At 46.0% G+C, this 68,456-nt stretch overlaps 2 protein-coding genes across 5 annotated transcripts; one reads left to right on the top strand and one right to left on the bottom strand.

The window, feature by feature from the left end:
* The first annotated feature begins 3,126 nt into the window (after window positions 1–3,126).
* On the top strand, window positions 3,127–37,654 carry LOC8052558 (solute carrier family 22 member 15). The gene is made up of 7 exons (XM_029991687.4): window positions 3,127–3,560; window positions 10,468–10,895; window positions 11,264–11,485; window positions 14,625–14,839; window positions 17,084–17,198; window positions 24,406–24,478; window positions 33,528–37,654. The coding sequence occupies exons 1-7, from the start codon at window positions 3,315–3,317 to the stop codon at window positions 33,798–33,800; spliced, it is 1,572 nt and encodes a 523-aa protein (XP_029847547.3). The 5' UTR covers window positions 3,127–3,314; the 3' UTR covers window positions 33,801–37,654.
* Window positions 32,336–51,944, bottom strand: LOC8052557 (prenylated Rab acceptor protein 1). 4 transcript variants are annotated; one of them, XM_029991690.4, is made up of 7 exons: window positions 51,734–51,846; window positions 51,249–51,367; window positions 47,562–47,774; window positions 46,463–46,560; window positions 43,916–44,017; window positions 43,697–43,794; window positions 32,336–32,411 (listed from the first exon to the last, which is right to left on the bottom strand). In XM_029991690.4, the coding sequence occupies exons 2-6, from the start codon at window positions 51,332–51,334 to the stop codon at window positions 43,700–43,702; spliced, it is 594 nt and encodes a 197-aa protein (XP_029847550.1). In that variant the 5' UTR covers window positions 51,335–51,367; window positions 51,734–51,846; the 3' UTR covers window positions 32,336–32,411; window positions 43,697–43,699. The 4 variants fall into 4 exon arrangements, with proteins under 4 accessions (XP_029847550.1, XP_029847548.1, XP_029847549.1 ...); XM_029991688.4 differs by lacking the exon at window positions 32,336–32,411 and adding an exon at window positions 38,731–39,044 and having other exon boundaries at window positions 51,734–51,944; XM_029991689.4 differs by lacking the exon at window positions 32,336–32,411 and adding an exon at window positions 38,731–39,044 and having other exon boundaries at window positions 51,788–51,875.
* Window positions 51,945–68,456: the final 16,512 nt, after the last annotated feature.

Consider the following 68,456-nt stretch of genomic DNA (forward strand, 5'->3'; position numbering starts at 1 on the left):
TACATGCTACACATTATTATTATTATTTTTTTTTTTTTTTTGTCTTTTAGCGTAGTTCCATTTGGGAATTTTCCTCCGAAACGACAAGTTTCAAAAGAAGCAAAAAGAAATATCGGTGAACCTCCCGAAGCCATCCTTTCTGACCACTAACAGGCGTCTCAAGAAGCCGGCTCTTGAGATGTCACCCAAAAGTTTTCAAGAGGCAGCAACTGCAAGAAACTGCTCTGGAGCCTGTGTCTGATCTCAGTGATCTGACAGTGCGAGACGACACTTTTCCTGCCTTTGAGGTATAACCTATTATTCTTAGCTTAGAGTGATACGTCCAAATGGATGAAAAAAATTTCTTAATTAGTCGGCAGAGACACGTACTGTATAAATAAAGTTGTAGACTTTGTCACAAACAAGCTCACAGGAACGCGGAGTCATTATTTTCAACTTTTCGACGGATGTTTACGAGGCCCTGCTCAACATGCGCGACACTTACTTATCATTTTGACCAATCGTTCAATGCTCTGCGTTTTGTAGCTCTAAGTTAGTGATTGGCTATTTCCGAAACAGCCTCTAATCCACAACCGCATATGCGTCATTTCCACCCAGTGAAACCCTAATTTCCTAATCATCGAATCTACATATACAAAAACCTTCCGAGATATATCATAAAATGAACGATATTTGTATTTTGTAAGTTGGTGAAACCTACATATTGCCATCATGGTCGTTACCACTACCACTATCATCATTATAGTCAGTATGTCACCACCATTAGGGGCCTCTTGAACAGCCTTAGCCCAGGGCCCCAAAATTTCTTAATCCGGCCCTGGGTAAGCAGTGCTCGCTCACGCGGCCCGCGGGGCAGCAATGGCAATTGCACCTTAGATTTTCCGTGCTCTTTTGAGAAGTCGCATATAACAGAGTGTTCGTGTACTACGTCGATTAGTTATAAAATCAGCTAATCGTCGGCACTGCTACAAACACCCACCTCGATGTATCTCCAGGCATCTTTGCAACTCCAGTTCCACCACTGTGAGTTCCACAGACAGGATCCGAATGGCCTCAGGCGCGCGGCCAACTTTGTCTTCGTTTCCCTCTTTTCTTTCTCCTTGCGAGAGAAAAAAAAAAAGGGGGGGGGGGGGGGGGGGGTATTTTGTTCATAATCGTCTTCTCTTGGTCGGTGCGATTTTCAACGTTCGTGCGCTTGGCATGTGCTGTGCACTTTCCGATCACGATCACGCGCGTGCTGTGCCGTGGGTGTCTCACACCGTAGAGTGCGGCAGAAGCACGATTTCAAGCTGGGCACCAGGCCACCGTGTCTCTTCGTGTCCATTACCCCGGTGACCACCTGTTCACCGGGCTAATGGCTCTAGACCGGGGTCTACCCGCACGCTGCACGTGCTTCCACGCGTGGCATGGGTCACCAGACTCGGGGTCAAGAGCGTACATGAACATGTCGGCATTCAAGGATTGCGAGCGCATGGGCGCCCATAGGGGTACAAACTGCGGGGCGTCGCAACTGTTGGAACACCAAGCTTTTGGGTGGAATGATTAGTGGGTAGACCGTAGACGCCTTTGACTCTTCTCACTTTTCGAACGCGTTCGAAGAGTAAGTAGAGACGAAGGGGAGCGTGGTGAATAAAGTTTAGTAGCATGTGTATTCAGACGTCGTTTCGTCCTTTTCTGCCTCTGTCTCGGGTTTCAGTATGTCGATTAAAGGGGCCCTCCGGAGCGTTCTGCGATGGTCTATTTATGGCGGTAACTCAATCTACGGGCCCTAAGGATCCTAAGAAACATGAAATTACGGTCATGCGCGGCGGATTTCCCTATTAAAATTACTATCAAAGTCCCCGGCACGCCCCCCTTTCTGAGATGACGCCTGTTTAATAATGTCTTGAATTACTCAAGTACAACTTCTTAACTGCTTTCCGTCGAGGGCAAAGAAGCGATAACATGGATGGACGTGACATGCATGACCGGTTCTGGCATGACCAGTTTGAGATGGCACCTTCCTATCCGATATTAGCGACTGTCACACAGGCGTACGTCAGATAAATTCTATTCGAAAACAACGTCCCAAGAGCTACGGATATCTGCCACACGCGCGTTGGCGTTATCTCGAGTACGCACGCAGGCGTGGATATTTGCTTGCATCTGTAACCCGAAGCGCTCCCACGCCAACAGTTCATAGAGGACAAGGCCTGCGCATGACGTCATAGTTAGTGGATCCCTGCCCCCCCCCCCCCCCCCCCCTTTCCACAAGTAAGGGACCTTAGCGCAGGGATTTCCCTACACACCCCCTCTGGGGGGGAGGGGGGGTGGAGGGGGGGGAGGTACACCGTTTGCTGTTTTGAAAGCTCCTGTATTCTCCTCAAATGCTCCCCCATTTTCCTGGGGAAATCCCTGCCTTAGCCCCAAACGGCAAACACGCTAAAGCTCGACGAAAGCCGCCGTAAAGCGGCAGAAGCAACCGTTTTGTCGTTGCCGCGTGCAGTGGTATGGTGGCAGTGGCATCGCGCAAGAAGGTAGGGCGAGGGAAAGGAAGACCGGGGAGGAGAAAGCAGACGGAACGCTGGAGAGACAAGGAGGTTCCCCTCCCCCCCCCCCCTTTTTTTCTCTCTCTCTCTCTCTCTCTCTCTAGCGTTTCATCTGCTTCTTCCTCCCCAGCCTTCCTTTCCTTCGCCATACCTTCTTGAGTTGATGACCGGACAAGCGCCCATCCATCGTTTTTTTTCTTGGTATTATTTTTTTAAGATTCAGTGGGCGCTCGCCGGGTATTTTACGGTAATCTGCGACAGATTGAGAAGCTCGCAACCACCCCCCCCCCCCCCCCTCTTTCTCCTTTCCACTTTAGCAGATCGAATAGCGGAAAGGTGGTAGAGTCTTCTAAAACGGTAAATACATCTTTTTTTTATTTATTTAATTTGAAGTCGGTTTGCAGGCTAGCCGATATGGGCCTTCGGCCTTTCTGCGAACTCCCGACTCTCCTGAACCAAATACATAAAACTAAATGAAAGGGTGGTAAGGCGCAGTCCTTGTCTGCAATCGCGAAACTTGCGAAACGCCATGCGTTCGCTAGCGCCCTCACAACGTTGCGGCGAACAGTAAACTTTCGTTTGAGGGCCGGTCCGCCGGTCTGCGCAGCTGTTTACAGTCGCTGATCCGCCTCCAGCTTGCCTCGTCTCCGCTGTTTCCGGAACAACCTGTTCGCGCAATGGGTTTGGTGTATTTATATTTGTCCATCTAGGAACCAACTGAAAACGAGCGACAACTACGTGCCGCGTCACTTCTGGAAGTCTGTTTTGTGGAAGCTTTTTGGCAACATGGATGTCGACCAAGTGTTTCATCTCGTCGGCGAAATCGGACCACAACAAATCCTTTACTTTCTCTACACGTCCGTGGTCGGAGGTCTGTTTGTGAGTGGGCAAATGCTACAGATTGTGTTCACAGGCGCCACGCCAGAATACAAGTGCTGGAATGGCACCGAGGAGATGAAGACTCTCTGCGACTCGAACGACATGTGCCGACTACCGCAGTACACCTCTACGTTCACGTCAATCGCCACTGAAGTGAGTGAAGCTTTGTCATTCTGCCTGTGTGTCACCGTCAAAATCCCGCGGTTTGGTGCTGTGTCAACCTTAATTGGAAATCTTTATAGCCAAGTCGTGCCCAGTTGACTCCAACCGTATTCAAATATTCTCGAGTTGTGTTGTGACAGTTTCAGTTAATTTTTAGAGTAAAGCTATACGCACTCCGGAGTGCGCTTCGGACGGAAATGGCTATACGCACTCCGCTTTTCTCGTATAAAAAGAGTGGACACAACAAGTTTCCTAAGCGGTGCCATGGCGTAGTGGTTAGGGTGTCCGCTTCATACGCAAGTGGACGCGGGTTCGATCCGCGGTGGGCCTACTTTTTTTTTCTTTTTTTTCTCAAACATTTTGTTTTGTTGAGGCATTTGGCGATGTTTACGACATTTCCTTTTTTTGCAATGAACAGTAAAAAAAAAAAAACAAATCGAATGTTGTCGAGAAACTTTGCAGAACTAAATGGTATCGGACTCCCCGGAGGTGCGATCGGGGACAGCGGGGCTCGGATTGCCGGCTGGACGCCGCGAAGCGGCGTGTACTGGTTACGCTTAGTAATTAGCAGCCGATACTGTCGCCGCGAAGCGGCGTGAACGCAGGCGGGGGGCTGTGTTAACGAGCGCCCCAGTGATTCACGCGCCGTTCGAAAAGGGTGGCCCGAGCGGCATGATCTCTCGGAGGGGTGCGTATAGCCATTTCCGCGCGAAGCGCACTCCGGAGTGCGTATAGCTTTACTCTAATTTTTATCTGGTTGCCTTGTGTATGTTGGCATAGACAAGGCCTTGTGTATGTTGACGTACTGATAATTTCGAACTTGTCTTAAAATATTGACACAATCGACACAATCTTCATTGGGAAGGGGACTTGTTACAATCCACACAACCTTCACACCTTCATTCGGGAAGGGACCGGGGGAGGGGGGTTAGAAATGCCCATGCTAATGCTTTCTAGCGAAGGACTAAAACAGGCTCGTTCCGCCCCTCTTCGTTAAAAACCCCTTGTTTCCTGAAACGTAGTGTCTAGAGTACCGTCCGACGGTACTCCACTCACGCGTTCAAGTGCTGTCCGAAAGTTTTGTATAAAACGAGTTCTCAAAACAAGTAGGGGAAAACGTCATGTGTGGAATCAAACTTTGTTATACTGGAATCTCAACGAAATTGATTGTTAACGGAACTCTTACAAAATCCATAAAGTACAACGCTCGGTTAGAAAAGGTTGTCCCATGTCACCACTTCTTTCTCACCTCTATCTGAGCCCCTCTGCAGATACATCATAAACGATAACAAGGTTCAAGGTTTTCGCCTTCACAGCTGCGAAGTCAAGCTTCTTGCCTACGCTGACGACCTTGTGCTGGTATGTTCCAGCAAGCCCAGCATGAAAAACACGATGCTATGCATTTCTAACTACTGTGCCCTGTCTGGTGCGTCAGTAAACAAGGACAAAAGTTGTGGCTCATAATGCGGGGAGTGGTGTTCAACACCATCTACATTTGAGGACATACAATGGTCTCCAGTGAAGCCAAAGCTCTTAGGAGTCTCGTTAAGCGCAATGGACAATCCCAAGCCTCTGTGGGACACAGTAATGAAAAACGTTAAAACAGCTGCCAATATGTGGAGCTTAAGATACCTATCTACTTTTGGAAGGGTTGCTGTATGCAACATTTTCCTCTTGTCCAAGCTTAATGTATCTTCTGCAGGTTATACATTGCTCAAGGGCGACGGTCAATGCGTTGAGCAGAATATTGGCTATGTTTATTTGGAGGTCACCATACGAGCCAAGGAGGAGATCAAACTTGTTTCGAGGAATTCGCGATGGAGGACTTGGTTTAGGTCATATTTTTGTTTGGCAACTAATTGCCAGATGGAACTTTTTTGCACCGGAACAGCATCTTTTTTTAGAGTTGTGCAAACATTTCTTCTTGGCAAAATATATGGCAGTACCAGGTGAAGATTCAACAAACACTTGTGCTTTAATAAAATTAAGAGGATTTTACAAGGAAGTAGCAGACACATTGGAATTTCTAAGAACAAGGTTTGACCAAGCCTTTTTGGCCTCGTGCACCAGAATGAAGCTAACCAAACATCTGCTAGTTTCATTATTCCCAGATCCCGTATTTCGTGTTCATCCTTATGGGCCTCCTCTAAATTGCAAACCGCCGCCTCGGTGGCTCCGATGCGAGAGCGCTGGCCTACGGATCCCCATGTGGCGGGTTTGAATCCCGACCGAGGTGCCTGCAATATGACAGAGGCTTATTGCGGAGGAGGCGCCGTGTAACCGAGCTTTCGGTTGCACGTCAAAAGATCCCCAGGTGGTCTAAATTAATCCTCAGTCCTCCGCTGGGGCGTGCCAGATGCCCGTCGTTGGTTTGGCACAAAAAAACCCCAAATCTGACTTTTTTTTCTAAATTGCAAAGCGGATGTTTTAAAAAGGGTTAAACTAATGCCGATACCACCGAAGTGTAAAACTTTCTTTTACCGATTTCACTCTCGTACCACAACTGTGAAAGAGTGGCTTGACTTACGCGGGATGGACACATACGGAAGCACTGATTGCAGACTTTGCAAAGTTACCGAAACGTTCTCCCATGTTTTTATTCTTTCTCTCCACGCTATATTCTTTTGGGATGTTTTCAAACAGACGCTGAAAAAAGACTTTGAAGTGGAAGAGACAAACCTTCGCTACTTGCATTTCGCCGAACACCTTGATACCATTCAAGACATTTTAGTAGTTCTAGGTCTTTATAGTTTGTGGAAAATGCGTAAAGCAGATAATAAAGCAGGTGCCACAAAGTCATCCTGGGTAAATTTTAAAAATATTGCCATTCAAGTAGGTCAGGGCATATTGGCACGCTGTGATGAAAATGATGAATGGAAAGACGTCGTAAAAAATCTCAGTCGTTCCCCTGATATTATATAATCAACGACAGCACCAGCCGATCTAGGAAGTATCATTGACACCTCCCATTTTGTGATGAGCATAATGTGTTTGTAAACTTTTATTGTATAATGTAAAGAGAATGAAACGCACCACTTGTATGTAGCAAAAAAGTAACACATTGCATGTATATAATGTAATGCATTGCTTGTATATAATCAAATGGAAATGTAGAGCTCTACCTGTATATAGTGTTGCACATTACTTGTATAGAATACTGTAAATTATAGTTGTTTTAAACATGCTGTAAATAAACGTCTGAAGAAAAAAAAAAAGCGAACCCCATTGCGGGCTTACTTGTTTGTTTTTGTTTTCCAAACATTTTATTTTGCCGACATATCTGGCGATATTTACATTTCTTTGTTTACGATTAACACTGGAGAAAACGAATGTTGTTGGTGAAACTTTGCTGAACAAACTGATATGGGACTTCGTTTCCGGAGGTGCATGGGGGACAGTGGGGCTTGGTTTGCCGGCTGGACGCCACGAAGCGGCGTGTACGACGAGGCCAAATGGGTCAATAGTTTTGTAATTAGCAGCCGCATACCGACGCCACGAAGCTGCGTGAACACAGGCCAGGGGGCGGGGTGTTAACGAGCTTTCCAGTGAAACACACGCTGTCCGATTCTCTTTTGGACGGCACTTGTAGGCGCGATTGGAGTGCCGTCGGACGGCACTGTAGACACAGCCTTCTTGAAAATCTAACAGCATGGTCATAAAACTTCTAAAATGGGTGTGTTCTGTGCTTCAACACTAAGGCAGGGTGAAAGATCAATTCTGAGCACTTATAAGGTCAGGAGGAAACGATTTACAATATCAAAGCGAAACTTCCCAAGTTCTAGGGCTGTAGACTTTGTGTTCGATGGAACAGATTACCGATACAGATTGAGTGGACCCTGCAATCCAACAATGGACAAGCCAGGCAAGGAGGACGGCCACAACAATAGTAACATTAATTTGCACATTAAATGTGCACATGTATGTGCAGTGCCATGCAGAAAGCTCACAACCGTTACACCGAGCCCCTGCTAGCCCGTTACCAAATGAGCAAAGAATAAGTCATTCCTTCATTTACAATGTGGAAAAGAGGATTGACATGTCCTGCAGCTGTGCTTTTTATCAACAATTTCCTATTGTTTAAGGTAGTGTTTTTTTTTATTAGCATTTGCCCGATTGTCTTGTTTTCCCAAGAACTATCTTGTAGGGTTCAAGTGGTAGAGGATTTTTTAGGAAAAGGGACAAGGACATCATGTGTCTGTTTGTCCTTGTCGCTTTTTATTAATAGCTTTCGTCTCTTGAATGTGCATGCCAACAAGTTTCAAGGGTCACTAAGTGGCACGAATTGAATAATGTGGTGCCATCCCTTAGTTAAACACTGTACCAAAAGCTTTCTTAATTTTTCTTAATTTTATACAAACCTATGACGCGGTAGAGAGACCTCTCAAGGTCTGCGGAACTGTCTAGTTGAATGCCCAGAATAGTTTTGTGGATAAACATACTCGTGGGAGGGAATGCACATCCTTATGTCTGTTGACATTGATACTGGCAAATGTATTAAAATTCGTGATGTCTGAATCTACAGTGCTCATTTTTTCTCCACGTATTGTTCAGTTACGGTGTGTCAACATCCCTGGCCGCCAAACCCCCCCCCCCGCATTTTGTCGTTATGTTGGATGAGATCTGTTATTGCATATGCCAAAAACAACTGTGTGTGCGGCCTGCTACACAATACATTGTCAACATTGTGATATATTACTCTAGTTATATGCAATCATTGAGCTAGCAAGACAACTAGAGAAAATGGTAGAATTCTAAAACGAGACCAGCGTTTGTCATAATGCAAATATCTAGGTTGGGGAAACAACAAAAAGTACTTGTGCACATTCATTCCACATAAGGCTGGGAACTTTGCATGTAGGGTTCCACGTTTATTTCTCTGTCGTTAGGTTTTCCAGTACAACGGAGTTTTGATGGATCATTCTGGTAACTGTAACAATTTTACCTGATGACGATTGGGAGTAGGTTCAGAGCAGGGATGGGCAGTATTTCAAATACAAGTATTTGAAATATGCATTTCAAATAATTTGTGTATTTCGCATCTGTATTTAAGTACAAATTCGGTAATGTATTTGACGTGTGTATTTAAATACTAAAACGTGGGTAATTCAAATACAATTGTAATTAAATACAATTTTGTGGGTGGAAATACATCCCTCAAATGTATTGCCACTGTCCAGAGCAGGAAGAAAACTACGTTCTGCACTGAATGCAATGTCTCTCAACCAAGCACAAGCGTTAAGTGACTTTGTGGTTACGGTGCTAGTCCAGGGCAAGAATAGTAACGAAATCTACGTTCACAGGCAGACTGGCTAAATCAATGCCTGTGACAACTTGTGATGCTTTCCAGCCTGATTTTCATCCATATTTTTGCCTGGAACATTCTAAATGCACGGGTCATCCAGATTTTCGTGACTGGTGCGAGTTGCAACAATAAAAAATTCTCTAGCTAATGCTGTGCGTCTTGGTCGTCTTGGTTCTTTGTTGTTCTTTGTTGGTCTATACCAAAATGTAATCGACAAAAAAGCTTCTTGAAGCTCTGTACTTTTTTCGCCTATTACGTCCAAGCTGATTACATTTTTTTTTATTATATTTCTTTTATGTTACTAGAGCCTCGCACACTAACTCCCGAGTGTGCGATGCAAAATTAAAATGAGATACCCAGAAACCGGTTGCAGGTGCCCTAAAGTCGCTCACGCAAATTTTGAGGAATGTGTTTGGAAAAGTATTTGGAAGAGACCAAATACATTTGGTTGTATTTGTATCTTGTAGTTAAATGCTTTTTTGGAAATGTAATTAGATTTGTAATTAGATACATTTTTGACGAAGTATTTTGTATTTGCATTTCGATACATATTTGCATGTATTTTGCCCATCCCTGGTTCAGAGGCACCGGTGATGTATTGAGCATTACTACCGGGGTTATCGGAACAACTTTCTAAAAATACATCAGAAAATTAATTGCATAGTGCAGTGGTTCTCAACCATTGATGTCTCGCGGACCCCTTGTGGATCGACGGAGATGATGGAGGACCCCGTTTGCTGTGAGGGGAAGCGAAAGGTGTAGGTTAATTATGATAATGTTTTAATATGTGAACGTAACTAAGGGCTTTTCTCTTCTCAATTGGATAAAAGACAACTTTTATTGCCAAGCTTGACTGACGAGGCAGGGCTGCGCGGACCCCCGTTGGAGAACCACTGGCATAAAACATTGAACTGGCTGTAATACAAGATGAATTCTAATAAAATGTCTATTGTTTTTAAGACCCGTCAACTAGCAGTGTTGTCGTTAGTTGTTGAACAGTCTTGTTGTACGAAACTGGTTGGGGGTGGTTTTGGCTGAAAACATAGCAAAAGAAAATAAGAAAAGTTTAGGAATTCTTAAAAGTGGACACAATAAGACTTGCTCGCCAAAGTTATATTAGAAAGTCACTTAATTAGGCAAGCCCACAAATGTGTTCTTGGCACTTGACCAAAGTGTGTGGTGCACCATAACTCAGAGCACATGAAGTGAAAGCATGTGCTGCTGAACCCAGAAATCCTCGGTCCGGTCCCCGCCCGTTTAAATCTGGATGAGCATCATACTGGAATGCGTCTATTTAATCACAACTGCCCGATGCACGTTAGAGATAGCAGTCGTCCTGCACTGGCTGAATCTCTCGTGGACTGGATTGGATTGTGTAGAATCTTGATCTAGCCAAAAAAAACAAGTTCAAAAAGCCTAATTGTGATTACCGTGGTACCTCTCTCCCTTTAATTTTTCTTCCCCGATACGTGGCCCAGTGTTGCCTTATCTCAAAGGCAGGCTGACCTCACTGTGTGTAAACGCTCGACGTCTAACTTGCTTCACTTTAGGCCTTAAAATGCCACGCTGACTTCCCTCCCTCTCATGCCCTTGCAGTGGGACCTGATCTGCAGCCAGGCCTATGAGGTGCGGGTGGTGCAGTCTGTGTTCATGTCGGGCGTCATGTCGGGTGCCTTCGTCTTCGGCTACATCTCAGACCGCTTTGGGCGCCGCCGGACTCTGCTCTTCTCGTCCATCGCCATGTCAGCCTTCAGCTTCTTCGGCGGCTTCGCGCCAAGTTTGGCCCTGCACGCAGCCTGCCGTTTCCTGGCAGGCATGACCACGGCGTCCATGGCGCTCGTGTCCTTCGTTATGATGACGGAGCTAGTGGGGCCGTCCCGGAGGGCGCTGATGGGCACCCTCTTCCCGCTGGTGTTTGCCTTTGGCATCGCCATGCACGCGCTCCTGGCCTACCTGATCCCCAACTGGCGCTACTACACCATGGCCACCTCGCTGCTCGCTGTGCTCTTCCTGCCACTCATCCTGTAAGCTTTCCTTCATTGCGGGGCAGAAACTAAGACTCGCTGGTGTCGAGTCGTCACGACCGAGAAGGGCAGCAGAAACAAAGGCCGGAAGGAAGGGAGCCGCTCATGACTTTGCGTATGGCACAGAGGATGGCACTAGCGCAGCTCTCGGCACTGTTTCGTGACTGACGAAAGACAGTCTCGGTTGCTTAGCTGCCCGTAAGGAGCTGTATTCATAACTTTTCATTGAGGTAGCCTCGTTCCTCGCTATTTCCTCTGTAGAAAGCCCCCGGTCTTGTCGGCAGCTAACCGCAGCGCTCTCTGAACTGTACCGGAACAAGGCTAAAGGAAAGGCAGTTGGCGCACCCACTGACTCTCTCTTGCTGCAGGCTTCTGCCGGAGAGCCCCCGCTGGCTGCTGCTGCACGGCCAGCAGGCCCAGGCCAAGGCAGTACTGGTGCACATAGCGGTGAAGAACGGCACAGCAGGCTGCCTGCCTCGCTCCTGGGAGCTGCAGGAACAGAAGCTGCACCACAGCCGAGGCTCCAACCCCAAGGTGCTCTTCCTCAACAGGACCCTGCGCAACCAGACCCTCGTCCAGCTCTTCATCTGGTGGGTGCCCTCGCTCCACCGAGGTCGGGGGAGGGTGGTGCTGTCGCAGCCTGCTCGCTTGCAAGGGGGACACAAAATAGGCCTCTTCTTTTGTATCATAGTGTGTCCCCCCCAAAAAAATTTATGACGCTTTTTCTCCGCAAATATAGATTGTGCATTGTTGAATGCTCATTCTCCGCCCAAATGTTGTGCTAGCAGTCCGAACCAGACGCCAAAGTTTCAGCACTAACCCTTACGTTATTTCAAAAGTTACATTTAGGTGGAGAATGAGCGTTCGGCGGCACATAGTTTATTTTTGCAGCGAAAGAAACCCTGTAAATATCCTTTGGGGACACCCTGTACTTGCTTATCTGTATAGCAGGGGCTGTCGCTTTTCTATTTTGGGGGAGCCCCATCTGGCTTGAATGGCAACCAAGGAACACCTCCCGGCCTTGGCACTGATGCAACAAAGCGGTGCAGAAGCTTACGGACCTTGTGAGTGACAATGCACTCACTGTTAAGCTTGTAGTTACGTATGAATGGGTGGTTCAGATCTGTTAAATTTATGCTGAAACGGGAGGAACAATTAGCTCAGGGGCAGGGACAATCGAGGAAGATTATGAGCTTAGGAAATCGCTGTGGGTACTCTGGGCTGTCCTTGGGTTCCTAGTAATCCATTTATATATATGGTGCCTCTATCCTATACTCCTGAGCAACCTGTATAGGAGGCTCTCAAGATACTTTGAAGAGATATACACTGAAGAGTGGAGGGAGCTAACTATGTACTCGTTTTCACCTCAAGAAAGGTAGATAGAAAAACTCAGTTCCCTGCATAGTATTACTAACTCCCTTGATGTGATGAACTAAGACATTTGAAAATTGTTATTTTATAAAAATGTCCATATTTCAAGGTCAAAATGCTTTTTTTTCTCACAATCAAATGTTGTAAGAAATAATTTGTGCAGCATAAGAACTGTGTGCAATACTTTTTCTTTTTTTGACATTACAGTTAGTGTAGTAAATAATCAGATTGTGTTCACAGTTGGTTCTTTTCTCAAGCGCAAGAATTTGCGACAAACCTTATATTAATGGCTCGTAAGTGATGGTTATTCCAGCCTGATGCTCATCTTTTTCTTAAACCCAATGTGTTATAGGGATGACTCCTAGCAGCTCTCTGTAAAACTGTGGCGAAAGAGTGTTACGTAGGTGCTGTGTCAGTATTTGGTTGGAACTCGTGTGATCTGTGCCCCACTCAGACCTCCGGCATGTCACATAGGAAATCCAGCACTGTGGCCTTGCTATCCGGAAGGTGTTAAAGGGGCACTGACACATCAAAATCATATATTTTTTTATTGTCTAAAACGATGCAAGTTATAGTCATAGACACGCAAAAAAAACCGCATCGCGAAAAAAAAGTTTCCCGCGCGCGCGCGCCTTTTTATTTTTGTCGTTTATATTTCCCGCGCTCACCTTCTCGCTTCTTCTGATCGATGACGTCAAAAATCAGGAAATTTAGAAGCTTTGTAGGCGACATTTCTATAACATTTAAGAACGGCAATCGTAAACCATGTTTTTTAACGCAACTGCGAACGCACTACGGCCCTTCTTTTTGAAATACCAAAAATCAGATTTCGGTGTGATGTTGCTTCCTGGATTTGTATCCTCCCTCGAAAAACTTGGCGGCGCTCGAGCAGAGGATTATCGGCCAGTCGGAGAGCAACCGGTTTTTTCCTGCGCTAGCACCCTTCTATCCCGCCTCCTCACCTCCTCCCCCTCGCTTCGGGTCGCCGTGGCAACGGCGTGGTGGAGCGGAGGTCGGAAAGAAAGTCGAGTCGCCGGAGGCCGCAAAATTTGACTCACTGCACTGGCGCGGATCGCGCGGGAACTTCAAATTCGGCATTTGGAAATTGTTTTTTTAATAAAGAAATACTGAATTCCCAAGTTTCGAACTTCGAGGGTAATGTCCTGGCATCGTTTTCAATCGTTTCGGATAATAAAAAAAATATGATCTTGATGTGTCAGTGCCCCTTTAAGCCATGCAACTGCAAGAGACTATAGTTGAACTTCGATTTAACAAAACCCAATTTTACAAATTTCCTGATCTAGTGAGCAAATTCAGATTCGCCACGCATCCTATGCTCGAAAAATGTTTTTCTCGATTTTACGAAGTTCCCGATTTAACGAAATAATCAGCGGGTCTCGGTTACTTCGTCAAATTGAGGTTCAACTGTATAACTTTGCATCCCTCTCCCGCTGGAGCACTAGCTTTAGGAGGCTTGCTTTCAGAGACACCATGCAGGACGATGCTCGCACTGCCAAGGCAAAGAATCCTTAGCAAGTTCATCTCTTCGACACCACCGCGAAGCAACACAATACCTACATTTTTTATTCCAACTGCCTTGCCACGACAATGCAAGGACGGTGGATTTTGTTAGTCTGAATGTTAGCTGCTTACAAGCAGTTTGCAGAACTGAACAACCAAGTCACGTCACATCCCAGTTTGTGCTTGTTTCTTCCCTTTTGACTGAATGGGTATGATGACGCCCAAGAAGTATAAAGGCCAGTGATGAAAGGAGCTTTCAGTCTCGTCGGCTGTGTAATGCCGGAATAATATGTGCAATGACATATTAGCCATAGTTGGTTGCAACGGTGGTCGCACATTTCGTAAAACTTCTTCGTCATGATTCTTCCAACTAGAAAGGCTACTGTATTTTCCATTAATGAGGAGCGAATACCAGCAAGCTGGTGTTTTTCTTGACGAACCTGTTTCGCCTTATTTTTACCAGTACCTGGGTTGTTATCAGCATTTTCGGTTGAAACTTACACCTCTGAACTGACACTGGCACCCAGATTTCTTAATGCGAAGAAATTGATGCAGCCGCAGAGGTCCATCTTAAGATTCGCTTCACACATTTAGATTTGAGTGTGGTCGAGCATGTTGCGTTCCCTCGTAACTGCTTGACACATCGGCATCGTCTGTCAGGTGGCCCTGGAATGCCAACGAGCTGCGTACATCTTTTTATAATTTTTTGTGCATCGTTCTTTTAACTCCGGTAAGTGTGCTAGTGAGTTATGAGGCAACGCGTTGCACTCGAACACACTCGAGCGCACGTGTGCGAACCCACCTTTACACGCCACGCCGATAAACGTACACGTGCAGGCTCGTGAATGGCATCACATACTACGCCCTAACGATGGCAGCCAGCTCCCTGGGCGGGGACCTGTACCTGAGCACAGCATTGTCCGGGCTCATAGAGGTGCCCGGCTACCTGCTCTCCGCATGGCTGCTCAGCACCGCCGGGCGCAGGCTGTCCCTGTGCGGAACCATGGTGCTGGGCAGCGCGGCCTGCATCACACTCCAGTTCGCCTCTCATTGTGAGTGGCCCCTCTCCTCGCTCGTCCTCGTCACTGTTTCAGTGCTCGTATACTTGGTGTCGGCTGTTTCGTGCCACGTCGTTGAGGTTAGTGTGGCTTTCGCTATGGCACAGCTCCGCACTTCCACGAGAGCACGTGACTTTGTCTCGCATCTCATTTGCACATGCTCGTGCGAGTAGTACCTTGGACAGCATTGCAGCACCACCAAAGCTATGACAGCTTTAACAACGTAACACAAAATAGTTGACACTGAGAATGGTTCTTGCGTTTTCCTTCCGGGCCTACGAGAGTCGTTGTCACCTTTCAGTTTACGGCACATATTCCACTGTGTCTCTAAGGGTTAAAGACCTCTTGCAAATCAATTTACGTCCTGTACGCACCAAAATCCTTGCCCTCGCAGCATCTACCACGTGAAACTGAAGCTAACATCTTCTAGATAGGCTGTGGTGCTGAATTTTGGGCGTCGCCTAGAAGAGACGAGGCTCGTGTTTTTACCGATTGAACCGGGACTCATGTATTTACCGATTGAACATGAGTCCCGGCTGGCACAATCAAGGTGGTCACCGTGGCGCCTCGTCTTAACTCCTTCCGTACCACGCCCGTTAGCCATTGATCACCCGTGATCAACGGTTTCCACAGTCTGACAAATTCGAATTGGCATCCAGGAACACATTGCGCCATCTCGTGGATAGCCAAAGAACTACAGCATTAATTTTGCACTTTCTCCCAAGCTGGTGAGCCGTCGAAAATAAATCACTGCATGACAGTCACACCTGTCAGATACGGCGTCCTGCTGACATTGGGGATCGCTACAAAGATGTCCTCAATCGCATGATTTAAGGGCTTTTGCTGCTTGTTTTTTTTTATGACAGCAACATTTAGGACTAGGAATGATGTTGGACCGTTTGATTTGAGTTCTTGCAGCGACATTTCATCTCCGAGGTCAAGAATATTGACAAGTGCTCGTTGGAGAGCGTCGTTCTAGCTTTATTGGCTGTCCTGAGCTGGGGCGCACATTTTATGTGTATCGCGAGCCGTAAAAATACCAGCAAGTGAAAAGTTAGAGCAGTGCTATAACAAACCGAGCTCTTGTGGCAAAAAAAAATAAAAGGTGGAAGTTCTGGAGGACATGCACTACGCATGCAACAGCGTCTCTGAATGGCACGATGCCGCAGAAGTACTCGTGCCGACGAACTAAAAAAAGGCAGTATCAGCTAGCTTAGAGGTGATAGTGGAGTGTATGAGGCACACTTTGTACAGTTAGGATTTTTAAAAATAATAGTATGATATAATGTAGCTGCAAATGTTTAGACTTCTTGTTCTTATTTTTGCATAAACTCGAAGTTTAAAATTTAAATTTGACAAACTTTTTAGAAATTAAGGTAAACCTTTATTTTTTGTCTAAAGAGCATGTTATTGGCTACATTTTGATTATCATAATTTGTGATATATGCTGAGTAGTTCTTAAAATAAGAAATCTTTTGTCCTACCCTTAAAAATCATTGCTTTTCCACGTAGTATAGAAAGAGTTAAGAACTAAAGAGAATATGTTTTGCAAGTGAAAGAATTATTCCGGTGATATGGAACAAAAAATTACAGTTCCTCATTGTCCCAAGGGGAAGTAAGTTGACTTTGGTCTCCAAAACTTGTCCAGAGTTCTATCCCCTTCTGAAACAGTTTCATTAACTCTTTTTATTCCCAAGAAAGTAACCCTTCGGAGTCGAAAATTAAATGGGCATGCAAAGTTAAACATTTATTGCAAGAACAATAATTTTCTTCGTTTTCATAACTGAATTCATTAATAGATAATCTATTGAGTGCCTTTTGTTGCTTGTTTGTGTTCTATTTATCAGTCCACTGCTGACTTGACATAGCCTGTGCGTGATAGAATTAATATTGGAGACTGTGCTAAATTTTTCCTGTAGATAAGCCGTGGCTTTAACAGAAGGGACATGATCGCACCACGGTGTTTGTTTCGATTTTGGTTATTGACCTTTAAATTCTGTCATATATGCACAAGGCAGAAAAAATATGATTAGTGATAATAGTACTTTCTGCATGCATGTTGATTTGCAAGTTAACGTAGCTTCAATGTTGAAAGCCAGTCCCATTGTCTTTCTAGCAAACCATTGTCTCCTTCCATGCCAAAATTGCTATTTTGGTTGTGCATATATGGAACAAGGTAGGATGTACAAAGTTCTTTGTGAGTTTACATGTGATGGCGGTGTTATAACACTTTTTCAGTTGTGTACGGAGCCACGGTGGAGAATGCGCTTTCACTGGTTGCCAAGATGTGCATCTCCATGTCCTTTGCTATCATCTACCTGTACTCTGCAGAACTGATGCCCACAATTGTCAGGTAGGTTGTGCTTGAGAAACCAGACACTTTTGCAGACTTATATGGCTCTTATTATTGCATTTGAGAAAGAGAGCACTACAATTGGGATCTAAAGAAATGGTTGATGATTGACAAACTCCTTTTGAAGTTGAAACAAGTGCACCGCTGTATTCGCTATTTTAAAATCACGTGCCAGACCACGGGTTGTGGCTCCTACGCCACAGCAAAAAAACCACGAGCTTGTGAACAGCACAACGCAAATTAGTCGAACAGCAAACTATGAGTAATGCAACAACTATGACAATAACGTGAAACGAGAGGGAAGAAAGGACTTTGTGAGTGCATATAAGATCAGCAAACAGGGAACAAAAAAAAAATACACCTAAGCACTTCTTATGAGTTGTGAATGCGAAAGCATGTACATCAATCTTGCTCTACGCGTGTTGGCGCGCTGACTGGGGCGCTGACGGACGCGCAGCGCCATGAGGTGGCCGAGTCTGCGCGTCAGTTTCAACAATTGCCCACCCCATGGCGCTGCATGTCTGGCGAGTGGGAGCCTAGTCATTGCACACTAGCCAATGGGGTCGCAGCGGTGTAAAAGATGCCGTTGGCTGTGGACGCGCGCTAGCCAATGGGATCGAAGCGGTGTAAAAGAGCAGTTTGGCGTGGTTTCAAAGCTGATGACGTCGGCTTGCTCTATGAAACAGTTAATGCTGTCGCATTAAAAAAAAAGATATAGAGGCTCGTTGGATGTAGTTTTTTGTTGTTGAATTTGGGTGGCCCTGCACCCAAATTCAACAACGGGCCACAAAACGTAACCGGAAATACTACTGCATCAAATTAACCGAGTAGGTGTGTATTGAGCGCTCACGTTATCCAATCCTATTTCTGCGACAAATTACGGGACTGTGGAAATTCCACGAATCATACTCAATTCAGAAAGAATATGATATCAGATTACCAAGGTTCCACCATAGTTTGACGATAATGACAATGGTCATTCAATTTCTAATTAACGTTTTAACGTGAATCTTGCTTAAGGTGATCATATTCCTCGAGCCCCAAAACGACTAGTATGGGCGAGGGGGAGGGAGGGAGGGAGAGAGGGAGAGGGAGAGGGAGGGGGAGGGAGGGAGGGAGGGAGGGAGGGAGGGAGGGAGGGAGGGAGGGAGGAAGGAGAAGGGGGTACTAATAGTGTTGTAAGGCTTGAAAACTTTAAATTTTGGTAACAAATCATACCTTTTCAGTATTTCATATGGACCGCACACATTTCTTTTTATGCATATTTCTTTAGTATTAATGTATTGATTTTTGCAGATAACATGCCCATATTATCAGCACCTTCTCTGCCAAGCGAATCTTGTACATTCTTCTGGGAAAGCACCCTCCCACTGGTGCTATCTTTTAGTCTAGCTGCGTCTTTTATCTATTCGGGATTCGGGGGAGCCAAAGCGGGAAAACACCGTCCCACAGGCACGCATGTGGGACAACGGGACCACGGACAGAAAAGCAGGACCTGCCACGCCTAAATCGGGACGTCTGGTCACTTTCATCTTGCTCATTCTTTTTGGCACCACAATCTGGTCACAATCTGCAGTGTCATTGCATTGGCACCATTTATGGCATGCAAACTCTTTTTCCACACGAGTTTGCAGAATTTTGTTAAAATATTCAGACCCAATAGACGCCCTTGTTGTGACGCCTCTTTCATAACACCTTCATGTGCCACGAGGACATAGCCTACACCTTTGTGAGACTTGTGTAAACTGTGGGAGTTGTTTTCAGCATTTTTATTTGACGTAACTATAAACTCATTTCTAATAACAGGCCTTGATAGTGACAAAGATTTTGGTTTGTTGTAAAAGAAGTGTGGAGAATGCAGCTAATTTTACTACGCACTCTGAGGTGGATATGACTGAAATCTGTTCTAATCAGTGAGACTGACATGTGAATTTACATTGTACAAGAGAACTGGTTTATTGAAACTTGCAAACTTTGGAAGGCAACGATTTTTACGGCGGAGCTGTTAAAGGGGTACTCCGGCGATTTCTTCATGGTCCCCGATTTGCTTGAAATTTCGCTAAACTCGCCAAACAACATCGCCAAAATAGTATCCCAAATACAGTGTAGACCGCATATAACGTGTGTTGCGGGAGTCGCGAAAATCCGCACTATAAGCGGTACCGCACTATATCCAAAACATCAATTTTTCAGGCCAAAATATGTGCCGTCAGACAACTTACCTTTGTAAAAGAATTTATTTTATGTTATTCTTTTTTTTTTTCTTTATTCAAAGATTACCCCGCATAGCCCGGAGGCGTTATTGCAGGGGGGTTACAGTTTTGAAAAAATACATCTTCATTTGTAGAGCACACCTGGTCTTCAGACAGCCTATTCCACTTTGCAATGGTTTTAACAAAAAAAGAATTTGCATACATGTTCGTCCTGGCGTGGTACTCTCGGATTTTGAAAGCGTGGTCAGTCCGCCTAGAAACATAATGTGGGTGTTTTAAATATACTTCTCTGTTAATGCCAGTTTTATTATTATATATGAGAAATAAAAACTTCAGTCTCAACTTTTCTCGTCAAGAAGAGTGTAGTTCCCAATTCAATTCGCTTTTCATTTTAGTGCAGCTCTCCCTCCGCACATAACGACCCAGTACAAACCTAGCAGCTCTATTTTGAATTCTTTCCACTTTGTCAATCAAGGTTACGTGCGGAGTGTCCCAGACGGCGCAGGCATATTCTAAAATCGGCCTAACACATGTTAAGTTCGCGGTTTTCTTTAATTCGGGTAGTGAACATTTCAAATTCCGTTGAATAAAATTGAGCGCCCTGCCAGCTTTTAGGATGACATCATCAACTTGAGCATTCCAAGAACAGTCTGATGACAGTGTGACACCAAGGTACTTGTACGTAGTTTCGTTATTTATTAGATGAAAAATAAAGCTTAGTTTGAGGAAAGTCGTTATTTCATCAGACTAGTACACTTCTCTCGCTTCTCTCTCAAGTGTGTCACACATTTTGAAAGAAATAAGGGACTTTTGCCTGACGCAGCCTTTTAACGGCGTCGGGGGTTGCGGACGGACGTTGCAAGCGTTCAGCATTGCTAACCCTAATCACTTTTCTCCGGTAATGAAAACGCGTAAAAATTCGCATCCTTTATACGGTACGCGCCAGTAATACCTTCATTTTGAGCACAGGCATGAAATGCTCCAAATAAGAAATCCAGGCGATGTTCGAAAATACAAATGCTTAGAAATCACCACTGTAGTCGAAGTAAACAAACACGATGACACGGGCGTTTCTGCCGTCTTGAGAGTGCCGCCACGACATCGCCGCACGAGTCCGTGGATCTTCCCTTATAGTACGTGCTGGGTTATCATAGCGACACACAACGAAAATTCACAGTCAAGAATAGCGCTTTTACGCGGAACGATGAGCTTCCACCACGCTATGCTAGCCACCATAACCACGCCATCTACGTCGACAATTACAACCGCCGCCATGTTTGCGGATAGAAGCAGCCGGCCCGCGACCGGCATGCAACGCGCGCGAACACTTCTCCTCGACCTGCGATTGGTCTGTCGTTGCGGTTGTTTTCCAACGCAGCGGGGGGACGCACGCACGTGAACGACACGTGCGTGCGTCCCTCCGTTGCTATGGCGACTGAAGCCTCTCTCTTCGCGTCTCCCTGCTTCTTCGAGCAACCTCCTTGCCCCACGTCTTGCCCCGCGAGTGCCGCTTGCGGCTAGCGCCGTTATCTAGTGTCGCACAGGGAAGCGTGCTCGCTGCATTGGTCGGTCGGCGGGCTGTTCCAGAAACCGCACCATAACCGGTATTTCCCTTCGCGCGCCTGCATTTTAAGCGGTATGCAATTACATGGAGTTCTATGGGAGACGAACCGGTGGTTTAAAAAAAGCCGCGTTATACCCGGTCCTGCACTATAAGTGGTTACGTTGTAAGTGGTCTATACTGTATTAGGTCAAAATATTTTTAGAGCGCAGCTCTTAGGCGCCCGTCTCCGGCTTGAGCGGCGTCGGCGTAACTGCGGGGTGCATTACGGGTAAATTTCCTCGCTAAATCTAGCAGAAAAATTTCCTTGCTAAATCTAGCGGAAAAATGTCCCCGCTAAATCGAGCGGAAAAATTTCCCCGCTAAATCTAGCAGGAAAAATTTCCCCGCTAAATTTGGCGGAAAATTTCCCCGCTAGATCTCGCGGGAAAATTTCCCCGCTAAATCTAGCAGAAAAATTTCCCAGCTAAATCTAGCGGAAAAATTTCCTCGCTAAATCTAGCGGAAAAATTTCCCCGCTAAATTGAGCAGAAAAATTTCCCCACTAAAGTTAGCGGAAAAATTTCCCCGCTAGATCTAGCGGAAAAATTTCCCCTCTAAATCTCGCGGGGAAATTTTGGTCACGTGACGGGGGGGGGGGGGGGGGTCACGTGGCCTGGGGAGTCACGTGACCCCTCCCCCTAGGTCACGTGACACCCCCAAGTCTTGTGACCCCCCTCCCAAGATCACGTGACCCCCTCCCGAGGTCACGTGACCTCAAAGGTGGGTCACGTGACCCTTTCCTCTATGTCACGTGACCCCCCACGTCGCGTGACCCCCCCCCCCCCCCCCCCCCCCCGAGAACATGTGGCCCTCAGTACCCTTACATCCTTCTCCTCAACAGCTGCACTCCAATTCGGCATTACAGGGAGTTGTAAACGGCTTTCACTTTTTTAGAGCGCAGCTCTTAGGGGCCCGTTTCCAGCCTGAGCGGCGTCGGCGTAACCAAGGGGGGGGGGGGGGGGGGTCACGTGACCCCCCTTGAAATCACGTGACCCCCCCCCCCCCCCCCGAGGTCACGTGACCCCCCCTCCCCCGAGATCACGTGACCTTCCCGGGGTCACGTGACTACCCGCAGGTGATCTGACCCCCCTCAGTACCCTTCCCTACTCCTCCTCAAAAGCTACGCTCCAATTCGGCGTTACAGGGATTCGTAAAAGGCTTTCATTTTTAGAGCACAGCTCTTAGGGGCCCGTTTCCGGCTTGAGTGGCGTCGCCGTCGCCGTCGGCGGAACCGCGCGGTGCATCATGGGAAATGTCCCATAAGGCACCGCGCGAGCCCCCCACCGGGGTCACGTGACCCCCTGAGGTCACGTGACCCCCTCCTCGAGGTCACGTGACCCCCGCCGATGTCGCGTGACCCCCCGATGACGTCATCGTCACTGATGACGTCACCGGCATCCACATCGTCATCGTCATCATCACTGATGACGTCACCGGCATCCACATCGTCATCGTCATCATCACTGATGACGTCACCGGCATCCGCATCGTCATCGTCATCATCACTGATGACGTCATCCGCATCGTCATCGTCATCACTGATGACGTCACCGGCATCCACATCGTCATCGTCATCATCACTGATGACGTCACCGACATCCACATCGTCATCATCACTGATGACGTCACCGGCATCCACATCGTCATCGTCATCATCACTGATGACGTCACCGGCATCCACATCGTCATCATCACTGATGACGTCACCGGCATCCATATCGTCATCGTCATCATCACGGATGACGTCACCGGCATCCACATCGTCATCGTCATCATCACTGATGACGTCACCGGCATCCACATCGTCATCGTCATCATCACTGATGACGTCACCGGCATCCACGTCGTCATCGTCATCATCACTGATGACGTCACCGGCATCCACATCGTCATCGTCATCATCACTGATGACGTCACCGGCATCCGCATCGTCATCATCACTGATGACGTTACCGACATCCGCATCGTCATCGTCATCATCACTGATGACGTCATCAGTGACGTCACTGATGTCGTCACCGGCATCCGCATCGTCATCGTCATCATCACTGATGACGTCATCAGCGACATCACTGATGACGTCACCGACATTCACATCGTCATCGTCATCATCACTGGTGAAGTCATCAGTGACGTCACTAATGACGTCATCGGTACCCGCATCGTCATCGTCACTGATGACGTCGTCAGTGATGACATCATCGGCATTGGGGCTCACGTGACCCCCAAGGTCACGTGACCCCTCCCCTGGTTAGTTTAACCCCCCCAGTGCCCTTCCCTCCTCCTCCTCAAGAGCTGCGCTCTAATTCGGCGTTACAGGGATTCGTAAAAGGCTTTCATTTTTTTTCACGAAGTTATTGAATTTAAAATTTTGGTCCTCACCGTGTTTTCCACACTGAAAGTCTCTACTGGCAACAACGAAAAAGTGACGTCAGTGGAAGTGCAGGGGTTCACTGTTTGGACTGTAGAATTTGTTCCCAACTGATTCGAAGCAGTTTCATAGTGTCAGATGAATGCTTTGGAAGCTCGCTCCGGTCCCCGCGCTCCAGCACGAAACAAATGATTGGCATATTCTATTTTTTAAACTGCTCGCTCGACTGGCAAGCTTGCCTTCCACTGACGTCACGGCACTGAAAAGTGCGGGTATATTTGAATGTTGGTTTTTGCGTCATTTTAATTTGCCGATTTCCCAATAACTATTATGAATTTCGTGATACAAAATAGCATACCGGGAAGGGCAAAGGCCGGGGAGTCAGAAAATATAGTTAGTTGAGATAGCTCAAAAATCGCCGGAGTACACCTTCAAGGGTTAGTTTGCTCAGGATCGTGTCAACCAGCAAATAAATGTCGACGCAACACTCTGGACAGCTCCGGTTGTCTGGTTGACACCGTTGCTCGTAGATGGCGGCAACCTTTCGAGCCTTTTCACTCTGGCTTGCCGACTTACGGCCGGCCATTACTTCATTCCCACCATAGTACAGCTTCGCTGGTCTTCCTTCTCACCAGAGTGGAAAGGCTGAAAATTTTTTTATTGAGCTTTACTGATGATTGTCACCACTTTGGGTCATGCAAGGCTCTTGAGGTACCAAGCGCAATGACATCAGTTAGCACAATGGATGCCACTGCTACCGAACCAAAGCCGCGTAATGTCCTAAATAATGACTTCTGTCGAAGAGTCTGCTATAATGAAATTGTAAACTCCTTACAAACTCCTTGATGTAGTTCATTATGTCTGAATGTATGTTATAACAGAATCTGTAATAAGCGAAGTTGGCTCAATGGCATAGATAGAAAGACCAACCAAACTTCACAAATTTGGTATGTTATAACTGAATACCTGTTGTAACCAGATCTGTAGTAACAAGGTTATACGGTACTGTTTCATTCCCAGGAACGTCGGGATGGGGCTGGCATCGGTAGCTGCACGGATTGGTGGCATAATCTCTCCATTCGTCAGTCTTCTGGTGAGTCTCGTGTGCTTTCTCGTGCTGCTCGGGGCTAACTGTCGGGCCGCTCCAACAAAACGCATAAGGAAGTAACCGCACACATCCTGCACACCAGATTTTCTTTATCACTGGAGTGATTAAAAGCAAGTAAAATTTACTGACTGGCTTCACACAGAGAAACTCCTTCCTCAACATGACTGTTGCAATTGCGGTCTTTTGTGTTCACACAGGAACTGCTGCAGTGGTGATGTGTTACATTTGGCCATGTTTTTTTTTGCTAAGAATTCAATTTCCCTGCACTGGGTAAGCGTATGCTGTGCGTGCCCACCCTGTTTGAAGGAAAGATTATAAGTGAAGGACTAAAATAAGGCACCGACAAGTGGATGTGCAAAGTGCCATTTATTGTAGGTTTTTTTTTAATTAAGAAATTGCTACTGCAGATGTCAGCACGTGCATTATGTGCGACTACCAACCCAGCATGCTCTTTGGTGTATCAAATATTAAAAAAAAATTTATTTATATCGAAGTGATCACTACCTTGTCAGCCACTTCAGAATGCATGAACAGTTGCTTTGTTTCAAGTGGTCCTCAGCTTTAGGAATTCAATTTTTGCCCTTTTTGTTCGCACGTTTTGAGCACATGACTAGTATAATTATGTTCTTTGTAACAAAACCACTACTGGAATGTTTTGGGTGAAATGGACCTTGAAATGTCAACATAGATCTCAGGTTTTCTGCAAGGCAGAAAATCTTCTTAGTTTCATCCTCCAAGGAAGTGAGGGTGGTGGAGGAGGGAAAGAGAAAGCGTAAATAAGAGGATGTGACTCTTCATTACCCCTGCTCAGGGGCAGGGATCAAGCTCTTGGGGCAGGAGAGGCTTAGGGTTGAAAGGTGGGAAAGGAGGAAGAAGGTGTTCCAAAAAGTAACGTTGTATCACGAAGCGAACACTATAGGCATTTCTAAGTATTCTGCAAGGAAGATACAGTGTGTGACACTGTGGCCACAAACACAACTTTGGCACTTCTTTGCATTTTACTTTGGAGGGTACTGGAAGGAATCAAAAGTTACCACTGAGGTTAGTACCTCAGCTGAGCACTTTCCAACACTGTAATAGTTTGGGTCACAATTCTTTGTTGCCGAGAAGAAAAAAAATAGAGAAGACCGGGTATGGCTTGTTCTTACCAACAGTGTCTTGGAGTGCACATTCTTATAGGAGGCACAGATTGCCTAATAGGTGGTATGACATGCTTAACAGGAAAGGCAGCATATACAGAAGGGCAGCACCCTTAGCTGTTTGCACCACTGGGGAGTGGCGAGCAGTCATCAGATTGTTTTTGACGGAGGATATGAAACCTTATGCGATTCATAGAAGAGTGCTACAACAGTATGGAGGTGCCTGCATCAGCAAGAGAGGAGAGTTTGGGTGGATTGACACAAAACATCAATCCATGACCAGCAGCGCTCTGGTTTTCCCAGCATGGCCATAGCGTGCTGGGACGACCATAGTAAATTGATCACGAATAGACATTCACCCATTTATGTGTTAAAAAGACACTGACACCCCACCCCAAAAAAATTTTTTTATTTTTTGCCAGGCAAACTATTATGGGGTCAGAAGACTACCCAATCAATATTTTACTACAGTGACAGATATATTTCTAATAAAGTAAAAAAACAAAAATTCTCGAAACCGAAAGTGGACTGGGAATGAAGAAATAATATGAGGAGGAGAAAGATACCAGAAGCCACGCGGCTGTGCAACTTTCTTTTTCAATCAATATATTTGCAGCTATTTAGAAGTTATAAAAAATCGGTATCATATTTTTTGTCCATTTCTACAGTCTAAGCTCATTACAACAGACCTGGTTACTACAGACATTTGAATATAACATACCGATTTGTGAAGTTTGGTTGGTTTTCCTCCACATACTACAGTTAAACCTCGATGTAACGAAGTCGGTAAAATTCGCAATTTACTTCGTTACATTGAAATTTCGCTAAATCGAAATTTGGCTTTAACATGCGAAAAAAAAAATTCCGAAACATTTTACGGGTATGAAAACTCACCGAAAATGACATTTATTTAGGGGCAAAGTAGTCCGCTAGTTTTGCTTGCGCCTTGTCCGACAGTAGCAGTGGCGTCATACGGCCAATACGGCGTTCGAGCGCCCAGAGCGCTTGCACGGCATCTTGCTGCCCATGCGACGCCGTGTACCTCCTCAGTACGTCCATTGCGTCGAGCACTTCCCGAGTGCTCGTGATCTCGGCAGTTTCTTCAGGATGGCGTCCAAAACATTTGCTTTCTCATCCAAAGAAATAACTTTACGTTTCCTTATGGCAGCAAGCACGTGAGTGAACCGCCCGGTTAAAAAATAAAGCTGTTTAGTTTAGGCGGTGCTAATGTTTCCAACCTACACAGCACTCTTGACCGCACAGTTTACTTGCCCCCTTGCGCCCACAGTGTGCTTGCGCCTTTGCTTTACATCACGCTCGCAAGACGATAATCGGTCTTCTCGGTCTTCTCCTAGATGGCACTGCCCGTGCGGTCGCGCGGTCGCGCCATCACGTCGCTCCCCCGCTGAAGTTGGCTCCCGCGCTACCCGCGATACAGTGGACTATGATGATCAGTGAATGTCAGTGGTGATGCTGTTATGCCGTGTTAACTTTTTGCTCGGCATTTTCTGGCCAGCCCCGCGGAATGCGCTTTGCCGCATGCCTCGCCGGCGCTACCTGCGCCGCATCCTCGGGCAGCCTATACTTCGTTTCAGCTTCGGTCCGAGCGCGGCCGATGTTATAAGCCAAAGGGCCAATCAAACAGCGAAAGAGGCATAACGTCATGGCGTGCTCTCTGCAGTTAATTGGACCAGCCTGTATTCGCCGTCTCTCTGTGCGTGCTCCTCCGCCGGCTAGTCCTATCAAGCGCAGAGAGCACGCCGTGACGTTGTGCCTCTTTCGCTGTTTGATTGGCCCTTTGGCTTATAACATCGGCCGCGCTCGGACCGAAGCTGAAACGAAGTATAGGAACGTTGGAAGGCCTGTCCCCGTGAAGTAACCTATCAAGCGATCGCGTTTGCGCATAATTTTTTTTTTTTTTTTTTAGCCACAATTTTTTTGCGAAGTTGTTTTTTAGAGTTGATTTATTTATTGCCTTCTATGGCAATGGCGCTTCGTTATATTGAAATAGCAGCAAAATAGACTTCGTTATATAGAGACTAAAAATACATGGGGTCTATGGGCAAGAAATTATGAAAAATAAAATACTTCGTTAAATCGAGGATTTCGTTACATTGAAGTTCGTTATATCGAGGTTCGACTGTATTGACTAAACTTCATATCTGCATACTGCATACTCCTTTTACAACAGAAGGAAATCTTGGTCAAAATCAAGGTCTGTTATCATTAGCTTAGACTGTATTGAGTGTGTGCTTTCGATGACCCACGACTTTGATTATCCTTGGTGGTTGTGTCTAAACCATAGAAAACGGCACATAACCGCAAAGAAGAGAGTGGGTGCGGCTCAAACCGACCAGTTCTCGATCGACAGTTTTCGGGTGGAAAGAAAACACATTTTGAGCTGTAAATTGTGTTCTGGGTAGTCAGGCTCTCGTATTTCATGTAAAAATAAAAAACTTGGTGAGCATGAATACCCTGTCAGTGTTCCTTTAACCAAGTTATGGGTCAACACATGAAATTTTGTCATGCATTGAAATGTTTCTCATGTGACTTCTTTTTTATAGGTCTTTTTTTTAGGAAATGCTTACAGCTATGATTTCATGAAGCATCCATGCTCAGTTCACAGCAATATGAAAAGTATTAGTATTCAAGAATATTTAATGTGATTTGCAGTTAAATTTAAATGTTCATATTTGATTAAGAATAAAAAGAATGTTATATTCACACACCTATAGTTTTTTCTCTAATTTTTGAAAGATAGGTATTCACATTTGAATGCAATGGAGGAAATATGAAATGGTAAATAAATAACCTCAAGAAATAGCTCGTTTAATATTTTTTACATTCATTGCTGGTTTGAGTGTGCTAAGAGTTGGTGGGTTGAGTTCCCAATCAAGTGATTTTTTTGTCATGTGTAAACCAAAGCTTATACATGATTGGCATTAAACAAATGTGATAAGGAAGAGCAAAGTGTACTACAGTAGCCAGTGACAACCAAACATTTGAAGAGAAGCTCCGCCAACAAGTGATAGGCACCTGGTTAAAGGGGTACCAAAGTGGATTTTGAGATCACCTTTTATATTGCAAAATGACCTCTCTGAAAGAAATATGTGTTTATTTTATAGCACAATATTTGCGTAGCGAGACCCGTTGTCTTGAAGGTGTGGGTAAACCCAACTTCGACTAAGTGCCACGACAGCTTCATCTGTGGTGGGATGGGGTTACTCTGGCACGGCAGTGTCCCCATCGATCATAGCTTAAAAAGCGATATTCATACGAGGGAAAAATCGGACAAATTTTGTGTCACCCTTTTGTGGTGTGGCACTTTGATGTCACCTTTGCGACAGAGGGGGAGATGGGATGCTCAGGCGGCATAAACTATCTTGGTTTAGTAGTGGATCAGTTTGCTTTTGTTAATTATTGCTCAAAGCTTCAGTGTCGAGAAAGGAAATCGGCAAATTTTACTGCTAATGCTGGTGTCCCTGCCATTGGCACCTCGTTCATGTGACTGACGAAGCTGAGAAAGGAACTGTGTCCGCTGCTTACGTCTTGCACGTCCCTCCACAAACTTCTTCTTCGTGCAAATACCACTTTACCGTGCGACTGATTGCAACAATGAGACTCGAAGGGACCGTCATATTTAACGGGCACCTAAAAACTACTTCCAGGGCATTATCTCAGTGGACAACTTTCATTTATTAACCCTAGAGCGGCTGGAGAAGGAGACGACGTCCGGTAAAGCGTCTCGGTGAGGACGAGTCACTTGAGCAAGCACGCGCATTTCGTGCAGTGCAACCACTTCAGTGGTGGTCGCCGCAGCGTTTCGTCAATGTTGCACTTCGATGGCAACACAAACGCTGATTCTAACTCCTTCGTACAGAAACTACTCTCAGCGAAAGGGGATACCAGCATCACGCTGCGAAATAAACCCTGGTAGGGAAAGAGCAGTAAAACTGCAGTGAGAAGTTGGCGTTGCCAACAGCCTCGATGCTAGGCCACGCTGTCATATTGAAAACTGTTTGTTCTAAAGCTGTGACATTGAGAAAACGAGTGGAAACATTAGCTGGCAATCCCTTTCTGGGACATTTTCCGCCGAATTCTCGACTCTTTGCCACTGGAGCTTCCAGGCACGTTGTTGTAACTCTGGCAGGCTCTCTTACTCGTGCCACTGAAACACATTCCAAGCCCAGATGCTTGCTCTACAGCCTCGCCTCTACCGCCACTGCAAAGTAAACTGCCATATCGGAAGCCGTACACCAACGTGCGTCCTTGACGTCGCACCACTGCAGGGATGCTGTTGTCGGCATGGCGTACGTGCGGACGCTTCGCTTCGCACGAATCTGGTTTCTGCACACGTGCAGTGCCCAGAACCGGTGTGAACAAACGCTGATTTGTTTGTAAACAGCGTGCCTGTCCATGCGGAAAGCAAGTCGTCTACTTCTTGCGCAGGGGTTGTGGTGACGTCAGAACGACGCTGAGTAGTGGAAAGACCTCATTGCTAGATGCCCCGAGGTCTACCCACTATTTTTTTTTCAATCGGCCGATAAGAGCTCGGCGTACTGACGTCATCGCAACCCTTGTGTAAGGAGCAGACGACTTGCCCTCCACATAACCTCACACTCCCACCCTCCCACCATTTGAGAATCGTTCAGAAAATGTCCTTTGCTGAATCAGCCAGGCTTATCATAGGTAATCGAAGGCTTAAAACAAATTTGGGCGCTCCCTGCGCAGTCAGCCTCTTGGGAGTTTAGTCAACCCTCGGACATTTCCCATAGGGCCAATGGCGTTGACTTTTATACAGTAGCGCCGAATTCCTCATCTGGGGTGGGGAGCTCTCATTGCTTGAACGAGTCAACATATTATTTTATATTCGGTAGATCATAAAATCATATTAACAACTAATTGCGGTATTAATAATATACATGACTGACTTTCCCAAATGTTTTTTTTATAACACGTTTGGAACATAGTAGCCTACTTTGAAGCCGTTTCTATGCCAAGCCATAAAGAATCCAACTTGGTGCCCCCCAATTTTTGTAGGGCAGTTGTCGTACGATCGCTTTGGGGTCGTACTGGAGCGAGGTTCCTGAGCAGCACGCCCGGTCTCAGTAGTATAATAATAGGGACTCTTGGCAAACTGTTACCGCGTACTGCACTATTGGAGCCTTGGAAGCATTCTTTTATAAGTGCGTGCCCTGCGGTCACGGTATCACTCTGGGCGCGCGCTTAAAAAGCATACTTCAGACGCTCTGATAGTGTGGTACGTGGAACACAATAACGGTTTGCTTAAAGTCCCTCATGTAGTACATGCCTGCCATGTGCGATTTCATTTTCAGTTGTATAAGGTGCGTAGTCGTGTGTGTTCGTCGTTGTTTCAAGATGTCCACCCGTCCAATAAGGAATCGAGAGCTGCGACCGAAATATTTCGATGCATATTTATTGTACATTAGTCATGCACAAATTAATTAAGTACAGCACTGCACTTGAATATGCTCAAAAAAAAAAAAACATTGACAGAGTCACTTCATTACCCTCGTCCACAAGCTCCATCTAGCACCTCTCTGTCATCCTATCAGTCTTGGGTAGTAACGCGTTACTAGTAATGCGTTACTGTAATTTCGTTACTTTTTTGGTAACTTGTCACTGTAATGAGTTACTTTTTTAAAATGTAACTTGTAACTGTAATTCTATTGCTTTTTTCTGGGGTAACGATGAATGTAACGACGTTACTTTTGTCATTACTTTCCAGTGTTTTATGAATAATATCTCACTGAACAAACACAATTGAGATATTCCTTACATTTTTCAAATCGTCTATTCCGACATTTCGAGTGTCAAGTTGGCCTTGCACAAACTTGTGAATGCGTTCTTTCTCACGAGTCACGACCCGAATATAGCCACGTGTAGATTTCATGAAAAAAAATCTAGTTATCTTTACGCTCGCGCTCGTGCTTTGTGTCTGAACACTTACGTCCTAGTGTTCTGAAGCACTATCTATGTTGTGGTTTTTCTTTTTTCTGTGAAAACGCTTTTTAATTGGGTGAATCAGCCGTGAAACAACAATACACACGGAGGGCACTGCGCATGTTTCGTATTTTGATTAGCGCCAGTACTCCGCACTGCGCATGTTTCGTATTTTGATTTGCGTCACTACTCTGGCATGGAAATTTTGAAACACTAATTTCGAGAAGCAACTTCTGCTAAGTTACAACATAAAGTAAAAAGCATACTTTTTAATTTTATGCAATAAAACTTGGTGAGGGGCATTTTCTAGTTTTTCCTAATTTTTTTTGTTATAAAAAAGTAACTGAAAAGTAACGTCGTTACTTTTTAAAAGTAACTTACCCAAGACTGCATCCTATGCATGATCTCGTCACTTCATTATTACGTGCGGCACCGCACATCTTGGGAATGGGCTATTTGCCTTTCTGCAGTGCCGCAGCTCTCCTTAACCCAAAGAAATATTACAGTTACCACTAACATATATCTTTACAAATGTGCACGTTGACCCACATAATTGAGCATTCCACATGCCAGGTTGGATCAATTGTTCACTGAAAGTAAATAAGTTGTTCACTCATTTAAGAAATAAGCCAGTTCAGGTAGCTTCCAGTAATCTTCAGCCTCCTTTTTACACATTCAAAGCTCCTCACACAAGCAAGGTGGAAAGGTGGTGGAATAAAGCTTCGGAAATGGTGGCACTCAGTTTCGGAACTACGAAGTGTCCGAAGCCTTCCTCCGTGAGACAACATTCAAACGCTTGTTCCATGTCCCAGCATCTGCTACGACAATGTGGCCATGATATTTAGGATTTTAAACTTATCTAAATAGTCGGGACACAATAGAGAACAAAGTAATGACGAAGAATGCTGTTGTCGGACCGGGACCAGAATGAATGAAAATTCATATTAAAATATAGAGAACAAATTCTATCTCTATCCTCCGTCTGTTCAAGGACTGCCCGAGACCATTTTCAAGGTTAAGCCCTACTGATACGCTTTAAATATGCAGTTGTGCATAAATCGAAGTGTGGCTAAGTGTGCGCCATTAGCCTCATTAAAACCATAGTAGTTTGGGGATTTACTTCATGGAGGATATTAGAAAGCATTTGCTTTTACTGCGAGATAAAAATAACAAGCCTGCCTCCAGTACGGTTTACTTGCAAACTAACAACTATGGGCAGCAAAATATCAATTGTAAATTTGCTGAGCAAATAAAACTGAGTATGGGAAGTACAAACGCACCTGTCCTTTGTTGAAAAAAAAAACTTGTAGGATTTGGCATTTGCATTGTTCGTGCATCATTTTGGACATGGCCACGTCAAATGCACCCCTCAAAAGTCTTTGAAAGTGTGCACCAAAAATATCTGCCGAGTTTGACAGGCACGCTAAACGCCGAATGCCACGACCCTCAGATTAACAAAGCCAGGTGAGCACGCACAGCGAGCAGCCGCACAATGACACAACCGTTACGAAGTTACATATTTGAGAGAGGGGAGCAGTGCCGCCAAGAGCCGAGGCCTAGGGCGCCGGCGAGTCGAGCGAGTTGACTGCTCATGTAACCTCCGCCCGGTCAATTTATGGTTTTGGTTCCAGACCGAAGGAGAAACAAATACTAGAAATGAATATATAAAATAGATTTTATTTTATTTTCATGATGCGGTGAGGACGTTTTGTTGAAATTATTGTTAGCAAACAAAGTTCCATATTTGTATTTTTGTATTAATAAGAGCCCCCCGCCACCGAAGCGCTGCTGTCAGTGGCGGCGCTAATCACAGCGCCGCCGATGGTGGCGATGCTAATGTCAATGCCGCGAAATTCGGACTGTGACCGGGGCTTGGTTTAGTGCCCGGCGTCTCCCGATCATTCAGCACGGTTTGGTTCTGCCCACTTCAGGACGATGTGACGCCAGGGTTCCAGTTCAGCGTCCTGGGACTCATGATGCTGGCGTCTGGATTGCTGGGGCTGCTGCTTCCGGAGACAATGGGCAAGCCCCTGCCGGAGACCATTTACGACGTCGAGGAGAATGAGGCGGAATTGAACAACGACAAGCGGCCTCTTCTCTCCGACTCGCCAAGGAGGCACAGCGAGTCTGTCCACGAGGAGCAGGGGACGGCAGACGGCTCCGAAGGGGAGGGGGAAGCCTTTGAAGACGAGAGGAACTCATAGTACGACAAGTGAAGGTGGGCCCGCGGAGTGGGCCCAAAGAGATAAATGCGTTCCGCATGGTTATCTTGCCCCCCCCCCCTCCGAGCTTGTTTCACATGCAGAGACGGAAATAGATAGGGTCAAAAGCATTGCCTCTTTCTTGGCTATGTGAATGAGGGTTAGGTTGAGGTGAAAGTGAATGCAGACAATCACCAGATGGTGCTCTTGTCGTGGATGGACAAGGTGCTGTCCGTTTGACTCTCTGCTTCAGAAGATTTTTTTTTTCTTTCTACGGATGTTGTCTGCACTGTGTGCTGTTGTCATTTTATTTCTTGACAATAATCTGTTGTTTGTTTCTCGGTGGTGAACAGTACTGTATGTGTTGTCAAGGTTGCATTTATGCTTCATCTTGTGGTGTATGGGCATAGATATGTAGCACTTGTAGCTGCTGGTGATTTGCTTTTTTTTTATTCAATCTCTGAGGTCTTTACACAAAGGGTGCCCTAGTTTCTTTTTTATGATTACAGAAATTGTTATTATGCTCGGCACTAAAGTGAATTTATTGTGGGTGACCAAGTACACTAGACTTTCATTAATTCAAACTCCAGGAAGCCAGAAATTTTGTTTTAATTATCATAAATGCGTCCAAATATGATGCAAGATAAACTTTTGATTTGCTATTTGAATGGCTAGAGATGCAATGCTGATATTTGATGATTTTCTTTGCAGGCATACTGAACATAAGCAGGTATCTTACACTTGAAGCATTGGTGAACTGTTTTGAGATAAGTTTCTTCATCCCTCAAAAATGTCTATCGTGAACGGTTTAGACAACACATAACATTTCAAAACAAGGTTAAGTTTGTTCCTGCACTGAAAAGGTTGTCTATTGTGGACTATAAGTCCCGTTGGGCGCGCTTTTTACCGAGCACCTGTGCACTGCGGAGAGGCAACACCCGTGGAAGCGCTCCACGGGTGTTGCTTTTGCACGGTGCATCAGTGCTTGCAAAGAAGCGCACTCAACGGGGCCGCTAGAACAACAAAACAATCGCACAAAGTGTGTTGCGATCAACAGCGGTAGCTGCTGCATTGTAAAAAGGCATGTTTAAGGAGATTTGCCTTCAGCCAGTGTGCTATACACAATGTTTTAATGGGTTCTTTGCTTCCAGTAAAATTGATGTAGGAGACGCGTGCGAGATGTTCGCTTTGGTGGAACGATTGTGCGAAATGTTCCTCGTGTTGGGGAAGGACACAGAGACATGCTTTTTCGAGTGCTGAAATGCTTTTTCAGAACAGAGGCGACCCTTATTGCGCCTCTGGTGGAAGAAACCAAAGTGTGTACACAAGCCGTTCTGTCGTTCGTACATGAGCATTTTTTGCCGGGAAGGGGCACCAACAGCTACCACCGTAAGAGTATGAGGTACACGAAAGCGGTGTTTGAATTAAATGGCTTATAAATACATTGAAAACCAATATATTTATATTTAATTGAATTAACTGGAGTTTCAAATATCAGAGTTTGAATTGTCGTGAGCCTATGGTATCCCGAGACTGGGTTCATGTGGAACGACGGTAGAGTGAAATCATAGAGACAACAAAGTTGGCCGCTCTTTTTTCCGTGGTACATGTTAGTACTCTATGTTTCTGGCACATTGTTCTGGTTTTTTTTAATATTTCACAGGTTTCTGTTTAGGTTGGGGAAAAGAGGCCCGCAAGGCGTACTATGTGGCAAACACCTTGCTCTGGCATTCCTCGAGGTGCTCGCAACTTTCCAATCGACACCTCGGCCCTTAAATCAACATTTAGGAGGTTAACTATTTTTAATTATAATTAATCGGTTAGGTTCACTAAAAATAAAATAGTCTCACTTTGGCGAGATACTCGCTAATAACATAGTTTGTCCGGCAGGCTGCTTCGGTCTAATTTAATGCACACTTACATTTTAACAAAGGCAAACCCAGACTCTGGAGGCATGTTCCCAGAGGGACGCTGAAGGCAGCAGAGTTTGCGGCCTGCCAAACCTCCGCGCCTCCAACTGTAATCAGTTCCACGTCGAGTCCGACCACAGCCGGTGCTTTGATCTGACGAGCCTATCAAGCAATGCCAAAAGTGCGTCGTCACGGCGCTTGTCGTCTTTGTGCGTTTGCTATCGCCAACAAAACCAATTCTGCGCAGAATAAAGCGTAGGATGATGCCGTATTTGCCTTGCGTGGTTGGTTTAGCCAGCAATAGCAGATGCACAAAGACAAGTGCCACGACAACACACTTTTGGCGCCGCCCGATTGGCTCTATCTAATAATATAGTTGTGCATCTTCGGGCGTCGTCGCACGAGTCACAACTTGCCAGACTCCCTGCCCTCAATCAGGGCATCCGTGTCGTCGGACTAAAGAAAAGACTGGAAAAGGCGACGAGAGAATGCGTCGTCAAATTGCGGCAGTTTTGCACGAAACGCTTTGGACGACAGATCGAAATACAACTGCAGAGTTTTTAAAACTTGGTCATGTTATGTGGATAATTAGTACTATATGGCAGGTGCACATCTTTGTGTCCCCTTTGAGAAAGGCACCGCACTCGAAACCAGTGCTCTATTTCCTGTGCTTGTTAAGGCTAAGTGGAAAAGAAAAGGCACTTCTTTCTTTTGTTTATGTTGTGATACTTGGTGCAATCATTTTAGTATGTAATATGTGGGTGTGTCACAGGGATGAAATTACAATTCCATGCTTCTCGACCAATCTAAGTGTTCAACAACAATCCAAGTTGTTGCTGGGCATCTCCTCTTTTGGTTTTAATCCGAGAAATGTGCGAAAGATGCTGGCACGTTACAAAACGAGGACTCTCAATGCAAGGCTCGATTCAGCCAAAGAGTTTTGAAGGGAGTGTGTCTTCTGTCACCTTGTACATCAGAAAACATCATGTACCATATTTTCTGGACTATAGTCTGCACCCGGTGTATAGCCCACAAAGACAAACATTGACCAAGTTCTTTTTTTTTTTCCCCTTTAGAGTTTACATTACGTGCATAGTTAATAGGTAAAGTTCCCATACACTATGCATCTTGGGAATTGCCTGCTTTATTAATGCACAGAGCTGGTGTCATACAGACCTCATCATTAACATGAACCATCATTCACAGTCCATGACACCTCATCATAGGGAACAATTTTCAAAAACATTCTTGTTTTTCGTCTGCACGCATAAATGTTCAACTTTTAACATTATATAGTCCGGAAAATATGGTACATATTGCAGAAGTGTGCTGTAGTAGCAAGTACTTTGTCTGATACCTGCAATATATATTCCATACTGGACATGTTAGAAATTGCTTGCCAACCATTTTACCAAGATGACCTGTCTCCGTCTGTTGGCTTTAAGTGCTATTTAGTTGGTGTCTTTTTTTCTCTCCTTTATATATATATAAAAACTTGAAGGTAAGTAGTTGTTGTAATACCAAATTCGGACGTGGGCCAGCGAGTTTGTGGTCATCATAGTTTGAGTAGGACAAGAACTAAGTCTTGCTGTTACCTGTGCCAAGTGCTTCACCACAACTGGTGCCTTCTACAAGTTGAAGAGGAGTTCCCGGTTGAGTAGCCTTTCGACACCAGATGCTTACTGTTGACCAAGCAGAAACATTTCTGGTCATTTAGCATGAAACCTGATGTGAACTTGTTTGTGTTTTAGTGCATCATTAAGTAGGACAAGAAGGGTCTTTGATCTCCAAGGTGGCATCCTGACATGCATCGTGTACATAAGCACATTGCTTTCTATGGTTCTTGGAAGACTATTACTTTCCATGTACATACTCTGTAGCTATGTGATAGTGAACAAGATGGGTACAGGTCTCAATTTCTGTAATAAAGGAAATTTTGAAAATGGATCATTATTCAAAGTTGCACGAGCCTAAAGGGCTTCTCAAGTGGCGCCGTTGTAGTGTTCCATATTAGACAATTGTTTATGGGCACAGAAATATAGACTATGATACTCGGAGCCAACTTTTCTTGGCATTTCCCAAGAGGGCAGCACGTGCGGAGATTTAACCAGAGCCCAAAATGGGAGAGGGCATGCATGCCTGTACCTTCGACTGCATTGCCAAAAAAAGTTGTCCCCAAGTATAGACCAAAATGGAAAGTTCACAATTGAAACTCAATATTGCCTTAATACCTCTCCTGCCGTTTTCTGCACCTCCTTTCACTGGTGGATTCAGGTGAAGGGGGGGTTGAAAAACATAAACCATAGTCTTATGTTTTTCAAGTGGAGACAGAGTTAAATCAAGATTTCGTTATCCCTTACTTCGAAGCGGGAGATATCGCAATCGTGTCCCGAATTGCGAGACTTCGTGTCGCTGAGGAGGAAAGACCTCTCTACTATTTATATGTGCATTTAAACAAAGATCCAACACGCAATGAGGTGTGCAGCGAGTGTTCCCTCTCTGTTCCCCCCCCCCCCCCTTCTTTTTTTTTAATCCTTTGGCCCCCCTTAGGGAATCCTCTGGATCCGCCCCTGCCTCCTCCACGAAAGAATGTTTCTAGGTTTGATCAGTGCTAAATTGTCACAGCTGACCAAAGTCCTCACTGTGATTACAAATGATGGATGAAGAAAGAATAAAACAATTAAAACTGGGACAACACAACCATGGGGTTGTGTTCCAGTTTTAATTGTTTTATTCTTTTTTTATCACTTGAACCAACACGCTCTCCTCCCAAGCATGATTATAAACCTTTGTGGAATTTACCAACTTGATCATGGAGCTAGGAAGCTTCTGGCGGCAAAATAAGTCCACCAGAGGTGAAGCCACAAGTGTGGAGGGACACGCCCCCAACGATGACCAAAACCAAGAAATGCCATTGGACGAAAAGGAGAGCTGACTTGGCAGCTGTTTTAGTAAAAATATGTCCAATCGAGTATTTCTGCAAAGAATACATGTACACCACCTGAAGTACTAGTTCACACAACTACAAGCGGGAATAAATTTATTTATTTTTATGTACACAACAAGGTTAAAATTCATGAGACAGTAAAGCATACAAGTGACTGCATATGTGCAATTCCCTGTTCTTGGCCCAAACTTTCCATATCGGCTGTAAGATACGAACAAGACTACAACTTGCACGCTAAAGCTAATGACAGTTTTCTGCACGTGAGAAGTATAATCATTGAACTTTTGCAGAATTGCTACGTTACAAAATAATTTTACAGAACTTTTTCACCAAAGGCACAGGGAGGATTGGAGTTTTTAATTCCAATTCATCCAGGATCGACAGGTGGCCCTGCAATCAGAAGTTCAGAATTTTTTTAGAAATGGTAGGATATTATTAAAAGGTTTAAAGGCTGTGGAACAATTTTAATGTTAAAAGAATTTGCATCGTCTACTTTTTACATTGTTTATCTTGTCGCAAAGGACAGAAAACACATCTCCTTCGAAATGTTGCGATACCGCCGCGTAATCGCGAGGCAAAAATGATAATACTGCCTGACCTTCAGCCACGAGTGGCGGCCATGAGAACCACGCGGCGCGACGTCAAAGGGGGACTTGTAAAAAAATTGCAAGTTGTGCAAATACCTGCTCGATAAAAGGTAATTTTTCTATAAATCTTGTCGTTCCAGCATAAATATGAATGCGTCAAAAACCTGGTATCATCGACAAAACTTTTATTATACGAAGTTTTAGCGGCGTCGTCTATCCAAGGTCAAAACCGTAGGCTCTATCTGCTACCGCGAACAGAAGCCGGAGGGGGACGGGCAGAGCTGGACGGGATGGCCGGACCCAGACGAGCACGTTGCCACTTTCCTCCTTTTGGCATGTAGTTCGCGCTGCGCAAGCACGTGGTCGTGAGCGGGTGGGTCCCTGCTGCTCACTGATGGCTCTAGAAAGAGCTTCACCGGAACCCTGCGCGTCCTTCTTTTGCATCGCAGCGCACGTGACTCGGAAGATGGTGAAAGACTTGAGAGGTGCCGAAAACCTCAATCTTTGTCCATTTTTAAAATAAAAATTAGGACATGCAGGTAAAAGCGGTTTTTTGTTCTTTACTTCAGAAAGGTCGAGACACCAACTCCCAAATTATTTAAAGGAGGGGTGCAACTTTTTGACTTCGGTCAAAGATTTCTGGAAGTTGCCCCCTGACACTTCTGAAGTAAAGAACAGAAAACCGATTTCGCCTAAGTGTCCTAGTTGTTGCGTAAAAAAAAAGATAAATATTGGCATTTCGGGCACCCCTCAACTCACTCCCAGCCTTCAAGGTCACACCTGGTCGCACTCCTAGTGACGTCATTCGGAGTGCCGCGGAAGTTCCCGTGTGCTCTCTCGGAGGATGCTTCCTCTCCCTCTCTCTGCTGACATTAGCGGGCGTTATGCTGCAGCTTAGAGCCGACCGAGGTCATGTAATCCTTTCGCCGTAGTTCCTTCGGCGGCCACTTGGGGCTGCAGGTGGGGGAAAAAGCTTTACTTTTGCTTTGCGATTATGCAGCGGAATTGCAACATTTTTAATGAAGGAGGTGTTTTCTCTATCCTCGGGGACATGATCAACAACGTAAAAATAATGAGATGCAAATTCTTTTAATCATAAAACCGTTGCACCGCCCCTTTAAGCAAACTGTAAAAAGGTGTACATTTCTTTTATTGTCCTCGTTTTTTGAAGCTGTTACACCCACCGTGTCAAATATTTAAGCAAAGCATTCAAATTGTTGCACAGCTCCTTTAACATTAATTGTTCACACAAAAACTAGCTGATAAATGAAAACACTAGCTAGGTGGTGCAAGCCACCATACGATTCGAAGAGTTCAGCCGTATTCATCAGTCCAGTTGTTTATAAGTAGGGTTCCGTGTTCTGAGAATTTTTTCCTTTTTCATATGCGGGGACATTCTTTCAGGGTTTTAAGATTTATGTTTGTAATCAATGTTTTTCAGTGTTTATTTTCAGTGCCAGGAAAAAAATTGAGGTCCAATCTGGGCTACCGTTATAAAACAACTGCATATGTATAAATATGTGACACCAAATCATCCCTCTTTGTCTCATCCCCTCTTGTATCGTATCGTATCGTATCGTTGTCTCCTCCTCCTCCTCTGCCCCCCCCCCCCTTGTGTCCTGTCTTCTTTCATTCCATTAAACCTATGCCTGTGACCGAATTAGTTAAAAAATATCACCCCAGTACAAAGAACAGAAGAAAGCAGCCTCAAGGACAGTTACTATTACGGGTTGTGTTCAGGATCACCCCAAAAAAAAAAAAAGCTACAGATAAAATTTTCTTTCTCCAAACAAGGGAATTTCTCTATTCAAGGCAAGCTCCTTATCTGGGTTTTTCAGTTTTCCCCGCTTCCATGAAGATCACTTCAGGGGTTATTTGTCGGGGTTCATCAGTATTTACCGAAAACAAGAAGCTCTATTTACGAGACTCGCGATCAAAAACCATAAACTATAAATATTAAGGTGAGCTGCAGTAAGGTAACTCAAAATATGTATCCAGCCTTTGCAATTCCCTGGTCGTGGATTTACATCTCATTTCTTTGGCTAACACTTTAGCCCAGGGGTCTCAAACGTGCGGCCCATGACTCGCTGGGAAGCGGCCCGCAGGAAACCGGCTACTAGTCCCGATTCCCATGTCCCCAGCGCTAGAAATGGCATGTGCCATAGCGATCTCATCTCGTCGATTCATTTTTGCTCGAAAAGTAGCTCTGCTCTTTTAACGTGTACACATAGTTTATACTTATCTGTGTTCATTTGCTACTAGGCTGCAAGCGCAACTTATTCGTAGAAGGATGCATCTCTGCTGCGCGACGTCCCGATCAGCAGGAGAAACTGTCAAAGATAAAGCTACAAGTTCGAGATTCTTGCCTTCAAAAACATATCACCATTAAATGACAATTATTTGCTTGGAGTGTTGTAATAAAAATCGTCAGGAAAGCAAAGACTTGAGCTTGGATAATTTCTGAGTGAACTGTGCAATGAGAACGTCAGTGTACTTGCTCCCTTCTATTAAAAAGCCAGCACGTTGGCGGGGCGGCGTCATTTTAGTTATTTTTATCACAGATCAGGGCCCAATGAAGTCGTAGAAACAAATCAAATCTAAAGATGTCACTGGCAAAACTGAGTTTACAAAAAAACATAAAGCACGAGGTCTCGTCTCCTTAAAAAAGTTTTATTCCCCCCCGACTCCCTCTATGCGTTCCTGTCTTATATTGGCCCTCAACCTTTCCGGTATGGGCTATCTGGCCCCCACACTCAACTGAGTTTGAGACCCCCTGCTTTAGCCCCTTCGCCTTTTGCTACATATGAGTGGGTGCGAGCACCTTGCTTCCCTCCAGATGTCGTCCTTCCACTGTTACAACTCTTGCATGGCCTAATAATCCGAAAAGTATGAAGCATACATCTCAATTATTAAACCACAAGGTCGCTGCAGAGCATTTCTTCCCTACAATTTCGTTCAACACACAATTCTATCAAGGAGCTGAATGAATCCACCGATGATCAGTCTTTCTGGCCTACACTGTAACTGGCTATATCATTTCTCGTCGAACAAATGAACTACCTAGAAGTGTTTTTAAGCACCCAATCGTTGTTAAGAAATGTGCCATGATATCCAGGTTGAAAGCTTCTCAATTCCTCAGCTCTTTTTTAAGCCATCAAAGAGAATGCTGCTAATGTATGTATAGTGGCTATTGATACGAACTGGAATGCGCAAACGGCGACCGGGCAGTGCAAACCACGCTGCTGCCCGGCTCTCATGCGTGCGTCAAGAGTGGAAGGTATCGCGTGTGGCGGTTGAGCAGACACATTTAAACGCTTCCATTGCTGTTCTGACCCTCCACTCGCTGCCTGCCAGACCGCGTGTCCTGTACTGTCTAGTTGGCATTTGCACATTCTAACTCGCGTCGCTAGCCACTGTACACGTGCTGCACGTGCCTGCTTGATCGGTAAAAAAGACCCGAAGTAAATAACCAAATAAGGTGTTGACAAATGCACATGCAAAGTGCCATATGTTTAGGTTTTTGCTTTAGAATACTGTAAACAACTCAGTTTTTCGCAAATTTCGCAACTCGTATAATTTCGCAAAAAATGGGCCCCCTCAAATATGTTCTCACATGGTAAAAAATTCATAACATACCACCCCAATTTGCAAAATTTTGTGCCCACAAAATGTTTCCCAAAACCACACTTAGCCGAATTCGCAAAATATTGAGCCTTTCAAAAAATAAAGTTGTTTACAATATACTTACTCCTGCAGACACAAGCAAATGCAGCACGTGTAACTACACTTGTGGCATGCTCCTTAGTGCTTGGGAAATTTAGAAGGAGGTCTATAATTGGTATCGAAGAAAAAGCTTGTTGATCCAATTTAAAAATTATTTTAACAGTATGAACATGTTGCTTGTGCATTTGGTCAAAACATTTCGGTAGTATTAACAGCTACAGTATACAGTGATGGATGACACAACCAGTACTACATCATCTTTGCTCTTGGTATCTGCTTTCTTGATTTGATAGGCTTCATTTTTATCACGAGATAGCGGCACTAAGGAGCATGCCAGACATGCTGCTCGGTGCCGCTTCTATATAAGCCACGGACGCGTTTCTGGCAACACTGAAGTAGGTGCCAACCATTGATGCCATCCTCTGAAGCACTGACTGAAAAAGCTGCAAAGCATTTCTGAGTGCTTGGCAAGGTTTTGAGGCAACTATGGACATCTCTCTAGCTTTCCTAGCAGGCCCTTGCCTGAACTGATTGATTACCCTCTGCTGCCAATGTGCTACAGGTAATTTTGTTTGTTCCTAGAAAACACCTCTCCCAAAGTGTGACAGCAAGGTTTCCAGACCAGAAACGTCTCATTGTTGTGGCAGAATCTAGTCCCATAGACCTCGTAGATTTCTGGCTACCATCGAGCACTGCACATCAGACGGCACAAAAAAGCTAATGATAACAAACCTTTTAGACCGTTTCTAACTGAAGAGTGTAGTCTTCCTCAGGTATGGTCTCGATGGCGTAAGTTGTGGCATGCAGCATTATCGTGAAGAAAGATGCACCTGCAAAAGTAATGTTAATTACACACACAAACTAGGCAAATGGTGTCGTGCAATGAGGCAATCTGGCATCGGAAATGCTTGAACGCTGATGACAATCGAAAGTGCTCCCAAGAGACCTTACCCAGAACCCAGAAGACTGCAGATCCCGCTCCAGCAAGGTAAAAGATGGGGAAGCACATCATGCCCACAAGGCAGTACTGTTGAACCACTGTCAGCTCCCGGTCTGTGGACAAATAGATAATGGCACGAGAGGTTGATTCACTCTCATTCAGCACGGTGATCACAGAAGAGCCATCATCATCGTACTACACCGAAGAGCCTGCATTTTAGGTGTCATATCAGATCTAACAGATTAGGAACCCTGTTATTACTTTCCCTGGTGCAAAGCCACTCTGAATTTGCCTCAGTCGTGCGGAACTCCATTGGAGTGACCAAATCGTCTAGTATTGAGCTTATCCAAAGAAAATTTACAAGTTTTTTATCGTTATTTAAAGCCCAGTGCATTTTATGATTGTAATAGAATTTGTAATCTGATTGGTTTAAAAACCTTTGTGTACTACACGGATGATCCGGGATTTTATGTTCTCGTACAAAGTTGCAAACGATTGTCTAGACTCACCGTACGCTTCCGAGTTCCTGAGAGGGTAAGCCATGTTCACTCCCTATTTTATCCTTTTCCTTTGTACAAAACTGATCCCATAACTCATTTGCAACTGGTTCTCCACGAATCTGAATCTAGCTCAGGTAATCTCGATATTGCCATTTTTGGACCCTAAGGAAACTTTTAAAGGGGCCCTGCAATCATAATCAAGCGTCCACCTTTTTTGCGGTTTCCACGTCTCTTGGGGTTCGCGCAAGCCAGCGGGCACGGAGAGAGTAAATAAATATCAGTGCGTCATATTTTAACCGGACGACGCGGAAACCTCCTCCACCGACGAGGGCGACCCGCGGTACCGAAAGCCCGCAAAATGTGACGTCTTTGGTCCTGGGCTTACTACTGGTCAGAGCCGCTAAAAGCTTCTTTTTTAGTCGAAATACAAAATATAAGTGGCGCGAACCGTTTCAATTATTTATAAAAGTAGTTTTTGTTCAGTATTTTAGATAAAAAAGAAACGAATGCAGTTCATAAAGTACGGAAACAAGAAATGACCCGTCGACATACCTGCCACCAAGCGGTGGAAAAAGCGGCGCATACTAGAAAGGAATAGTGGGATTAGGCGCCGACACGGAAAGGTCCCGGATGTACGCGGCGGCGCTGCGGTCGTATACCGGCTCGAGGATCCGACCGGTCCCGAGCGTTCCCAAGGCTCTCGGCGCGGTCTTGGCTGGTGATTTAGCCCTTTGGCGGTATGGCAGCGCGAACTGGCTCCCGTTCTGAACTGATATTTACCCTGTGTTTGCTGTCGTTTGTGGCCAATGAAGTGTCATGCCGAATTAGTATTTAATCGCGCAGCAAATGCAATGAGAGCCGCTCTGGCTGACCGCTGCATACAGCCTATCCGGAACACGCTTCAATGGCGCCCTCTCGCGCCGTCGACTTGGAGTGCGGCAGTCGTGAGCGCTCGATGAGCTCACTACTTCTCCTCTAGTTCACGGCCACTCTCAAGCAACCAAGGACGTCATGAGGGAGGTTATTTTTTGCTTGTTTTTGCAATTTTAATTTGACTATAACTTTTAAAATAAAGGGAATTTCGAGAAAAGAAAAGTTTCACTAAGTTACTACGTTCAGTGCGCTCGGGTTCGGTGCAAATTAAAACTTAGTAAAAAAGTCATTGCAGGGCCCCTTTAAGGGTACATTGATGTTTTCCTTTCATCCTGACATGCAGGCCCTTGTTTTGTGGATTGGGTGTGATCTTTCTCACTGCACCACTAAAAAAAACCTAGGGCTGTTTGTACAGCACTTAAAATAAAGAGCAAATAATAATATTGCAACATTCACATTGCCTCACTCGCACGTGGCTTTCTCACCAAGATGGCGGTTGCATAGGCAAAGGAGAATGTTACCGAGTTGCACAATTTATTTGTCGCATTGTGTTGACCAAGTAACTGCAGAACAATCCATTAAGGGGCCCACTTTAGCTACTGGCGAGGAGCATTGAATGCAGCCCTCCAGGAATATAAAGTGACCATTGCAAAAGCTGGCTCAACAGATAGCTAGGTATTCTCTACAGCAGTGCATTAGTAAAAAACGACACTTATTAAAGTTTCATTCCACGCAAAGGAACGAGACAAATATGAATTGTTAAGCTCTAAAACAAACCTTTATTTTAGTTTTGCGAACAGCACACCGGAGCAGCACCAAGCATCATTATCTGAGCACCCCTAGGCACTATCTGATTTCGAGCAGAAAATCGGGCTGCATCTTTGGCACCCGCTCACAACCGACCTCAGCCTTTTCTGTAAAATATGAACCATTACAGAGTGCCATTGATGAAATTTTTGGCATGCAATGTACATTTGGTTGTTACTCATGTAAACACTGGAGTCCCATCTCAAACAGCCTGGATACCTCTGTCAAATGAAACTTGTACATTCTATATTTTGTTATAATATCTCTGCACGTAGTTCAGTAGCTCCCTGTAACTAGATAGCCTAGTATTTAGTTAGTTTTTTCTTCAATTTAGGCAAAATAAAAAAAAAGGACTCTTGGAAAAAGTTTGTGACTTACTGAACAGCTTGAGCTTTCCCTCTGCACTCTTGAGTCTTATTATGTAGGCGCCGCCCAAGCCAGCCACAATAGCAATGAGCAGCAACGGAGATGTTAGCCTGAAAAAAAACAAAAAAACAGTTATGTTTTGTTAATGTGGACACCACGCTAACTAGACAAAATTTTTAGGGACGAACTAGGTAACTACATGCAGTTTTGTCTCATTATTACAAACGACTCGCAAATGGACAATCTTCCGGGGGAATGGAGGTGTCCATTAATGAGACACAAGTTATCGTAAAGCATAGCGTGCTCAAAGCTAGTAGTAATCTGTGATCGCACCTCAAATCAGAAAAGAAAGAAAGTGCTTGAATCTCTAATAACTGCCACTAAAATGGATGTTCATTGCCAGTCAATTCATTTATAGTGTGCCAGTTTCCAAAGATTGTGATTGTGAATGTTGAAAATATCGGGCATCAACCAAGGCAGCTCCCCAAGAAATAGTTCATCTTTCCTCTCATCTTGATCACCAGCACAAAGTTGGCACTCCAACTTATACCACAACATTTCATTCATCGCTCATTTTGCCGTACATCCAGGACATTAACCACCCTCCAAGAGTTTGTTGCCACCATCACGGACTCCAAGCATTTTAAATCTGACATTACTGATCACTTTGGTTGTTGAGTCTGCCTAAATTGTAGTTTTCATGATTCAAATAAATACACTGTTACAGTATGGGTTCTCAAACCAAGTTCCTATGAACCCAGGGGTTCCCCCAGAGCACCTTTCCCCAGGCTCCCAAAGTCCCTCGACCGTCCCTGCCCCGAAGTAAGTGTTTTCCAGATTAAATCTTAGCAGGTCTGAGCCATTCATTCTGAACCACCCACATTAAGGAGTTTCTGGCTCACTATGAGCCAGAACCTACCTAGTCTTGTTTACAAGGTCTGTGGGCACTGCTTTATCACATCAGTACCGAGATCAGGAGGGTCGGCCTTCAGTCAGGCCACAGACCTTGAGATCAACGAGTTTGAGAACGCCCGTGTTACAGGACTGAACACCTACGCTCCGCCGCGATACTGAGTGTCGCATTGCTTGCGCTGGGGTGCTGTTGACTTACACGCAGTAGACGATCAGGCCAATGAACACAAAGAGGTAGTTGCTCTGAAAGTGCTCTATGTTCCTGACGACCCGGGTGGAGGCGTCGGGGAGGCTCTTGGGCACCTGGAACTTGTTGAAGTCGACAAACTTGCGCCACGGTCGGATGCTTTGCTTCTTTCTGCTCAGCCACTCCTTGGCCAAGGCGGGGCTCGGAGGAAACAGTCCAGGCTTCCTAAAGTGGCAACGCTCTAGTCAATGCCGTTTTGCGTTAGACTCTGGGACAAAACGCACACTGTGCGACACCAATGGCGCAAAACAACTCAGGCGATTTTTCGGATTTTATTTCAGAAAAGTACATCCAAATGAGCCCTTTCCACCACACTAGTATTTACAGCCATTCTATACTAAGAGAAAGAAGAAAAAGAGAAGAGAAAAGAAAGACGATCACACATCGTGTGTTTACGCCAATGGTGTCGTGCAGTATAGGGACAGGTCAAAGCAAAGAAGATAAGGCAGCTTAGTGACGAATGCTAGAAGCATAAAGATAGCATGACATATGCACGAGTCATGACACTTCAAATTATATTGCATATATATATATATATCCCCTACTACAGGCCAGTATATGACATAAAATACCATATTTGCACCTTGCATGTCTTATCAGCAGGATTTTACTGCATTCATTTTGCACCATTACCCATATTGTAGTTGTACGTAGATAATAGTTTGACTAGATTGTTCTGATTCCGATAATAACACCCGATAGCCCGCCAACGGCTTTGCGCATGCATAGTTTCGTTATAGGAGCTCTTGGAATGACCCACCGTAATATCCCAAGATGGCATGTCTAAAATTGAATGCAAATTGGATTAAAATAACGAGTGCACTAACTTCAATGTTCAAAAAAATTTGAAAAAAAAAAAGCTCTAGTATTAGAATTTGCGACCCGCAAAACTTGCGATTGCAGGGAGGGGCGATGAACCAAGGACGAATGTCAATCCCAGTCAGCAATGTTCACTTATCTCCCATTGTGGCTAAGTAACACCATATCTGCCGAGGTCACCATTGGCCAGGGCCCTGCAATTACTAAAAATCAGCTACCTTTCGGCGTGTTTGAAAAAAAAAATTGCAGATCGTGCCAAAAACGGGGATCAGTTCTCTTTTGGGGGTGGGCGTCTCTCAGGATATTACGGTACTAAACTCTTTATAGCCGTAAAATACCGCAAAAGTGCTCACTTCGTTCAAGCACCCACTATTAACATATCATAAACTTGGGAATTCTGCAAAATATACGTTAGGCGCCCGGTTTGACAGGACAAAAGCCCATGTCTAGATTAACCTAGTTTTCAGTGAATGTGGGGCGGGCACTCCCTCAGTATTTTACGCTAAGTATCAGTAACACTTATGCCAGGTATGCCAGTATGCCAGGTACAAGTTCTTCGAATATTCACTATAAATTGATCAGACACCTTCATGCATGCTTGTGAAAATTTTGAAGAAAGTACAGTCGCCGACCGATTTTTCGGACGCCGATAATTCAGACTTGTTCGATATTTCGCACCTAAAGGAGGAACCGTGACCTAACCAATAGAAATAGTGCATATTCACGACCGATATTCTGGACAGCTTGAAGTCCGAACGTTTCATTTTTCGGACAAAATCGTCGCGAGCTATCAGCGGGACACACCACCGCAAAGCTGCCATTTTGAATTCTATGTTGGCTGCAGATGGATTGGCTTGGTTTGAAGGCCTAGTTGAGTATTGCTAAGTCCTACCGCTAAGTGACGGTATACGGTTTTTTTTTTCCTAGCTGCGCGCCGTGAACTTGCGCCTTATCTCGACCTCGTTTCAGTGAATCGTGTTTTCGGACTATGCTGGCTTGGACGTTATTGCCCATCTGTTCTTCCATCGTTGCGATGTGTCGCTAAGAAGCGCAGAAAGTACTCGACCACAACACTAGAAAAGAAAGCAATGATTCTCAAGTTAATACAAAGTTGCCGAACGCAAACGGAGGCGAAACCTGAAACAAGGTGCGTTGGCATAACTTGAAGCAAGGCACTATTTATGGCTTTCTTTTTAAGCCCGCTTAGACGTAACAAAGGCAGGTTTTTTATTCTGCTGATTTTTCGGACTGCTCTATTATTTGGATGTTTTTTCAGTCCCTCCAAAGTCCGAAAAATCGGTCGGCGACTGCACGTGAAACACACAAATCTACTCAGTTTAAAAAGAAAGATGAAAATTCAAAGGTAGAAAGAGCTTCAGTCAGAAGCGAGACGAGGAATTAGGGACTATTTTAGAAACCTTGTGTACAGAAACATTATGAGAGAAACTTTGTAAATTAAAAACAACTCTTGTCACAAAAAAAAAAAAGTATATATGTAGAGTCAATACTTATTTTACCCTGTAGTAATGAATGCAATTTGAAGCAATACACTTTTGTTTGATGTTCAATTAGGATTAATGACGAACCCAGATTTACAGGCTTTCCAAAGACAAAGGAACAGTGAACAGTCTGGTGTGGTTCACTGTGTTCTGAGAATGGCTGGAAAGTAACAGGAATGTACAGTGTCCCAAAAATTTTTTTACAGAGATTTCTTTATAGCGAAAGAAACTATGCATCCTCGAACCCTCATTCTCCATCCAAATGTAACACCAGCGATCCAAATTGAATGCCAAAGTTTCAGCACTAACCATTATTTTATTCAAAAGTTATAAATGATTCATGGCTTGCATTAATGCCACATCAGTCGCCATTGCTCTGTACCGTGCACCTGTGCCCATACCTTCTGCAGCATACATTTGATGCTGCCAAATATTTGATGCATAAGGTACGGGCACAGGAGCATGGTATGGGGCAATAGGCCTCCTGCTCTGAAGCTTTGAACAAACTGTGGTGCCCTCATTTTGGTTTGTACAAGCTCATCCGATTGGGCCTCGCACTACTTGTGGCACGTTGGTCGAGCTTTTTTCCTTTCTGTGTGGTGTTGAAGAACGAAAAAACACCTTTGGACATCCGAAATCGGCTAGATTCAACGCCGCAAGACAACTGAAAGTGCCAGATTCATGCCATCACCGTTAGAGCACGCGTCTCTTATCTCTGTGTGGTGACTTCATAGTATCTGGTATTCCGACACTTTTTCTTTTTTTTTCCTTTTTACTTTAGAATGCGTGAACCACCATGTTTCGGCTCATACTATTTATGTCTTAGTTTTGACCTGTGCTTCGACGGCGTTTGAAATCTTGTTGTTTCTTCACATTCTTCTGGTGATTGCGTTCTGCACCAGGCACGCTTCTAGAGTGTGACGGTTTGAGACGCTTATGTTTATACTACACAAAACAAGTCCTAACAAGTCCCTTTTGGCAGCGCCCTCTGGTCAATACAGGAGACCTATGGCGGCTGGTACGATGTCCTATGACGTCACGTGCAAGGCATGTATACATGGAGCTCTATGGCATCAGTTACCGAAAACGGGTGAAAATGGGCCCCATTTTCCCAATGAAAATTTCATGAAATCACTTGTAATTTTTAAGAAAGATAGTGGTGAGTGCTGAAACTTCGGCATCTGGTTCGGACAGCTAGCGCTACATTTGGGCGGAGTATAAGCGTTCGGCGATCTGTATAGTTTATTTTTTGCAATATACTATACTATTTTTGCACTGGAGATTTTTGGGGGGACAGGCTCCAGTTTTGTGCGAACAGTACCGCTCTTGTTCTCCGTCAACCGCGGCGACAATGTCCCCCGTGAGCTGAGAAAGGTCCAAGTTGATGGTATCTCCCTTGGCGTCCATGGTGTAGCCCAGTAGACACTGGCGCCAACTGACCTGGTAAAAATCGTAAAATGGACGGAGAAAGGGTGGAATAAACGGATATGCCAATAAAATATGAAGCCATAAAACGGCACTTTGATGGAACGCGAAGCCATGAAACGTCAGAGTACACCAACAATTCCACCTTCCCTGTCGACTCCTACGCAATGTTGATTGATAATTTACGTATCTTTCTTTTTTTTTTTTAGAAATATTGTTCTGTAATAAGCGCGACACCCATCAGACTACCTTTCGCTACTTTTTATGGTGCTTCGGGGAGAACCGCAAGGACACTAAAGTGGTTAGAAAAATGACAATATGCGCAGTAATATTTAAAAATATTACGAGGAATAACAACTTGCCAACTGAGACGATGCTTACGTGGTAACTTTAAGGAGCGGGAGGCGATATTGACGTAGATCTCAAAACAACTACCTGCAAACAGCTGCGCCTACGCAAACCACAGAAACCTCTGCGATGCTACCTTGCAAACACCAACGCAAGGAACTAAAAAACAAAAAACAAAAAAAATTAGAGGATACTGGATATATAAATGTATGATGGTAGTTTGTATTGGGTGATAGCTTGCGCCGCCTAGCTGAGGAGGATGATTCATGTTGATGGCGATAGGGTGCTTTTTCTCGAGGAGGACTGCTGCCGTGTTCTGCGGCTTGTCGTAGCTCGGCCAGGCTAGGCCGCTTAGCCTTGGTGATTGGTTCATTTGCTAAGTCGATGTCTTGGCCCTGTGCTGTCTATGCCAGGTTTTGATACTGACGAGCTAACGGTCCTGCGCTGAGAGCTGTGAATTGGCTATGATCTTCACATTCGAAGATGGACACATCGCTTCTACCACGGTCCAAAAGCGAAGTCAGCGTGCTAAGGAGCTGTCTACGTAATGGTAAAGCTTGATGTCTAGTTTTAGATCACCGCAAATTTCTCCAAGGTATACCGGGGTACCAGCGAGGTGAAATCCTATGCGAAGTCACGATTCTTGACGCCAGTTTCTCGGTATGTTTATAGTGGGAGGCACTCACTTGATCGAATGACGTTTTAGCGAACGCCCACGTTTCATCGAACGACACTTTAGCGAATAGTCGGACGCCGCGAAGCGGCGTTTTCGGGTGGGCCAAATGAGTTCATATTTTTGTAATGAGTTGCCGCAGACTGTCGCCGCGAAGCGGCGTAAAGCGCAGCGCGACGGATGGGTTAACGCGCGCCCCCGTTATTCGCTAAAACGACCATTCGCTCAAATGTCGCCGTTCGCTAAAATGTCCTTCGCTCTTGTGATATGGACCCGTTTATAGTATACCTCTAACTAGACTGCCCCTCAAAAGTTAAAATATAGTACCTTTCTCTTTTGTTTATTTGTTTAACAGGAAACCTTTTTATAAGATAAAAAGACATACACCGTATTACAATGTAATGTTAACTGAGGCTAGTCGAAACCAAGGGTTGAAACCTGCCGCATCAACCACAAACGACCTGTAAATTATACGGTAAATCAAGCAAAATATATATGTAAATTGCACTTACTTGTTTACTATGTAGCATATATCTCTAGATAATATAGGTAAATTAGCTCTCTAGAAAAGCTTTCTCATAAGCCATTTTTTTTTTTTTTATCTGAAATTATAACAAAACCGTGACGTTTGTTTGGAACTGCTGCTCGAGCACACTTAGGTTCTTTCAGCAACTGTGCCCGCATCTCTACTCCAAAGACTGTATCTCTGAAACAAAGACCCCCGGCTGCGCTCTTACGTACGCATACAGTATAGTTGAGCAACATGCACTTCATACAGTTTTTGCATATGCAGAATTTTATCAAATACAAACGTCATGAATGACGCACGACACCGGAACCACTAATAACCTGTTGACTGCAATCCTCCAAGAAACATTTTTTTTTTTATTGCAAAAATAAACTATGCATCGACGAACGCTCACCCCTGCCCAAATGCAGCGCTAGAGGCCCAAACCAGATACCAACGTTTCAGCACTAACCGTTATTCAAAAGTTATGTGGATTTCTGCTAGGCACGTAGCCAGGAAGGGGGGGCATGGTGCCCAGGCCCTCCCCCTCTCCCCCCCCCCCCCCCCCCCCCGAAGTCTTCCATTTTGCTGTGCCCTGCTCTCCTCTCCCCCCCCCCCCCCCCCCCCCCCCACCCCCCCGAAACAAAATCCTGGCTGCGTGCCTGATTTCTGTTATTTTCAATGGAAAAATGAGCCCATTTTTTCCCGTTTTTGGTAACTGGCGCCATAGAGCTTCATGTATTCGTGAGCTCTGACGGTGTCTACTTTCCGATTGAAAATTTCAGACAATCAATAACTTTTGTATAAGATAATGGTTATAGCTGAAGCGAAAAATAGGGACTCTAACCAAAAATTTAATAAACATTTACCCGACGTTTCGGGACCAGTTCGGTCTTTTGTTCACGGGTGAGTGACGAAAAGAAAAGGACACGTGTCGTCTAAGTGCACATGGCCAGGCAGAGGGCTGCCGAACGTTTGTTTACCTTCAAGTCAATTTTCGATGACTACGGTTCAGACACGTGTCAGCTTGCAAAGCAGTATGTACATCTTACGTCTTCCGTCACCGCCTTCAAGTCTCATCTTACGTTCAACAAGAAGTGCAAAGACCTCGGCTTTGTGCCCAAGAGCCTCCGCCTCAAGCGTTTCGTTCACACCGCTGAGGGACATCGCGTCATCGACCAGGCAGAACGCCGTCTTTTATGTGCCCGGATTCACGAATGCCACGACACCATCAAACGGAAAGACATGGAAATCTTCTTCATGCGACGACAGCTGGAACATCGAATACTTGAGGTGTTTCACGCCCTGGATACTTTGGCCAGGGACACCGCTTCCATGTGCTCTCGGACCAAAGAAAAGGTGAATGCAAAGAAGCTGGCTGCACGTCAGCCGGACAACTCAGCCTCTAGCCTCCGCGGAGTCGACACAAGGTTCGTGTGCAATCTTTCATCGAGAGAGCTCTCCCCTTCAGAGACATCGGTACTGGCAAGAGGCCGGGGTTTTAACTTAACCACTCGCAAGCTCCCCCTCCCCGTTATGGTTGCGTCCATCGAAGACGGTCATCGTGGGTTGGACCCGCCTACTGGCGAGGAGGCTCGGTTGAAAGCAATCGGCGTCATGTCTCAGGCAGTTCAGCTGAAACCTCTCAACATTTCGGCCGAGGAAAACTCTTTGCGTCGCCTCAAGGAGGACAAAGACATCGTAGTGTTGCGGGCAGACAAGGGAAACGCCACCGTGGTCATGGACAGGGTGAAGTACGACCAAAAGCTGTTTGAGCTCCTTGGCAGCAGTGCGTACACTTCCTTCCCAAGAGACCCCACGAGAAAAGTGCAAGAAACGCCCAGCAAAACACTGGCAATCATCTTCCAGAAATACCCTGACTTCCACAGCCTTTACATGAGGCTCATCTGCAGGAACGGATGTATCCCGGCGTTGTACGGTCTCCCCAAGATACACAAGGCCGGTGTACCACTTCGACCTATTGCGGACTTCACAACGTCACCTTTGCGCGCCGTCTACATCTACCTCCACAGGCTTCTCTCATCCCTCACCGGAAAGACTCCAACGTACGTGCAAAACTCTGGTAACTTCATAGAGCTTGTTTCCGATTTACAGCTACGTGACGAGGAGAGCCTCGTCTCTTTTGACGTGGTGTCTTTGTTCACCAGCATCCCAATGCCATTGCCGGTATCTGTTGCAAAAAGTGCTCTCTCGGCAGACGAAAAACTCCCGGAGAGAACGTGCCTATCGGTTGACGAGATCTGCCGACTACTAGAGCTCTGCCCGAACAGCACATACTTCTCATTCAACGGGAAGTACTACAAGCAAACCAGCGGCACAGCCATGGGGCAGCCATATCTGTGACAATGGAAACCCTCAAAGCGGAGGATATGGAACCATAGGTCGGCATTTTAAGCTGTCCTCACTCAAACTCACGATCACCATTTTTTCCTCAATCAGAACTCACGCCCACTCACGATCACGATTTATTCAAAATAGGATCATCACCCGGACTCACCCTCACGGTTCAACGCAAAACCAAAACTCACTCGCCGTCATCATCATGGTCGTCACGCTCACAGATCATCACGGTCATCACGCTCACAGGTCATCGCGAATCATCAGACTCACAGGTCATCACACTCACAGGTCCTCACGGTCCTCACACTCACAGGTCATCACACTCACAGATCCTCACGGTCCTCATACTCACAGGTCATCACGGTCCACACGGCACTCACACTCACAGTTCCTCACGGTCCTCACACTTCCAGGTCATCATGCTCATCACACTCACAGGTCATCATGCTCATCACACTCACAGGTCCTCACGGTCCTCACACTCGCAGGTCCTCGCGGTCCTCACACTCACACAGGTCCTCACGGTCCTCACACAGGTCTTCACGCTCATCACACTCACAGGTCCTCACACTCACAGGTCATCACGCTTGCCGGTTGCTTTCTTTGTGCTTTTCTTTTGTTTCTCTCAAGCCGTTGGTTTGTCTTCGCGTGAGTCGTGCGGCGGGGAAACTACCCCAAAACAGTGAACTTCTGAGCCACAAATCCAATTTGAAAGAAATGTACTATGTTAATGTTTATGCTCCGCACATTTCTACCAAATTTCGTAAACCTGGATGAATTACAAAAGAAACTAAATGCAAGCTGACGAAAGTGGGTGTGTTTAACTTTCACCTACTGTCAAGGGCGGCGGAAAAACACAAACGCGCCTTCCGACAGGTTACACAGACAACGTCGCAGTCAAAAGATCCCCAGGTGGTCGAAATTAATCCTCAGTCCTCCGCTGGGGCGTGCCAGATGCCCGTCGTAGGTTTGGCACGTAAAACCCCCAAATTTGATTTGATTTGATTGACCAAATTTTTTTCTTGGGGGAGGGGGGGGGGGGAGAGAGCGGTAATATCAGGTAGGGTGGTTTCACGTGACGACGGTCTGAAATCTTACCATAATCCCTGTTGACAGTGGTGTCTGTCAGTCGTATGCTATTTATGAACAGAGGCCGCGGTAGCCGAGTTTTCTTCTCACTCGAGTTGCTTCTGCTTTTGTCGATCGACCGTGCTTGCCGGAGTAGGCTGCGACTTAGGGAATCATCGGCCGGCATTGTTTTTCAGTCATCTCGGCCTTTATAAAATACTGTCAGCATTTATTATCGTGATACATGCAGCCGTCCTTGAATTGACTTCGTTTGGATTGGTTTGACTTTGGCATGACTTTGCTTGGTTTGGTTCGGAGTGGTTTGGGGGTTGGGGCCGTCCCCATGTGGCTCTTTGTCGCGCTCTCGATGATGTAGGGCGCGCCACTTTTCATGTAGCAAGCCGCGTCATTCTTGACGCGCAGTTTTATAATGGGCAATCAGTTCGTCGAACAAGGTTTCATAGACTGATTGTTTCATCGACACTGCGATGTTTCATCGGCAGATCGTTTCTTCGACATTTGTTTCATCGATGTGTCACCCGAGTTTCTTGGACATTCGATGCTCGACCGAGCTTAATACTCAGCAACCATATTACTACATTTCGTCGACAATTTTTTTTTTTTTTTTTTTTTTTACTCGTACGTCTGGACGACATTTCTATTTCTCTCTCTTTCATCGACGCGGCGTTGGCTCCTTGACGTCATGCGTTCTTCGCGTGTTCGCAGCGCGCTACGGTGTCCGCTTCGGAGAGGGCGCAGGTAGCGCAAGCGCAAATGCTCCTCACTCTTTGTACGCATGCAGTGCAGCGTGCTGTGCGTGGTGTTGGCTGTGCGCTTACGTCGCTTACGTTGCTGGAGTGGTGCGCGCGGCGCGGCGGCCTTTTGCACACGTATGGCCGTGTGCTCGGCCTGTCTAGCGGATATTTGTTTACGTAAGGAGCGTGCCCTATGTGGGAAGCTGAGGCTCGGCGCTCGGCAGCCAGACGGCCGGACGTAATTGTTGCTTTCTGTCGTGCTTTTGGCCGCGTGCACACTCAAAGCTCGCGAGATCCTGAATTATTCCAAACTTTTTCTAAAAGGGGTGTTTCTCGACGCAGTGGTGGCTTAGTATACCGCTCATTTTTTGTAGAATCATACGAGGCTTATTTTGTGCCCAGTAATGCACGCGAAATACCAAAACTGACGTTTTGCATTCTTGTCTTGCAAGTGTTCCGAAATAGGTAGTGACGTAGAGGTTATTCTGTCGGTTTTGGTAGTCTTTAATAGAGCACTATATAGCTCCTACGGAGCAGAGTAACGCAATCCTTTGATCCGCGTGTTTTGCCGACAACATGGCCCACGGAGCAGCGCGGCACGAGTCACGTGGTACTCGGGGTTCCAGGAGGCAGCCCGCCCTATGGGAGAATACATGGAGATCGACGCAACACGGCAGATTAAAAAATAAACGCCAAGTTCACACTTTTCGAAACTAGACTGTCGTGAAGTTGGCAAAGCACTAAACAATTTATCAAAGTTTTCATAATATCAGATCCGTGTGAAAATTTTGAGAAGGCAATTTCCAAGGCAATGGCGTTTGAAGCAGGCGAATTTTGTATGCAGCGGAGATGGACTTTCTGGGTTGGCCGTAGCGGGTCACGTGGACGGTGCAACGTCACCGCGTCGTCTGCGGCATGATGCCGCTCAGGCAATTTTTTTTCTTTTCAATTATGTTCTTACATGGCACGCAACTTAGCGAAAATTATTCTAAAATGTTCTTTTATTATGGCAACAACTATTGACCCGTTCCGCACATCTCCACAATATTGAAAAAGAATGATTTTTTTACGTTCCCCATGCATTTCTGACCGAAGTTGGAGCCCCCGGGCGTTCGCCGCTAGTCGCCGAGAGATGGCGTTCTAGATTGCGCTACTCCAGAGCCGTTTATACTGAGAGAGTTTGGCCGATGGGCGGAGCTTGTTGGCCGCTAGAACCAGCGGATTTCGCGATAACACAATATGGCGTTATTTCTTTGTCTTGTTCATTCCTGTGAAATCGCGTAGAGTTCCTATGAGTCAGATCCACAATATGGCGGACGGAAGTAGTCATCCCCCGGTTGTCAGACTACGCTGCTGTGGTTGTCAGACTGCCAAAATCTCCTTAAGAAGGCCAAACTCTCTCAGTATAAACGGCTCTGCGCTACTCTAGAGTGCCTTCATACACACGCGCGCTTTTGCTTGAGTGGTGACATCTCGGCCATTTTTCCGCCCAATCGTTCTTTCTATGCATTTTGAAGTGCGCGCAATCCGGTGTCACTCAGCACGAGCCCGTAGCTTTGGCTAATGCATAGACGCCATTTTACCGCCCAAGTCACGCACCAAGTGCGCGAGAGCGTCACGCGCTGGCACATTCAGGGCAACAATGGACGTCTTCACCCTGAGACAGACAGACATGTAGGCACCCTACGCTACTCTAAAGCCCCTTGATAAAAGCGTTTTTTACAAGTACCGCCAACCATTGTTGTGGAAGCGCGCCAGACACGTGCCATGAGCGGGTGCTCCGCCGCCATTCGCTTCCAAGGCCCGCTCATTTCAGTGCTGCGCCGCCATTTGCTTCCAAGGGCCGCTCGAGACATGGGCCTCGTGCACTTGCGCATTTGACGCTACTTGCAAGACAAACGCAAACACATCGAGGGGCTTTACGCTACTCTAGGGTTCCTCAATGCTACTCTGCTCCGAAGGAGCTATATAGTGCTCTAGTCTTTAGAAGTCCAATGAACGAGGTATTTGCATTGTTGTAGAGTCGGGGCATGAGGAGTTTCAGCGAATATAGGGGCGCTCCAATCGATCCAACATGGCGGAAAAGAGGGGGATAGATTTGCGGCGCCCGTACGCCGGAAGCTTATAAATTAAACAAAGCGTGTCGTTCTCTGTTTGCTTACGTGTGCGAGACGATCATCGCTTCAACCAAGACCTACCGTGATGCTACAAATGAAGTGTACAAGCCAGTCGAAGGCAAGAAATCTTGCCATAGTCGAGATATGTGTGCAAGTGCTCGACGTGAGCTCTCACGCTGGTGCAGATGTCATCAAGTTGAACCGGATGTGCGCGGGTCCAAAGAAAGGTGCATATCAACAATGTTGGCGCGTTGAAACTATGACGCGTACTTTATCTTAAACTAAACTTATCGGTCTGCGGCTACAAACATTTTCGTTGACGTTGCTTAGATGAAGTAAGCATACAGGCCTCGCATTAAACGGTGTTGCGAACTCTTCGGTTGTTCTAGTTAATTGTGGTAAAAAGCGGTTGGATGGAAAGTATGATAGCTACAGCATACAAGGGACGATTGGGGTCTTTATCCTGCGTTCTATGTATTGAAACATCGGTATCCTTGGTGTTATATTGCGATCAGCTGGTCACCGATCGTCCTGTTTTTATGCATAATGTAAACAAGCCCCGGAAGCGCCAATCTCATTTCGATGTGCTTGTGCACCCCTACAAGCCTCCTTTTGGCTTTTGTGGAAAGCTTTATTGTAATAGCAATAGTCTCATTGGCCGTTCGAGTTGTATGTACCACGGTGATATCTGCTGCGTGTGATCTGCAAAATAAACAAGTCTATTAAATGCCAGAAGGAGAACAAAGGTAAAGCTTTTTTTAACTCTTTTTCTTTTTACAAAACAGGGCGCACTTTCTAAAACAAGAGCAACCTAAGCTGATATTTGAGTGTGCTCAAAAATGAATGGCAAAAGGTGCTTATGCTAAGTGGTAGATGTACACAGTTGATTTTCTTTTTGCCTCTGCATTGTAAATTGGAAGATATGTATCAGCAGAAGGCACGTGTCCTTTTGAAAATGTATTTTATTAGGGCAAAAATAGGTTTTCATACACAACCGAAGAGTTCGCAACACCATTTAATGCGAGGCCTGAACGGTTACATCATCTAAGCAACGTCAACGAAAATGTTTGTAGCCGCAGACCGATAAATTTAGGTTTAGATAAAGTATGCGTCATAGCTTCAGCCTCAAACGCCAAACATTATTGATATGTACCTTTCTTGACGACAACTGCACCAACGTGAGACAGCCCACGACGCCGAACACTTACACACATATCATGACTATGGTATGGCAAGATTTCTTGCTTGAAGTGAAGATCATTTCGCTACGACTTGCTACGACCACTCACCGCAGCGATGCGGGCGTCGGGGGGGTTGCAACGCAGTCAGTCGCCGTCACCCGACGCTGCTCGTTTGACATTCACGGCTTTCCGCCCAGGTGCTTTGTTTGTACTTGGCACCAAGTGTTATTTTCTGTGCTTGTGTCTGTGCTCAGTGGCTGGATATGGGCCTCAAGAGCAGTTCTTCAGGCTCAATAGCATTCGCCGAAGAACTTGTGAAGAAAATGCCACCCAGGAAAAAAAGCACGAAGACACAACGCACCAGCTTGGCGGACTGTGCACTGGGCGCGGAAACCGGGGCACTGTGGATTATACACCAAATGCAAACTATCTAAAAAAAAAAAAACATTTTTCGGCTCAAATTGGCTTCTGCGGACTATACGCCTGGACACTGCCTGTTATTATGCATTGTATATTCCCTACTGTTTGTTGCGGCCTTCCTGTAATGATGCAGAGGGGTCAACTGTGAACCTTGAAATAAACATATTTCAGCGCATCTAGACGCGATGTTCCATGAAGCAAGATGGTCAGGGAAAATGTGTGCCACTACCTAATTTGCCAACAGCACACCAGTGGTCACAATCAAAACTCACCAAGTCAATGGGCAGTTTTCCACCGCAATATTTATCGCCGTGTAATCACCCATTTGGACCATTAAAAACCTTGAGGCTGTAGCCACCAGCGCACCCATTCTAGATCTGGAAAGCTTATGCTGTAGACATTCATTATCACATGAGCATGTTTCTTATCAAGCCTAAACGTAAGACGCTAGTTATGCAACGAAATTCCCATATCATCACATTTTTAGCAAACTGAATGGTCCCACCTGTTACACTTTTAGCTTTGGAAGTAAACCAGTTCACAATACCACCAGTGGCATATATCGTACCAAGCATTAGTGCTGCGTGTGGCAGCAAAATTTCCTAACTAGGGAAGCAAACCTAATCGATCGTGTTGATTAAAGCACCTAGATACGGGAGAAATTATAAATCAATCAAAGAAGGTCACTCGAAAGGGAAGTTTTCTTGCCGAACGAACATTACTTTTTATTGGGCGTTCCGCAATGTAAGGCCAAAGACATTCACTCCGTGATCGGTACAGAAGCATTTGCTTAGTAGTCGGTCGTGCGTGATAAAAACAACAAAAACAAAGGTGGATTAGAAACGCGATAGATTCGCCTTTGCACGGAGTACTTAAACTTAAAATCGTGTCAACATAAAGCGACTATGGTCCACCATGCTAGCAGAAATCTTAAAATTTACCCGTGTAGTCGTCACACCCGTGCACCAACCGAAAGCGTTGCTGCAAGCCCCTCCGCCGTCAACTAGTCGCTGTTGAGTCTGAAGAACTGCTCTATGAGGTCCATATCCAACCACTGAGCACATACACAAGCACAGGAAATAATAATCGGTTCCAAGTAGAAACGAATAATCCGGGGCGGAAAGCCCTGAATGCCAAACGATCTGCGTCGGGCGACGGCGACTGATTGCGTATGTACACAGGTTGCGCTCCTTCGACGTCTGCATCGCTGCGGCGGGTGGTCGTAGCTAGCCGTAGCAGATCGTGTCAGCACTGTTGCTCGTACCGGAACACTAGAGCCGCGTAATATTCTTGCTGCCGAAGTTTATAAGCCTACGTTCGCGGCCAACGCATTTACACAAAGCCAACGCCCAACAAACCTACCCGTGGCGAGACTTTGTTTGACTTTGAGATTTGAGACTTTGTGTTTGTCCGTCCCTTTTTGTCCCAGTCTCGGGGTTTTTGTCGAAATGTTGAACCTATCCCCCTCTTTCCCTTTCGGCGACCGGCCGCCAGGGCGGTGACACCATCGCTGAAACTCCTGAATCGTCTACGTCGTCTTCTTTGCCATAGGGCAGCTGACCGATTCTACGTGCGCGAGCTCTCGCTGGAAGCGTAATCCTATTTATATAGTGCTCATCCGTGTGTACTGTAGTGAATATTTCAGGCCCAACGTATCAATAGTTTATTGTTATCAACCAGGAAAACGCAATATCTGTAAACACCCCCCGACAAAGAAAGAAAACGAGAGCTCGCCGTTCGCTTTGACCAATAGACCGATCTCACCAACCGCCTGGAGCGTGCGTGACGCAGTAGTACTTCACAGGAAGCAGCGGTAGTGCACGAGACTGCTCGTGATCGACACGCGCAAAGTGGCGTTTACCCTCGTGCGGAAAGACCACAGTTCCCGCAATGCATTGCGACAGAGGAAGCGTTGCGAAACTGGCGGTGAGGTCGGTCTATTATCCCAAGCCCGGTTCACACATCTGCGTTTCGAGCGACAGGAACGACAAAAACAACACGAACGACATGACACCGGGACGATTATGTTCTTATTAAAGAGCGCGACAGATAATGCAATGAGCATCTTTGTCAAGCAATCATGTGTCACGGTTGTCCCGGTGTCATGTCGTTCGTGTCGTTTCTGTCGTTCCTGTAGCTCGGAACTCAGATGTGTGAACCGGCCTTTACGAGCCTACTCTGATGTTACGCTCGTCACGGAAAATAGGTCTTGTCGCCTTTTCGAGGTGTCGCCACGGGTAGGAATAGCAGCCCGGTATTAAGTGATTTGTTCGGCACACAAGTGTCAGTACAGGTTATGGCTTTGTCAACATTGCCTGAATCATATTCTAATTGTAAAATAACATATCGAAGGTGTCTTCCCGGGCACAATGTCCGCCCCTATCAAAATCGAACTTGGCGGTGTTTTAAGTACAATATTTAGCATTGTTTCGCGCATTTAGTTCCCGGAAATTAGCAGCACATTGGGGAAGTTTAAGTTGACTGGTATTTTTTTTTTTCATAACTCGCTGAAATGATGACAAACGGTTTCTCTAGTCATTTAGTTGCACATTCACAAGAGATATTATAATTCATGTTGCATAATTGTCAAACCCGCGGCCTTTCTGTAACCATCGGTTCGAGACAGATTCTCTGTCGCTCGGTTAACAAGTGCTCATCCAACGCAGTAGCGCACTTCAACGACCCGCTGATCAATCTTGCCCTCTGCTACACCATTGCAAAAATTCATTACGGGCTTGAATCATCGCGATATGTGTCATATGCCTTCCAACGATAAGAAGTGTTTCAGAATTGAATTGTAAAAAGTTGGTTATCAGATATATTAATTTTGTTTTACAAGAAATTCTTGCCTCACTCTGAGTACCTACGCACTCGGCCATAATAACGTAAAAAATAAACATGAGTAAGCAACGGGCAAGGGGAGCACAGCGTCATGCACGAAGCCCGAGAAGCCCGGGCAATTGGCGCCTCGCAGTCGCGTCCAGCCGGCGCGCCGGCAACCCGGCCGTGGCCGTGGGGCAGGCGCCGCGACGTTGCGGCCACCGCGCGCCTCCGTCATCGAAGGCAAACGGCACACGGCGAATTTTACGAATCCCGATGAGCCAGTAGAGTTATTGCAGTGAAACACGTGACAGCGTCTCACAGGCGTCCATTCTAGATGCCACCTGTCTCTATACGACGCTCCAATTCGCCCACTGAGTCGTAGCTTCCACAGTTTGCTAAGTGTGCCCATAGGCAACCAGCAATGCAGCTTGGCACTACACGTTGCGCCATCTAGTGACTAAAAAATAAAACAAATTGGGTAGTCCAGGACGGCCCCGGTCGCGAGGACTGCGGGCGGGCGCATTTAGAAACCACGTGTGAACGTGACATTTTGGATGAACGTGAGCGTTTTTAGAACTGTTTTTTTTTTTTTTTTTTCATAAAAATAAGTCTCAACTTTACGTCTCTATGACCTTTCCGGGTTCCTGTGACATCTCCCCTAAGCCTAGAGTTTCCCCCAAAAATAAACGCCGCTACTGCTGCGTGGAAGACTGCCACAGTCGCGAAGGTTACCCAAGCGTCAGACTTTACCGCTTCCTTTTAAGATCTTGGGAAGCGACACGGCGACAAAGTGGATTACTGGAGTGCGATGCATCAAGTAAGTGAATTTTACATCAATTGTTGAAGTGAACGAAAATAGATATGCAGGCTTCGAAAGTGGTCTGACAGACTCCTTTTGCAAAATAACGTATTTATACAAGTTGCTTTACGAGTCTCTGAGACAGCCATTTAGAGAAATACAGTAGAAAAAATCGGGCCGATTGTTGCTTCGTTTTGACGTCGAAAATCAGGAGATCAGGTCTTCAAGCGAGATGCCCTTTGACCTGTTCCGGCACTCGTAGTTGTAGGCGTGCATTTGGTTGCGACCGCGCGCGCCGTTCGGCACGCCCGGTCGCTACCAAAACCTTTTAAGCATGCAAGTTTTCAAATAGTGGATTTTCGTAGAACAAATTTTTGTTTGTTGCGGCTACAAAATGTAATGCTGAGTCTGGTAACAAATGTGACGGCGTGCAGAAAACAGTATGCACACTTTTTTTCTAGGAAAAGCTCATGCGAAGCGTAAATATCCTTCTCACACGCACACTTTTTTGCCTGTCGCCTTTTTACACCAGGCTTGTGCACTGTTCTCTAGCACGCAGAGTTCGGTTCTAATTATCCACATTTTATTCTAGCGTCGTGGGGGCGTCGGGAGAAGAAGAGGACGATCGAGCGAGGCGCGAGCGGGGGCCAGCCGGCGAGGAAAGAGGAAGAGCCTGCTGCACCAGGCTGGAGCCGGGCAGGAACGATAGAGCCGTTCTGACTGGTCCGGCTAATGTCGGTCCCTGGAGCATTCCACCAGCGAACTTCGGATCAGGACCGGCGGAAACGGCGAGCCTGGCCTTATCGGCCTAGGCCATGACGGTCCAGGAGTGGTTCCGCAGCGAAACTCTGGCTGTGATAGCCCGGAACAGCTAGCGTACTCAGTGCGTAGGAAGGACGATCCGCAGGCGTGAACACTGACTGCGACTGCGAGCTATGAACGACAGGTGACATCTAGGGTCGGCGGGTCCGGACTGCCGGCTCTCGAAGACGGGCAACCGGGAAGTACAGTAAACCCATTCGCTGCCTTCTCGTTGTGTTGTGTCACTTCCTGGGAGACGAGCGAATCACAGACAGATCGGGCGGCGATTATTATAGAGCGACCCCGCAAGTGCACGAAGACAGTTCAAACTGGTGTCCAAATCACAACTCCAGATTATGCTCTAAATACTTCGACCTATCAAGGCTCCCGATGGTCTTAAAAAACCGCATAAAATAAATAGGGACATGGCGCGCACGTGCACATGGGGACTGCTGAAATCGGGGTCGCCGCCGCTCGCCACGGCCCGACGGGCAGACTGGCCGACCCATTAACACAGACACCTCCGCTTGTGGCGCTGAATGCAGCACTCTCGTGGCGCCGCCTGGCCATTGCCGGCTGGCTATCATGCACATGCGCCATCTTGCCCCAAACGACACTTAAAAGTATGATATCGCACAATGTGAAAGGCCTCGCTCGAAGCTTCGATTGATCATGACACCGCCTTTGTTGCACTTCCTGAGTGATGACTCATTTGCGAAAGGTACGTTGAGGTGCGCGGAAAAATAAAATTCCGGGTGCTGATGGGGATCATGCGAGTCATTTATATTTATTGCAGCCGTGCGAACGTTATAGTTGACGCAATCATAAAATTCTGTGCCCACTGACACCAACTTGACAACAGGAGCCGAAATCCACACGAACCTTTCTATGCCACAGAGAGAGGAGCGCTAACCGTTTGGAGCGCTCCCCCAACTCCGACGTTACCGCGCCGCCTCGAGGCGCCGTCAGTCCGTTGGCGTCTCGCCGTCTGCCGTGAAGTGAAGAGCGAACGCCGAGGAGAGACGAAAGCGAACCCCCCTTCCCCCCCCATACCCCCTCTGCCCTCTACAGATAGTTGAGCCATTGCGGAGGGCGCTGGCAAGGAGGAGCCTGCAAGATCAAGCACCTCCCCCCTCTCTTCCGCCCTCCACAGGAACCGGCGCGCTTACATGGCGAAGGAGCAGGCGAGCGACACCCAAACCAACCCTGAGCCCCACACAGTAGTTGCGAAGCGAGCGTCTCCTCGCCTCGGCCCGGGAGCTCACGTGACCAACCCAGCTAAGATAATACCAGCGCTCACCGCAACTCATCATGCCCATGGTCCTCAAGCTCACGTCATCACGCAGACTAATGCGATCACCGGACTCATATCCACCCTAAGACTCACGCCTTGATTCAGGCTCATGCTCATGAGCCTCGAAACTCACAATCACACTCGAGACCTCAAAACTCACACTCATGAGTACTTCACTTAGCGCTCAAGCTCACACTCACACTCAAGAGTTTTAAGAACTCACAATCACACTCACGATCAAACTCACGCTCATGAGTTCGCAGGGCTCAAGCTCACACTCATACTCAAGAGTTTTAAGAACTCACAATCACACTCACGATCAGACTCACGCCCATCAGTTCTCAGGACTCACACTCACACTCACACTCATGGGTTCACGTAACTCACGATCACACTCACACTCAAACTCACAATTTTTCGAGACTCGCGGCCTCACTCACGATCACCTCAAATCTGACGGTGAGCGTGAGTGATCGTGAGTGATCGCACTCATGAGTGAGAATGCCGAGGTATGTATGGAACGCAAGGTTCTCGACACTTTCGAGCCTAAACCCAGAACGTTCCTGCGTTACGTAGACTACTGTTTCTGCGTCGTCAAAACCGGCGAGGTGGATCGTCTTCTAAAGCACCTGAACTCGGTGGATGAGTCGCTACAATTCACGGTGGAACGCGAAGACAAGGGTTCCCTTCCCTTTTTGGATGTACTGGTAACCAGGAGTGGCAGTGGACTAAGCTTCTCTGTTTACGGGAAGCCAATTCCCACCACCCCCGATGTCATAAAGCGTCGGTGGCCTCTGCATTCTTCAGGCGCGCCTTCTCCACCTGCTCCACAAAGAAAAGCCTCCAGGAGGAAATCAAGGTAGTTACATCGGATCTCCGCAAGAACGGCTACCCTAAACGGTTTATTCTTCGGATACTCGAGAAATCAACACATCCACCCCTAGGGCGCAGCAGTCCCCCTTCCGATCGCGTCTGTGTCCCCTACATTAGCCGCATGCACCAGCGAGACCCTTTCCCGCGTCCTCGGTCGCTACGGGATTGCGGTGACTCATAAGCCCGTGTCCACAATCGGCCATCGCCTCCCCCTCCCGAAGGATCGGCCCCCCAAAGAAAGGGCCCAAGGCTTGGTCTACCGTATACCATGCAAGGATTGCCCGGCCTCATACGTTGGCGAAAGTAAGAACTTCGCAGAGAGGCTTACGGCGACACAAATATGATGTCCGGAAGAAGGATGTGAAGGCGAGCGCCCTCGCGGAGCACGCAGAAGCAGCCGGCCACACTGTCGACTTCGAGGGAAGCACCGTGCTGGCCTTGGAGAAGAATTGGCGAAAGCGGCTCTTCGTTGAGTCCTGGTTTATCCAGCGCACAAAGGGGAACGTGAATCGTTCTTCGGGCAATTATGTCCCTGCCCAGCAGCTACGTATCGGGACTGCGTGACGTGAGCAAAGCCCCCTACATCCGTATGTGCACTTAGACGACACGTGTTCTTTTCTTTTCGTCACTCACCCGTGAACAAGGGACCGAACTGGTCCCGAAATGTCGGGTAAATGTTTATTAAATTTTTGGTTAGAGTCCCTATTTTTCGCTTCATGTCTACTCCTAACCAGGCAGAGGGCTGCCGAACGTTTACCTTCAAGTTATTGCTGAAAGGCATTTAGTCTGGACCTCTAGCACTACATTTAAGCAGAGAACGAACGTTCGGCTATGCGTAGTTTATTTGTAATAATACAAAAAAAAAACTTTTTTTTTTTGGGGGGGGGGGGGGGGGGGGGGGGGCGATTATTTGGCACCAAATAAGTTACTAGTCAAAAGCATGTTCCATTTTTCTCGCTGATATTTTGCATAAAACATAATTTCTAGAGTGTCATAGACTCTGTCTACAAGTAATAAGCATTAGCACAGGCAGTATTTATTCCATACTATCGTCAGAAACGTTGAAACCTTCGGTAAAGTGGC

The sequence above is a fragment of the Ixodes scapularis genome, unplaced genomic scaffold (genome assembly GCF_016920785.2).
Source record: "Ixodes scapularis isolate PalLabHiFi unplaced genomic scaffold, ASM1692078v2 PGA_scaffold0__279_contigs__length_252992795, whole genome shotgun sequence".
NCBI lineage: Eukaryota > Metazoa > Arthropoda > Arachnida > Ixodida > Ixodidae > Ixodes > Ixodes scapularis.

Bases quoted from the DNA above. Each gene is read 5' to 3' on its own strand.
- LOC8052558 (XM_029991687.4), top strand. From the start codon at position 3,315: ATGGATGTCGACCAAGTGTTTCATCTCGTCGGCGAAATCGGACCACAA. The intron at 3,561-10,467 runs GTGAGTGAAGCT...ATGCCCTTGCAG, and splicing joins TCACGTCAATCGCCACTGAA to TGGGACCTGATCTGCAGCCA. The intron at 17,199-24,405 runs GTAGGTTGTGCT...TTTCATTCCCAG, and splicing joins CTGATGCCCACAATTGTCAG to GAACGTCGGGATGGGGCTGG.
- LOC8052557 (XM_029991690.4), bottom strand. From the start codon at position 51,334: ATGGACGCCAAGGGAGATACCATCAACTTGGACCTTTCTCAGCTCACG. The intron at 47,775-51,248 runs GTACTGTTCGCA...TTGCCACTTTAG, and splicing joins GTTGACGGAGAACAAGAGCG to GAAGCCTGGACTGTTTCCTC. The intron at 46,561-47,561 runs GTAAGTCAACAG...GTTTTTTTTCAG, and splicing joins GGCCTGATCGTCTACTGCGT to GCTAACATCTCCGTTGCTGC.